This window comes from Bidens hawaiensis, unplaced genomic scaffold (genome assembly GCF_021521415.1).
Source record: "Bidens hawaiensis isolate Kalapana, Puna unplaced genomic scaffold, B.hawaiensis_p1.1 tig00042232_1, whole genome shotgun sequence".
In the NCBI taxonomy this organism is placed as follows: domain Eukaryota; kingdom Viridiplantae; phylum Streptophyta; class Magnoliopsida; order Asterales; family Asteraceae; genus Bidens; species Bidens hawaiensis.
The window spans coordinates 16,701-88,789 of NW_027497461.1; the positions used below are offsets into that span (position 1 = coordinate 16,701).

General features: G+C 35.8%; 2 protein-coding genes across 2 annotated transcripts; both read right to left on the bottom strand.

Moving 5' to 3' along the window:
- Positions 1 to 10,023: 10,023 nt before the first annotated feature.
- LOC143593441 (uncharacterized) lies at positions 10,024 to 11,636 on the bottom strand. The gene is made up of 2 exons (XM_077073072.1): positions 11,229 to 11,636; positions 10,024 to 10,098 (listed from the first exon to the last, which is right to left on the bottom strand). The coding sequence occupies exons 1-2, from the start codon at positions 11,634 to 11,636 to the stop codon at positions 10,024 to 10,026; spliced, it is 483 nt and encodes a 160-aa protein (XP_076929187.1).
- A 381-nt stretch (positions 11,637 to 12,017) lies between these two features.
- Positions 12,018 to 16,743, bottom strand: LOC143593442 (uncharacterized). The gene is made up of 5 exons (XM_077073073.1): positions 16,492 to 16,743; positions 15,235 to 15,522; positions 14,168 to 14,847; positions 13,937 to 14,100; positions 12,018 to 13,006 (listed from the first exon to the last, which is right to left on the bottom strand). The coding sequence occupies exons 1-5, from the start codon at positions 16,741 to 16,743 to the stop codon at positions 12,018 to 12,020; spliced, it is 2,373 nt and encodes a 790-aa protein (XP_076929188.1).
- Between the last annotated feature and the right edge of the window lie 55,346 nt (positions 16,744 to 72,089).

The window sequence follows — 72,089 nt, forward strand, 5'->3', positions numbered from 1 at the left end:
GCGACAAGCCGGTATTTCATATACGCTCGATAAGAATAAATTGCAAAGATAAATGCATTTCTCGGTTATGTAGTACCCTAATGAAATCTTCATCGGCCACATTTGTGTTTGGAGGGTCGGGCATGTATTCCATTGATATCATATTGTCTTCGTCCTTTATGATGATATATATTATGTAGGCTAAATTAATTTTTTTTAATTTTTGAACAGTATCATTAGCATTGAATATTGTCATTGAAGGCTCAAGATCATTGTTTTAGCCATCCACCCTGGGATGCTTTTTGCTCGGTACCGAGTACCGCGACGGCACTGCAACCCTCCCGTAGGCATTTAGTCCACCTTAATATGTGTGTATACTACTAGACTTTTATTTATTGTCATCATTATTATATATATATATATATATAATATCGGGAGGTCTTAGGCATCGTAAATTACTAAATTAGGAAGTTAAAGTTGTACCTGTTTAATGCTTATGCCCTCCACGTGCTAATTCTCTTCATCTTCTTTCTTTGACATCTGTTGACTTCCACGTATCAACCATCCTTCCACGTGTTGACACCTTTCCCTTCTATCATCAAAAGGAACCCTTAAACTCGACAAATCTTGCCTCGATGGATCGGTTGTGCGACGGTGCCCAATTGTGCCGTGGTCGGCAGTAGTAGAGACCTAATCAATACCCCACTTCAGGTAACTGTTACTATGTTTTTTTCACCAATGTTTAACCTTCTTTATTGGCAAATCTCTTTGTGTATTTTTGGATTACATAAGGATTTATGAAGATTCTAAGTTCTGGAATGTTAATTTCAAAGATATTGGTTTGCAGCTTTTAGTTAATTAATATCTTTATACAACATGTTTAATTGAATGTTCCATATAGTTAGATTTCATAAAATCTTATTCAAAGGGCTAACCGACCGGTTAACCGATTTTTTTTATTAATTTATCAAAACCGGTTGGTACCCGACCCGATTAACCGGTCTAACCGGTTATTTCCCGCAAAAAAAAAAAAAAAAAAAAAAACCGGTTAGAAAATTAGCCGGTTATAGGTTAATCGGTTAACCGATTTGTGCACCTCTAAGGCCAATCCGCATTGACTGGCCCAAATAAGACTGAGGTGCTGTTTGTTTTTTCAGAGGTAAAATGTCTGCAGTATGCGGACCACATCTGTTGTCATCTGTAGCAGAAGAGGTGAACCCAACCTCTACAATCTGCAGGTAGAAGACTGTTTGTTTTTTAACGTTTGCAGACAGCTAAAATATAACAGAAATTTTTAAATAAGCTGAAATTTAAATAAAAAAGTCATTCAACATCGAAATTTAAATAATAGTCAAACAACAGTGTAATAATATTAATAAAACCACAAGAACATGTTTTTAAATAATTTGTTCAGTACTTTGCATTAACAGCTCAGCAATTTCATCTCGTAACCCCGTCATATATTTTCGATCTGATGCAATGCCATGTGCTTCAGCCTCGTCTTGATCAGCATCAACGTACACATGACTATTTTTGAATGACACATTGGGTTAAATACACCAATTCTATGTATTTGGCTTTAAGATTATCATAGGCATTTTTCATTTGTTTTTTATTCAACTCCAACCCAAACCTTTCCTTAAAAACACGTCCTAAGTTGTTCCATTAATCCTAAGATAGAAAATAATAATATAATCTACAACAAGAGCAACTAATAAAACAAAAGTAAATATATTTACCTAAATCACCAAATAAATGAGCAGGTGACATATTTCGAGAAGGAAATAACAAACAAATCTACCTATACTAATAAAAGAAAATAATTCTGAACATATGACATTTTGAGGTTAATTCTCACTATCAAATTCCCGCCCAAATCACTTCTTTTCTATTGATGAAAAAAAGATATTGGTTCTTAATATAGTATTGATTATAAATTCAATATATCGTATTAATTGGTCAATCTCCATTGATTGAATTATTAATGCTATAAATTATATTGTAAACATACTTAATATAAAAAAATATTAGTATGTATATAATAATTACGTGTCATAAATATATTTTCTTTAAAATTAAAATGTATATAAAAGAGTTTATGTTTAAAGAGTACACTAACATTTAATTTTTGAGACATCTTCATATTAAATAAAACTATAATAGTTTGGTTTACTTTTTACAAATATTTAATGTTTAATAAGTCTTAAAAATCATAGACAAATTTTCCAATTTTTTTTTATATTTAGTATAAGACTATTATGACAGTTGAACAACAGTATGTTAATAAGAACATCATGAAAGCTGCTCAAAAAGGAAAATCTGGTGTCTTTTTTGGTTTATGGTTTAGGGTTTAGTTTTTAGGATGTGGAGTGAAAAACATTTTTGTGAAAGACTTTAACTACATCTTTCAGATCTAAAAGACTCATTGTTTTAAATGGTGCTTTCGGTAGCATTGCTTCATTATTGTATACCGATGGTAGAACACCCATTCTCGATTTAAAATTCAAATACATTTAATGATATAAAGCGACTATATTTGTAATACATTTTTTACATAATATAAAGAGACTTAATTATCTTTTATTTTATTTGTATTAAATTATTCATTATAATTTATATATTAACTTATATCGTGTAATACACGGGTTTCTAAAGCTCGTATTAATATATTGTAAAATATCACATTTTTAAAGTACTTTAGTCAAACCATCATTATCTTATATCCACACATTCTTCTCTTCTTCTTTTAAACAAAACTAGAAAATTTCTCCCGCGCATTGCGCGACGAATTTTGTTTTGTCTTGCATGTTAATGAATATCGATTTAGCTTGTAACTATTGTTATGAAACCAACACATGATATAGCAACCAAACATACATTTGATCTGGAAATATAAAAAAGAACGTTATTGTTGGTTACCAATACTTATGCTTGTATTTTTTTGTTGGTTTTTTCCTATGCATAAAGTTTATGAAGGATGTAACTAAATTATCTTGAAACAATAAAATAACCGAATTTGTAAAAAACTTAAAAAAAATAAAATCCCAAGTTTCGAAAGAAAGACTAAGCCAAGTATGTGTGGTTTTTAAGTTAACCCAACTCACCTCTTGACTTTCAACCAAATCATTTTCTTGGTTTAAGTAATAATCTTTAAGAAAATACACAAAAAATAAAACTTAAAAAGCTACAATGAGTCTGCATAAAACTTAAAATACTATGTAGTGCAAGAGTTTCAAACTTGAGTCCCACAAAAGAAGAGGAGAATAACTTTAAGTAGCTTTAGTTTGACCATTCCAACAAAGAGTATTGTTGCTCCAGGTTTCCACCTTTGAAAATATATGCCATAAACGATACTTAAAATATTCCAAAAATTCATCTATGGCACCAGTAGTCACTTTTACTATAGATAGATAATACGCAGCTCCTCATTGGCCATCGTCCGCCACCGGAAAACATTCCAATAACACCATTCTTCTTGCTTAACAACGTTCAACACAAGGTAGTATGTAGGGTGGACACTTCGGTTTAAACAAGAAGATTAGGGTATTAAATATATTAAAAATATGGGTTCGAGCCGGAATGGACGGTGGGCCTTAGCCCACCCTACGAATAGGTTAAATCCTCCCCTAGCCGGAGGTGGAGGTGAGCAGCGGCAAAGTCGCGGGGATGGAGGTGACAGGCGCTGGAGGTAGAGGAAGCTGGAGGTGGATGTCGCCGGAGGTGGTAGCGCACCAGAGGTGGAGGTCGTCGGAGGTGGCGGCGCCCAGGAGGTGGAGGGGTGGGATGGATGAAAATGAAAGTTGGTGGTCCATGTCTTCTAGGATAAGAGGGCGCACAGACTTTTTTTAATGAAATGTCCCGAAAAACAAACAGTCTGCAAACCTAAACGTCTGCACGTGGTCTGTACGGTGCAGACAAAAGAGGCCAGGAAGATCTTTTGTGAAAAAACAAACACCCCCTTACATGGGTCGAGATATTTGGGATCCAGTAGCTGCAGTATAGTTGGCAGCACCCAAACAAACACCAGATGGGCTAGAAGTAATCATGGGTGAAGCCTAAATTTGATATCTTTTCTTTTTTGTTACAATCTGACACGAGGTCGAAGACTCACTCAAAAATAAACCAATTACAACTAATAGATAGTGGTAAATGGGTATCGAACACGAGGAATTTGTGGAAAATGCGTTAATAAGTAGCTTTAACAATTAAACTATTATTATTAAAAAGTAAATGACAAAAGGTAATTCTCAAGTTGGTTTTGATTTGATTTTATAAACTAATTAAATTAAACAAAAGTTGTAAACAATTGATTAAACGAGCATTTCTCTCGGGGTTCGGATTATCACTCAGCACTTATGCTAACATTCAATGGATAAACCATACTATCTTGGTTCTGTGTAAATACAATTGTTTGTGATTAATCAAGAACTAAGTACTCGGATTCCTAGAACGCGAGGTTGTTACTTGGTAATTAATCAATATGTTTAACTCTAATTCCTTCTACTCAATCTCAATCGTCAACGACACCAAGAACTTATAGATTGCAATTAGCTTAAACAATATGGGCAATTTACAAACAATCACGTTAACATCATGATCATACTAACATAAACAATTAGTCAATCAATCCAATATCAAGAACAATTAACAATAAGTGCATCGTAATTAATCTTACACCCCAAGAGAAACACCAAGGAAATTAGCCAATCATTGTTTGAGAAAGCATCATCACATTAGTTGTAATCAACATATGAATCCAAAACGTCAAAAGTTGTTTTTCAATTGCCAATAATGATCATCCAGCCTCTCCCTTCGTTCCCCAACGTTTCTTGATGAAAAGATCATCCAAAGTCTAGCCAAAACGGCCAATTAAATCAAAAGAGAGCCGACAGTTACGATCGGACTGTGGCCCACGGTCCAGACCGTGGGCCATGGTCCAGGCCACGGTCACCATAAATAGCCACGGTACGGTGGGTTCTGACAGGTTTGCTTCAGGTGGACCGTGAGCCACGGTGTAGCTGGTTTCCGGTTTTCTTGTTTTCTTCATAATTTTCTCGTTCCAGCTCCGTTTTTTTTCACCGTTTTCGCCTATGATCTTGTTGTTTCGTCCTTTACCTCCTGGAACCTACAATCACCCGACATAGTGTAGTAATCCAAGTCCTTGAATTTAAACATAAATGCACATGATTTAACTACAATTACTACACTTGAGGGTGGATCTACAATCCACCTGTCACATCCCCACACTTAAACGTTGCTTGCCCTCAAGCAACACTTGAAACCACAATTGCTTTCAAAACACAACCACCAAACAAACCACAAGCCCGGCTCAGTCAAGATCCCCAATCATACCCTATTCCCTCATTATTAGAGGTTTGCATTAGTATCACTTAGTATTACATTTAAAACATAGCATTTTAGTCAACCTTAATATGCTTTCGGTTTTTATTCACACATAACACACTGTCATTCATTAACCTCTTATCGGTGATCATTCTATATTTTCCAATAATACTCAATTCTCCTCACATACTCTTGTGCCACCATCAAATCTCCACATATTCATGCTTTAACACAAATACAAATCAAAAGGTCTTAAAATGGGTTGTAATGAGGCCAGGTGTAAAGGTATGGAATGGGAATATTGAAAGTGAGTCACGTGATCCGATTCGGCTTGTTACGTTAAAACTTAATAAACAATAAAACAAACTAATAAACTACTATATATACACTACCAACTTGTATCCTAACTCAATACACATTACTTTGGATATTGAATCCCAATCTTTTTTTTTCAATCATATATTTTTCATAATTTTTTTTAACATCAACTTAAACTTTGTACATAAATATGAAATCCCTTACTCTCTATTAATTGATATCAAAACAAATACAATTTACAAAGAAAAACCTATCAAGCTGGATCGTCTCACAACATATATCAGGGATAATTAAATAAGAAGAATAAGTCCAAATAGGTTTACTTAAGGAACCAACCCCCCACCCCTTTCATTGCCCCCCGTCTCATATGTGTAATGTATGAGGCCCAACCCCAAAACCCACACTCGCGCTTATCCAGACGAGGCTTAAACCTAATTGCCTCTATCACACACTCGCGCTCATCCAGATGAGGCTTAAACCTAATTGCCTCTATCACTTTTGCACTTATGCCAAGCTAAGGTCTCTAAATGCATTGATAGCACAAGTTCTAACGGAGAATACCCAACCATCACCGCTTTCCATTTTCCAAACACTCAAGTGAATATGGATATGTTATGCGGGTTATTATACCGAAAGCATGCTAACCTTGACTAAAACACTTCTCAACCTCATTTCTTTGTTAAAACAACTAAGCAAACTTGACTTTGAAGGAACTATGACCATGAAAAGGGACCAAAACTTTACCCCTGCTATCTTACCACTTTCCAGTGTTTTTCTTTCAATTGTCCTCTTTATAAATATTTTTTTTAAATTTTTAACAAAACGAAAAATTTTTCATCCCCACACTTGGGATACATTGTCCCCAATGTATTGTTTTGAGAGACTAAAACAAAAACAAAAACACCACCTTTTTCTGACCCGCAACACCATTTCAAAAGATTTCATCCTCCTCCCTTCCACCCAAATACTAAACCGAAACACAAAATAAACAACTGTACAACAATATACAAAACACATGCACCTGATTTGATGAAGTCCTCATCAATAGTAAGGCGGCTGTGGCGGCCCGAAGATGGAGGTCATAAAGTCCGAAAATTCACCAAAGTTGAAAGCTCCATTTCTGCCGCTGCTGTCTTCTCCCGATGATGGTGGTGATGGTGCCATCGACTGCATCGGGTCCACCCACATGGAGTGATGCAATGGAGGCTCGGGGTATCGCACTGAGCCGTCATATGGTGGTTGAGATGTGTAATCCACACTTGGTGGATCTGGGACGACCTCTTCACCGGCATGCCACTGTTCATGCATTCTTCTATTTCTGTCATCCATATACTGCATGTTCATTTCGTGCTCCCGCCCATAGGCGTGGGCATGGTTCCACATCTCGTTACGGTCATGTCTCTCTTTCTCGGCTCGTTCATGATAAGCCCCCATGAAAGTTTGGTGGTCAAAAATCGCTCGGGACTCCTCCGACCAATTATCAAAAGTGGAAGGCCGATGCCTCTCCACCACCTCATTAATCGAGCCCAGATGGCCCAATTGTCCCCATATGAAGCATATCCTAAAGAATAATCCCAACCCCTTTGTTGGAATCTGATGTGGTCTAAAATATATATATTATTATATAAATATTTCCCTCACTTTTAAATACTTTGAGCCATACTTTTATTGAATATTATTCTTATTGGTTCATATATATTTTTTAAAGGTTTTAGAAGACTAGGAGTTAAAATGGTATGAATATTAACTAATGAAAATGAAAACCAAAGATACAATTTGGTTAAATGGAAACCTCATATAAATATATATTTATTATGTTATGGAAATAAAAAGAAAAAAAAAATAAGAAACATACATGGTAACATAAGAAACCCACTTTCGTGGGTTTATCATAAATAAAATAATATTAGTTTTTATATTACATTAACCTATTCACATAAAATAAAACATACGTATTATTTAGTAGTTTGACTTTTGATCCATCATATGTTTTATGTTCACAGGTCATGACATGCTGGTCGGCCCACAATTATTTAACAGCCCACTTGTGAATTAAGAGGAAGTTGGCTAACAGAGTTCAGGGGGAATTAATAAAGAGGCCGACATATAATTTTAAAAGGACGAACTAAAGGGAGAACCCTACTGTTGTTAGGTGGAGGCAGCCACAAGGAGCAAGAAGTAAGCCGTTGGTTCAAGCAGAGAACGTTTGGGTTCAACACTGAATCATCCAAGAGTCCTTATTAGTCGGTTTGAATTTATTATTTTCGTCATGAACTTATTGTTTGAACCTATATATTTTCTTTTGTTCTTGAGTATGGTTGTTGGCTAAACCCTTAGACTACCTAGGTTATGATGAACCTACTTTGATGTTTTGATTTGACTTGGGATTATTTATTCTTATGGTTTTTATGGTTTAGTAAAAGATTTATTTATAATTAATTGATGCATATGGATACTTAGGATTGTTTGATGAGTTTTATCCAATAGCTTTCCTTGATTACTGTTTGTCAAATGATAGGTTGCTATTAGATCAATTACTTTGTGTTCTTGATTATTTTATGATTGATGTCATGATAAGATCATAGGAATAATATTGTCAAATAAACCTAAGTGTGCTGCTAACCTAAAATCTGTAAAGTGCTAGGTTGTTGATAGATATTTATTATTTAATCTTGCTAGATTTAGTTCTTCGTAAGGAGTCCGTCTAGGGTTGATTATATATTATTGTATATTGAGTCAATTAAATATTTTAAATTGCCTTTGATTTTCGCGCTGTAAGGTAGGATTTCGTATAAAGAAACTAAATCGTAATTAATTAGGTGACCGTAAGGGAACTTGATTTTTAATACTGGTGTGCGTTAAAATTTATTAGAAACCCATAGGTGTCTTCTTGAGAAGGGTCAGGGGTTCTGTTCGGGTTTTCTTTTAAGTGTCTATTTTACGATCCCAGTCCATAACTAAATATTTTCCCGGGTTAAGTCATAACTGAAATTTAGGGGATTCTAGCCTAGGTAGTTTTCTCATCATCATCTTATTTTAAATAACAAATTCTTGCTTTTGTTTAAATTACTTGTTTTCTTAATTAGTTTTTAATTATAGTGTTAAATTAGTATTTTAAATAAAAACCCCCAAAACAAGTATAATTAATAAGTCGTGTTTTGTAGTCGAGTCTAATTAGCTAATAAACGTAATTTAGAGAGTCTCGTGGGTTCGATATCTGGACTTACTTAGCTTTACTAGAGTCGACCGGTTCACTTGCCGGTTAGTAGTTTAGTTGAGTTTTAGAGAGTCTAAAGTATTACTTAGTGTTTATTTTTAGTTAATTTAGTTAATAATTATTAAACTACTTTTAGCACATCAGGATCCACTACCACCAGCATTCTCATCACCACCAACCACCTCCATGTCTTCGGTGTCAGTTGTTTCCTCAATTATTTCCTCCAACTCTTCATTCACCTCTCGTTGAACATCCTCCCTTAATACTCTCCATTTCACATTACCGTTCTTCAACTGATGGTACCTTTCGTTCTTTGTATATGTCCAACCTGGGCCCAACGCTTCCAATTTATGTTCCGTAAAAGTCTTCTTCAACCCAACTGCGCCTGCTGGAATGGCGCCATGCAACTTCAGTATCGCCGTGATCATATGTTGCTTTCTCTACTTGTCTATATGTTAAGCATGGCTAAGTAGCGACAGGAAATTCGCGGCTGGCCATTCATCAATGCGGCCAAAACCGGCATATCACTGTTTCTAACCACATAAATGTCGCTCCGACGGGGCACCACATTGGATAAACATATTGTCATCAACAACTGAGCTTCGATCCTCAACTCCCTTCTTTTAAAATTCGAACCTGTACCTCTACCTCCTTTCAACACAGACGATAATATATTATACCATTGCGGATTCTTGCCAGGATGGTCAATCAAATCACTGACCGATGGATAGACGTACGAATTGGATGGCTTGCTGTTGAATCGAGCAATTTGATTGAATGTCTCGAAAGACATCACCACCGTCGTTCCACCCATGCACGGTACCAATTAATTTCATATCCGAACCCTTCTTAACCGGTGGGAACCTCAAGGTAGATACCCACTCCTCAATCTCCCTATCATATAGCGTAGTGCTCTCTCCATCATAACACTGAAAGGCAGCTTCCTAACCTAATGCTTCAAATTTGTTGAACATGCCAAAAGCTTCAAGACCCGAGTCGGTCACTTCCTTCTCACACATAAACCCTTCCAACCTTTCTCTCAAACTGCCCATCTTATCCTTAAACAACCCCGGTTGCCATTCTAACGCATAACTCGATAACACCCCAACTCTCCAGTCGGGTTTCGGGATTTCTACTTGCACATGCTCTTGTTCTTCTCGCAACCTTTATCTTTTGGCTTGGGCAGCCCGACCACTCGAAGATGTAGCCTTTCCTTTTCCTTTATCCAAAGTTCGTCCCATCTATACACAAAAACCACCCAAAACAACCAAATTAATTCAATATGTCCATCCCCACACTTGCTTGTTACCATGGTTGTGGATAATCAACTCATTATTCACTAACCAATATCACAAAACTTCAATAAACACTTAATTTTTCAACTTTTCAATGAAAAATCACCAATTTCAAGCATTTATCTATTATCCACAACTACAGTGTATAACCATTACGACTAACAAGCAAGTGGGTATTCTCAATTCAAGTCTACCTTAACAATTATTCTAATGTATACAACGAATTGACAAAGACATACCTTGGTTGATGTTTAAGATGAAAAAAAAGTAATCTTTCACAAGCAACAAGAAACCCTCAAAAATCTTTGAAATTTTCGAAGTCCAAACCCTCACAAATGGGATAATACTTTAGAATGAAAGGGAATAAGGTTTGTAGTGTTAAATCTTGCAGAAAATCACTCAAAATATGGTTAGGAATCTTGGAGTTTGATGGTTAATTGAGAGAGATGCAATGAGGGGTTAGGGTTTTTGAAGGTGTTTATGAAGATGGAGAGATGGTTGGTGAATTTTGTGGCTGGGAATTGTTATAACATAAAAAAAAAATTTCTCTTCTATACCTTACAAACCGTCAATTGAGAGCAGAACTGTGCGCACCGTGGGCCACGGTGTGAACCGTGGTCCACTGTTGACTGAAGTCAACGTTTTCAAAAAGCTGGACCGTGGCCACGGTGAGAACCGTGGTCCACGGTTTAATTGAACCAAAACGAACAGAAGCCACCGTACCGTGGTCATAGGCTGGACCGTGACCCACGTTGACTGGACCGTGGGCCACGGTGTGGACCGTGGTCCACGGTGAACCTAAAATTTTTTTTTATCCAAGGAGTCCAAGAAATTTACAAAACATAAAACTAAAAATTTGAAATTAAAATTACCCTACCCCCCATGAAAAACCCGAGTTGTCCTCAACATGGTAAAGAAATTCCTCAGAATTTTCCCACACTTGACTCGAACACACTCGCAACGAGAAAGGTAATTTTAAAAACAAATTTGAACAAAAATAATGTTACACTATACAACAAACCTGGACCTTACCTTTATGCGGTGTAACCATCCGGTGAGCTTAGGAGGAAACTCACCTTGTCATTGTCAAGCATGTTCACATCTTTACCCTCTAAGTATGGTTTAAGTCGGTGTCCGTTCACAGTTTGTCTTGCTTGATTGTGCAAGTTTTCAACTTCCACATCACCAAACTTACCCACTCTTGTTATCACGTACGACCCCATCCATTTGCTTTTCAATTTTCTGGGAAAAAGTTTAAGCCGTGAATTATATAACCAAACCTTTTGCCCTTCTTCAAAAACCCGCTTTCTCAATTTAGCATCATGAACTTTTTTCAACTTTTCTTTGTAAGCCGATGCGCATTGATAAGCCTCATCCCATATATCCTCTAATTCCACCAATTTCAACTTTCTCAACCCACCGGCTTCATTATAATCCATGTTCACACTTTTAATAGCCCACAATGCCCGGTGAGCCAACTCCATAGGCAAATGACATCCTTTCCCATAAACCAACCGGTAAGGAGTTGTTCCTATGGGCGTTTTATAAGCGGTTCGATACGACCATAGTGCATCATCCAACTTCACCGACCAATCCTTCCTATCTACCAGCACCGTCTTCATCAATATTTCTTTAATTTGTCGGTTGGACACTTCAACTTGTCCACTTGTTTGCGGGTGATATGGAGTAGCAATTCGATGATTCACATTATACCGCTTCAACAATTTCCCGAAATTGAAGTTGTTGAAGTGCGTTCCACCATCGCTTATAATCACTCTCGGGAATCCAAATCTTGCAAAAATATGAGATTGCACAAACTTACATACCACAGGGTGATCATTGGTCCTTGTTGCTATGGCTTCAACCTATTTTGAAATATAATCCACTGCCACCAATATGTATAAGTACCCACAAGAATTTGGAAAAGGGCCCATAAAATCAACTCCCCATAGGTCAAAAATGTCAAACACCAAAATGGGTTGCAAAGGCATCTCATCCCATTTTGAAATTCCACCCATCTTTTGACAATTCAAACAATGGCGAGCATATTCACTTGAATCTTTAAAAAATGTGGGCCAATAAAACCCACATGTAAGCACTCGGTAACCCGTCTTTTCCCCACTAAAATGACCACCACAAGCCGATGAATGAGCATGTGCCAAAATCTTTTGAACTTCCGATTTGGGAATGCAACGCCTAATGATTTGGTCGGCACCAATTTTGAACAAGTCGGTCTCATCCCAAATATATTGCTTGACTTGGGATAGAAATTGTTGCCTCATTTTCTTTGCCCAATGTTTCGGCATCTCACCCGTGGCCTGATAATTAACAAAATGAGCATACCACGGTGTAGTGGAAATGGCTAACAATTGTTCATCCGGAAATCTTTCATTGATTTCATGTGAATCATCAGCACCTTCCAAAGGAATCCTCGATAAGTGGTCCGCCACCACATTTTCACAACCCTTTTTATCGCGGATCTCCAAATCGAACTCTTGTAACAATAATACCCAACGAATCAACTGGGGTTTTACATCTTGCTTCTCCATAAGGTAACGAACCGCATTATGATCCGAATAGACCACAACTTTACTTCCCCATATGTATGACCAAAACTTATCCAAGGCATACACCACCGCAAGTAATTCTTTTTCGGTAGTGGTGTAGTTTAATTGTGCCTCGGATAACATTTTGCTTGCATAGTAAATCCCCACCGGCTTCTTATCAAATCTTTGACCCAAAACTGCTCCAATCGTGGTGTCACTAGCATCACACATAATCTCAAATGGCTTCGTCCAATCCAGCGGTTGCAAAATTGGTGCTTGCACGAATATTTCCTTCAAAACATCAAACTCTTGCAAACACTCATTAGTAAAATCAAATACAACATATTTTAGCAACAAATTGCATAAAGGTTTAGTAATCACACTAAAACCTTTAATAAACCGCCGGTAAAACCCGACATGCCCCAAAAACGTCCTTACCCCTTTTACATTTTTCAGTGGTGGTAATGAAGAAATAACATTAATTTTTGCTTTATCCACCTCCATTCCCCGACTTGAAACAACATGCCCCAACACTATACCCTCTTGTACCATGAAATGACTTTTCTCCAAACTTAAAACCAAATTAGTCTCGACACAACGTTTTAAAACTTTTTCCAATTCATCAAGACATCTTTCAAAAGTTGAACCAAAAATAGAAAAGTCATCCATAAATACCTCAAGTGAATCCCCAACCATGTCCGAGAAAATACTCATCATGCATCGTTGAAACGTAGCCGGGGCATTACACAATCCAAATGATATCTGCCTAAAGGAAAAAGTACCATATGGACATGTGAACGTGGTTTTGTGTTGGTTATCCGGGTGAATTGCAATTTGATTATATCCCAAGTAACCATCCAAAAAACAATAAAATTTTTGACCCGACAATTTTTCAATAATTTGGTCAATAAAAGGTAATGGAAAATGGTCTTTTGAAGTAGCCGCATTTAACTTCCTATAATCAATGCACACTCGCCACCCGGTGACCGGTCGGATGGCGATTTGTTCACCACTTTCATCTTTAATTACCTGGATGCCAGCTTTCTTTGGAACTACCTGTGTTGGACTTACCCATGCACTGTCTGAAATGGGATAGATAATTCCCGCATCCAACCATTTGATGACTTCCTTCTTCACCACCTCTCGCAAATTGGGATTCAACCTTCTTTGAGTTTCCCGAGTGGGTTTTGCCTCATCCGTGGTGATGATTTTGTGCATGACTATAGATGGACTAATACCCTTCAAATCGGCTATAGTCCACCCAATCGCCGCCTTGTGAGCTTTTAAAACTTCCAACAATCCTTCTTCTTGAGCCTCATCCAAATTAGAGGCAATGATAACCGGCAACGTCTCACCTTCTCCCAAGAACCATACTTGAGATGACTTGACAATTCTTTCAATTCTACCTTGGAAGGACAAATCAACGAAGGTTTAGTATCCGAATTGATCTCTGTTGGTAGACTCTCAACCTGATAAGTCCACGGTGGTCTTCCTCTTTGCAATGCCAAGACATCTTGTTTCTTTCCTCCAACTCCAATGCATAAATGTGAACCTGTTCAGAATCATCACAAACACAAACATCCAACATACCTTCCTCATACTCGTGTGGTACACACCCATCTATAATATCTGCCATAAAACATTCTTCACTAGCCAATGAATTAGAAACATTAGTAAACAAATTTAAACGCATTTTTCTATTTCCAAAGGCCATGTCAACGGTACCAAACCGGCAATCAATAATAGCATGAGCAGTATTTAATAATGGCCGACCCAATATAACGTTTTGATGTTGTGTTGGGTCAACCGATGAGTAATCCAAAACCAAAAAATCAATAGGATAATAAAATTCCTCTACTTTTACAATGACATCCTGCACAATCCCCCGAGAAAGTTTATGAGACAAATTAGCCAATACAACTGTGGTTTCGACTCGTTTAAGTGGACCAAAATCATATTGGTCATACAAAACCCCCGTTAGGATACTCACACCCTCTCCAAGATCCAATAGCGCCCGTGACATTTGAAAGTCACCTACTTGAATGTTAATCAAGGGCGCTCCCGGGTCTTGAAGCTTAGGTGGGAGGTCACCCTTAAGAATTGCACTCACTCGTTCAGTTAAATTGACTCGTTTAGGAATCTTTTGTGTCTTTTATGAGTATACAATTCTTTCAAAAACTTTGCGTAAGTGGGTACTTGTTTTATTGCCTCAAGTAAAGAAAGATTGACTTTAACTTGTTTAAATACCTCCCACATCTCCTCCTTTTGAGGACCCCATTTTAAAATCACGTTTTTCTTACCCGGATCAATCAAAGCCGAAGGAAATGGAATTGGAACCTCTCCCACTTCCTTGCTTTTATCATTTAAAAGTTCATTTTGACCCGAATCTTTGTCTGAAAACGTAGATGGTTTAGGGGGTTGAATGGGTGAATTATTCATCTTCACTTTCTACCCCCGTCACATCCTCTACCACACCTTCAACTAATTCCGGTGTAGTATTGATTTTAAACTCCTTACCACTTCCTAAAACACTTACCTGATTAATCGGCACATTGCGAGAAGTAGTATGAGTAGGGTTCACCTTGGTGTCACTCGGGAGTTGACCTTTGTTCTTCTTCAAGTTGGATACCTCGGTTGCAAGTTGGCCCATTTGAGTTGTTAATGATTGAATGGCGTTGTCACGAATTTCATCCTTTTGTACACGAGCTTCATCCAACTGATTCCTCTTTTGCATCTCTTCCTGCATCGACTTTAACATGTCCATCACTTCATTCCCACTTGATGAACCTTGACCCGAAGACCCACTTTGATTACCACCCGATTGCTGAAATTGCCCTTGATTTCCTTGGTTATACCCACTTTGAACATTTCCTTGATTGAAGTCTTGTTGACGAGGAAGAAAGTGGGTTTGAGAAGTCCCTTGGAAATTCGGATCGAGTTGGGTTGATTGATTGCCATAACGAAAGTTCGGATGATTTCTCAACCCGGGGTGGTAAGTATTTGAGTTCATGTTGTAATTTCGATTACCACCTCCTTGACCTTCAATTGCATTTACCTCTTCTACTTGGCCTTCCACACCCGGACACGCATCACTAGCATGTCCCAACCCATTACAACTTGTGCACACATCATATACTTGATTAGAAACTTCAGGTGCTTCATTGTTGACCACATGCACTTGTGGTCTTGTAATAGCCGGTCTTGCTCTTCTTGCGGTTTGAGCTTTTCTCTTTGATGTGACCGAAATTTGCTCCAAGAATGCCCAATCATCTTGTTCATAATTGGTACTGAATGTACCATTTGTGATTGACATCAAATCCCTCTCATCTTGTTCATTCAACCCCTCATGAAAAGCATTTAACAACTCTCAAAGAGCTATACCATGGTTAGGACAATTCTTAATCATCATATTAAACCTCTCAAATGCTTCATGAAACATCTCACCCGATTGTTGTTGGAAGCTTCTCAAACTTCGTCTTGCATCATTAGTCTTTAGGTCCGTGTAAAACTCTTCCAAAAACCTTTGTTGCATCTCGGCCCAAGTGTAAATTGATGCGGATGGCAATGTGTAGAACCATCTTTTCACCTTATCCTCCAACGAAAATTGAAACAACACCAACTTAACCTCATCCGGTGAAAAACCTTGGCCTTCGATCGTGTTGCAAATAGAATCATATGCCTCCAAGTGAAAATAGGGTTCTTCCGTTGCAAGACCCTTGTACTTTGGTAAACTTTGGAGTGCATTAGTTCTCGCCTCAAACGTTTTTCCATTTTGGTTTTAAGGAATAACCACCAGAGATGGGTTATTAGTGATGACCGGTCTAAAGTGAGCTTCAATTCCCCTAACCATTTCTCTTGCGTGACTTCTTGGTGCCCCCAATGGTACTCTCGGTTGGCCCATTTGACGGTAAACGGGCCTTTGTTGCAATTTGGTTGTTGAAATTGCGGTTGAGGATTTGGTTGTTGATATTAGGGTTGTTGAGGAACTTGTTGCAATGGTTGTGGTTGTTGCGGTTGTTCTTGAATAATTTGAGGTCCACCCCATTGTTGCATTTGTTGTTGTGGTTGAAGTTCGGGTCCATACCCGAATTGTCCTTGAACCCTCAATTGACTCCCATAAACTCCACTTGCATATCCTTCTTCAAAATCTTCATACCTTCATTACCATCACCATACTGTGGCCCACCAAACAAATGCGGGCCCGATCTTTGACCCGGTGAAGTATGGGTTATGGCTGGGTCTTGAGGGAACGTGTATGGTTGTTGACTGTAAAGTGGGTGTTGTTGAGAGTGAAAAGGTGATTGTTGTGATGAGTTTGATGATTGTCCTTGTGTAGGCATAAAACTTGTCAAGGGTGGAAGGTTAATTGGTGGTTGAAAGCTAAACACAGCTGAAGTAGGTTCACTTGTGGAACTGGTAGTGGTAATGGGTACAGTGGATGGTGGGTTTTGTGGATTAATGGCTGGCGGCATCGGCGGTACGGTTTGTTCTGAAGTCATGATTGTGGTGTCAGTTTTTCGACTTTGTGTGCTTGGTGACCCAACAATCTTGTTTTCCCTTTGTAGAATCCGATTCTAACGAAAAGTTCTCTCGATTTCAGGATCAATCGCTAAAGGTGATGAAGACCAAGAGCGTCGTGTATGCATATACCTGTAAGTACATGCACACTAGCAAAACCTTATGCTAACATTCAATGGATAAACCATACTATCTTGGTTTTGTGAAAATTTAATTGTTTGTGATTAATCAAGAACTAAGTACTCGGATTCCTTGAACGCGAGGTTGTTACTTGATAATCAATCAATATGTTTAACCGTAATTCCTTCTACTCAATCTCAATCGTCAACGACACCAAGAACTTATAGATTTGCAATTAGGTTTAAACAATATGGACAATTTACAAACAATCACATAAACATCATGATCATACTAACATAAACAATTAGTCAATCAATCCAATATCTAGAACAATTAACAATAAGTGCATCGTAATGAATCTTACACCCCAAGAGAAACACCAAGAAAATTAGCCAATCATTGTTTGAGAAAGCATCATCACATTAGTTATCATCAACAAACGAATCCAAAACGTCAAAAGTTGTTTTTTCAATCGCCAATAATGATCATCCAACCTCTCCCCTCGTTCCCCAATGTTTCTTGATGAAAAGATCATCCAAAGTCTAGCCAAAATGGCCAATTAAATCAAAAGAGAGTCGGCAGTTACGATCGGACCGTGGTCCACTGTCCAAACCGTTGGCCACGGTCCAGGCCACGGTCACCATAAATAGCCACGGTACGGTGGGTTCTGCCAGGTTTGCTTCAGGTGGACCGTGGGCCACGGTGTAGCTGGTTTCCGGTTTTCTTGTTTTCTTCATAATTTTCTCGTTCCAGCTCCATTTTCTTTACCATTTTCGCCTATGATCTTGTTGGTTCATCCTTTACCTCCTGGAACCTACAATCACCCGACATAGTGTAGTAATCCAAGTCCTTGAATTTAAACATAAGTGCACATGATTTAACTACAATTACTACACTTAAGGGTGGATCTACAATCCACCCGTCACAATCTCAAACCCATCCTTAATATGGGTTGTTCACGAGCTGAGCTGAACCGAGCGAAGAAAAGCCAAACCGAGCGAAGGCTTGATCGTTGCTTGGCTCGTTTACAACCGAATCGAACCAAACGATTGAAATTCGAACCGAGCAAAAAACAAAACGAGTCAAAATAGAATCGAGCATTTTTCGATTGAACATCAAGCGATTTCGAGCATTACTTATTTCTTTTTCCCTTTAAAATTTTCAATAAGAAATAAGTTTGAAGGCGGAAAATAATATATTTTGTAAACAAATTAGTAGTTTTTAGACAAACGTATAATAGGTTGCAAATTTTTAAAAGAAAAAAGTTTGAAGCGAGATATAATGAACATGCAAACAAACTTTTAGTAATCCGAAAACCTATATCAAACTAATAAAACTATAAAGTTGACGGAATAGGAAAAAGTTAAGAAGGTTTAAAAAATTATATACTTATATTTTAAGTGTGTTGTCTATATATTTATATATTTGTTTATATATAATTATATGTAAAATAAATTAAAAATAGAGTTAAGTGCTATTTTAGTACATGTGGTTTGTCCAATTACGCAACTTTAGTACCACTTTTGAATTTATTGCAAATGGCTACCTCACTTTTCTAAAACTTGCAATTTTAGTACTTTTTTCTAACATCGTCTATTTTGTTTGTTAAATTAGGGGCAAATTAGTAATTTCAATTATATTTTTTATTTTCTCTTTTGAGCAAAGTGCTAGTTTCATACCTGTGGTTTGTTCAATTGCGCAACTTTAGTACATTTTTTTGAATTTATTGCAACTGAATGCTGTCACACCCCAACATACGGCAGAATATGTCGGGGCGCGTCATAATTGTATCATAGCTCAAAAGACAATAAAGTAAATAAACGTGTCAATATCTAAATTATTTATTTCATATAATTCAAGTACGCAAGAACACAAACGTTGTCTCATGGCAATAAACATTACAATTTAATAATAAAGATAAATAAGTCTTTAATTCATCATACAACCTAAGGTCCAACTATTCCTTAGCTTGTTTCTTCATCCCAAAAAGCTACCTGCGCCATGCGTGAAAATATATAGTTTGTCAACATAAAGTTGAGCAAGTAATCACGGTTTTTGAATATATATAATATTGAAAATGACAATTCCTTGCGATAAATATGAACTACTACAACTAGCATAATAATATAAAATTGTCTTTTCACTCGAATCACATAGATAACGAGCTCCTCCGACGGCGTATGATCATATTAATGAGGATGAGGATGAGATACCAACCACGAAAACTTAAAATAAACACATAGTCACATTCACACGTATAACCAGTTGAGAAATATCATATAAAAGCAAATAATGGAATTGTGTAAAATAAAATAGTTGAGTTTGTGAACACATAACACCCTCAAAATATAAAACGGTAAAAAGGGGACGTGAATTACTTACCTTAACCGGTGGATTAATGAGGATGAGATAATAATAAAAAGTGAGGATGGACACGGTCAAAACCCTTCGAGATACGTCAAAAATGTCCTAATTGTTGACAATAGTATTAATAAACGAGGAAAAGAAGAAATAACGATTTGAGATTTGATGGAATTATTATATTTATTTATTATTTATATATTACTATTATTATTATTATTGTTATTATTATTATTAGTGTTATTATTATTATTTCAAATATTTTTATCTAATTTATATTTTTAAAGTAAATGTTAATTAATTATATATAATATTTATATGAACATTTATAATTGTTAACACATGTATATATATTAATGGGAAAAAAATTATTTGCTCCTTTAAGCTAGATCGATTTAGATAACAAAAATATTTGTTTCATATTATTTATGTATATATATATATACATATATATATAGGATTTGGATCAAATACAAATGAAATTAACGTGCTAAACGTGAGAATCAAGTTGAGTAATTATATGTACAAGTAGAGTAATTATGTAATTACTCTATGGTGTAATTACATAATTACTCTACTTGTACATATAATTACTCTACTTGATTCTCATGTTTAGCACGTTAATTTCATTTGTACGTTAACCCTCCCCTATATATATATATATGTATGTATGTATATGTATATACGTATACTTGTAGATAGAAAAAAATGTGGCGCGAAACCATGGTCAAAATAATACTTCCGGGGTTCGCTTTCACTAAACTAATGTTTATTTATTATTTTCATCATTATTGAAGCAATTAAAAACTAATAAATAAACAAAACTGGACCTGAGGGGTTCGAACCTGCGCCCCCAGGCCAGTTTGTAGTTAACGTGGAATGCACCTGCCATCATGGCAGGTGTCTAATTTGTTTAAAACTTCAAACTAAAATATATAAGTATACAGATTCAATGTTCATCATAATACCCATAAACCGTAGATCTTAAATTGGTTTATTTGATCAATGATTGATAAAATTGACTTAGGGTTTATGATTGTCGATTAAAAATGAGTATAATGCATATAAATATTACCGTTAACAGTTAAGAATTGAGGGTTATTGGGCAATAATTGATCACGACTGGAATTTGAAATCAACTCAGGTCCTGACGGCTTTGTTACTTGCAATTGTGTTAGGGCTTAGTTTCGCAATGTTATGAGGAGTGTGTGAGCGAGTTTAATTGTAAATTGGTCATGTATTTATAGTGTAACTAGGTTCATATAGCCGCGTGTTTAATTAAACCATCGGTGGGATGTGATTTTGACGGAGAATCATTTTTGTAAAGTCAATTTCGTGTTTTAGGAAGGATTAAGCGAGTTACCATATGAAGGGGGGGGGGGGTCGGCTGAGCTTAGGAGGGAAGAAGGAGAACGAAAGAAAATTTGAGTATTATTCGCAATCCGGTCCTTAATCTTTAGAGGGGTGTGCAAAGATGGTTGAAAGTTTAGTTTAGGGGTTGTTTTGTATATTTTTGATAGTTTAAGATAAATATATAAAAGAAATAGTTAAACTAATGAAATATTTTATTAATAGATTCACCTGAACACGAACCGGGTCGGGTAACGATTACAAAAACAAGAAATGAAAAACCCGAAATGTTACAAATACTTTGATTAGTTTTTGATAGATAGACAAACTAAGAGAGACATTATATATTGCAATTAAAAGATCATCTCTAACCCTAAATGAACAAATCTCACCCCCCCCCCCCCCCCCGCGTGCTCATTGCTCCTTCAAACCATAATCATTGTTCATCTGCAAGTTCAATGAATTACGATACGGTGTTTTTCCCATGTGATTCGTCAACCGTCGTTCATCTACAAGTTCAATTAATGTTATACTAAGAGGTGCGAAGTTGTGTGATTGTAATCGATGTGTTAAAGTGCAACTATTATCATACCCGAACGTTTGAAAAAAAAATCAACGCACATAAAGAAAATGCAAGAAAAATGGCTAAGACGAACTCGGATCTTGAGCTACTAGAAGTAAATTAGCAATTAAGTACAAATTGCTAAAAAATATGTTATACATTTCATGGTTGTTTTCATCTTCTATTATGTATTTTAGTTACCTTTTAATTGTAATATATAATATGTAATGTCTCTCTTGGTTTGCCTATCTATCTAAAACTAATCAAAGTATCCAGTTGCAATAAATTCAAAAAATGGTACTAAAGTTGCATAATTGAACAAACCATAGGTATGAAAATGCCAATTAGCTCAATAGAGAAAATTAATAAAATAATCGAAATTACTAATTTGCCCCGAACTTAGCGGACAAAATAGACACTTAACTCTATGAATTAAACAGTTGTTATGATATATTATTTTACCCACACTTATTGTAAATTTTACAAGAAAATCGAGTTCGCCAAATTTTGCTGTCTCTCAGAATGAGGGGCTTCTGCTTCCTCTACAACAACCCCGCATCCATCACTCTCTTCGTTAGATTTCCCAGAACCAAACAAGGACTACAAACCCAACACAAGAAAGTACCTCGCACGTCGTTAACTCACATGAAGCACCCCCCCCCCCCCCACCACCACCACGCAACCTCGTAACAACGATGAGGTGTGGGCCGAGGACTGCCTAACAGAAAAAGAACTTTTTATGCGGTTCTTTATAGTTCTTGGCTCAAACTGGTTCATAAGATCAGACAATGAGTTGATAGGTATCTTATTTTTGTTATCACTATTGTCTTGCTTCATTATTTCCATCTTCACGGTCGTTCGTACAAGCTGTGATTTTGGACACCCGTGTCGGTTTAAATGATTGGCGCATTGGTTAATCCTGTTTAGTGAAAACAAAAGTGACATTTTTTAAAAGAACAAAAGGAACCCCAAAGATCTCGGCCCGTTAAGGGGCATAAACGTCAGATTTTGTGATTTTTCAATTACCATATCTTCTGGTTAAAACTAGCCTTCGGGCCAGAAGACCTTTTTATTTGTCATGAGAATTTGAGTTCACTGGTTAGATTCCAGCTCCAGATTCGGAGTTCGGATTGTGAACAGTCCCTGCTCGCTTAAATATTTAAAACTTCATATCTTGAGTTTTATATGTCTGTTTAATATGATTTTAGCGGCATTATTCTTAGTTTTAATTCTTCTTTATTGTCTACAAGTTTTAGGTTCATTCGTGTCGGCTCAGTCAGCACGTTAAAGTTTCAAGTTCTGGTTTTCTTTATTATTATCCTAAAATTCATCTAAATAATAAGGTGAGTAATCACTCCCCGTTTTTGCTATTTTTAACAACGTTTTGGGACTTTATACAAAGTTATTAATATTTTCATATTGTATATTATCCATAACTAGCAAATCATAATTATGGTGGTGTTGATCAATTAAATGTTTACATTCTTATTTACTACTTGTCTAGTTGATTTACTTTACCGCATTCGGAAAGGTCTATCATAATCTCATTCTAGCATGATACCGTCATAGTAGAAAAAACTCGATTCACTAGGCAATGGTCAATTGACACCAATGACTTGCTTATTGTTTAATTGTTGATACTCACAATATTGGTTGGAGTTTTTCTCATATATTATATTTAGTATCAAAATCTAGTGATTACTTACTCAACCTTGTGTTGACAAATATATTCTACTTGGTACGCATATTGCAGGTTATCATATTGTTTGAAGTGAAGGTCAATATCATACACACTTTAGGATATCCAAATAAAGGGATAATTTATTTGGATAATTTTGTTATTTTTTTGGATGTATTTGTAACAAGTTGCGAAGATGTGTACTTGATTTGATTTAATAAAGTCATTTAGATATTGTTATTTAAATTGTATATATGATAATGTATTGTGAGTAGAGGTGCACAAATCGGTTTTTTTTAAAAAACCGGTTCGGTTATTAACCGGACCGGTTTTTTTTGGCCCGGAAAAAAACCGGTTCGGTTAATAACCGGACCGGTTAATAACCGGTTTTTGTATGTCAAAACCCTAACCGGTTAGGACCGGTTTAGAAACCGGTTAGAACCGGTTAATAAACCGGTTTTTTTATTAACCGGTTTTTTAATAACCGGTTTTTAGGTTAACCGGTTTTTTTTTTTTTTTTTTTTTTTTTTTTTTTTTTAAATAACCATTATTTTTTCACAGTATAAACAAACCGGTAACTACAAGGCAAACCGGTAACTACAAGGCAAAACGGACTGACCGAAGCCATTCTTTGCTTTCGTTGTTAGGGTTCTTTGCATGGAAGATTAAAAACACATAACTTTCATTTATAGTTTTTACATTAAAAATACAAACATTAAATCGTTATCGCATATTCGTAACTCAAAAATACAAACATTAAAGAATGCTTAGACACGATTACATGAACAACTTGCTGTTTCTTACTCATTATTTGCCTCCATGTTTGCTGTTTCTTTAACTAATTTTCTTCGCTACCCGATCCCGAGCTATTCCTTAGGTAATCGCCGTACGCGGCTTCTTCATCGGTCATTGGTTGAGTTTGTCCTTCATTGACCTCGTCTTCATACAAGCCCGCCTCATACTCCATTTCCCCCTCGAGTGAGCGTTGATGTTGTGCCCTATCTAAAGAGTCCAAGTAATCCTTGTAGCAAATCGACATCTCTATAGCTGGTGGAGTGAGTCGAGTCCTCCTAATCGATATAACCCTGGCAGAAACAGAAAAAGCAGACTCCGAAGCCACCGTGGAAGCTTGGACCGTTAGTAAATCTTTGGCCATGGCGGCGAGGATCGGAAACTCATCCTCCTTACCTCTCCACCAAGCCAGCAAATCAAGACTTCTAAATTCATCCGGAGTCATGTGTTTCACAAAGTTGGTACCACCATACCTTCCAAGTTCACTGCTTGGGGTGTTTACCTTTTGACGTTTACCGGCGTCTTCCCAAATCATGTAGTACATCCCCATTTCAAGGTCGGTTTGGGATTGGGATTGGGCAACAGCTCTTAACGAGTCATGAATTTGGGAAGACGACCCGTATTTTGTAAGGTAAACATCATACATGTTTGACAAGGTGGTGTTGAAAGCATTCTTTAAAGTTTGGCTATAATAGGGGTTTTGATCGTCGTTTAACTCTAGCTCATCACAAATTTTTTCTATTAAAGCTTCAACACCACCAACATTGATGTAAGGGTTTAACGCAGCAGCACATGTCAAAACAGCGGGTAGTTCTTGAAAATATTTTCTAAATTTTTCTTTCATTTTTACACCCATATCAAAATAAGGTGCACCCCTACAATGAAGTTCACTCAACTTTGTGCACATGACAGCAATTTTTGGTAAAGCAATGGGGCTTGTTGGATAGTAAACCCCGGATAAACTAGTTGTGCAAGATTTAAAAATTTGAAGGACCTCCGTAACGATCTCAATCAATAACCAGTTTCTAGGATCGTACGGTGCACATTTACCCCTACTTGACAAAATTTGATGAAACGCAATTAATGATTCTTTTTGTTGGATGGCTTTCTCAAACATATCACAAGTCGAGTTCCATCTTGTTGGACAATCCCAATTTGGCCCCAACCATTGACAATTAGCTTCTACACAAAATTTTTTGTATCTTGAAAATGTTTTATTGTTGCTAAAAACATCTCGTAACATTCTTTTAAAATTGTTTCTTTGCGTTTCGATCACGTTTAACCCATCTTGCACGGCCAAGTTGATAATATGTGCAATGCATCGGCTATGAAAAAACGCTCCATCACAAATAGGTTTATACTTTAATTTTAAATGGCCAACCGCGGCCGTATTGTTGGACGCGTTATCAAACGAAATTGAAAAGATTTTATGTTCAATCTTGTATTGTCGAATGACTTTATCCAAGAGTTTAAAAATATTTCTACCCGTGTGCGGGTAATCAAACAATTGAAACGCAACGGTTCGTTTCATCATTTGCCACGACTCGGGGTCAACCCAATGAGCCGTCACACAAATGTATGAGTCGGGCGAACCATGAGGTACCGACCACACATTCGTTGTTAAGTTTACACCAGTTTGTAAGTTTGAAAAGTATGAAATTAGTTCGGATTTAGCGTTTTTCCATGCTTTAAGACAATCTCTTCTAAGGGTCGAACGACTTACGTGTTGGTAGCGTGGTTGAACATACTTTTGCATCATCTCCGTGAATTGAGGGTTGTCGAAGTGGTTGAAAGGAAGTGTTTGTTGAATCACAAAGTTTGAAAACTTTTGACGTACCGCTTCAAGGTCGTACGTAAACACCGCTCCTTGATTCGTCATCTCCGGCTGCGAACTACTTCCCGATTCGTCCTTCAAGGCCTTGCAAAAGGGCCTTTGTACATGCGCTTTTAAAGTGGAGTTTGCATCTTTGCCATAAAACTTCAAACAATGTTTGCATCGGGCTTTTTGGCTACCGTTAGACATTTCGCATAGGTCGAAATGTTGCCAAACATCATGGTTTCGTTTCGTAGGGATGACCCGAACGACCGTTTCTCCCGTGTTCGAGGCACCCATGTTGACGGATGAAGCAGCACTTTGGGAGGCCATGATAATCGACTACGAAATAAGAGCGTATGGAGTGGTAATGTGGTATAATTGAGCGTGAGATAACAAAATAATCGCGTATGAAATAAACGTTTAGAGCGTTTGGAGTTGTATAATCGAGTGTGATCTAACCAATACCCAACCTAAACTATATATAGATGTTTGTGGGGGTAAAATGGTAAAAAAAAAAAAAACGGTCAAAAAAAAAAACGGCCATATAGCCGTTATACAACGGTCAAAAACCGGTTTTTAACCGGTTAACCGGTTATGGAGAAACCGGTTAACCGGTTTTTAAACAACGGTCAAAAACCGGTTTTTTTAAAAACCGGTTAACCGGTTTTTCCATAACCGGTTATTAAAAAAAACCGGTTTTTTCATTAACCGGTTTGTTAACCGGTTTTGGATCAAAAACTTGTAACCGAAATACGAACCGGCGGTTTGTAAACCGGTCAAACCGGTTTTTAAAAAACCGGTTTTCGTAAAAACCGGTTTCCGGTTTAAACCGGCAAACCGGTTCCCCAACCGGTTTTTTTGACCATCTCTAATTGTGAGCAGTGAACCAATAGTTTGCGCCCCAGCATTTCCGACTTAAGTTGGGGTGTGACTAGAAAACATAGATAAGCACCAAAGAATTTAGAACATCACATATATATACACACTTAAAAAGCTAACCGGAAATTTGACATGGCTAATAAGTTTCAAACCCACAACCTTTTGCTAGATAGGTTGTGATTTACCAATCCACCAACCTACACATTTGTTAATTTTTTAGTCAGATACCAGTAGATATACTAACAAAATAAATTGTCAGGAGTACTAGGAGTACTTTGTTTCAAACCCGCATCGTTTCATTGTGATGCCTTGACTTATCAACACACTAGCCTACAGTTTAGAACTTATAAATATAAAACTATATTAGAATATTTTTTTTTTATATCATTAGCTACGACATGGTAACCACTAATAGGAACAAAATTTATATAGACATATATATGATATAGTGTAGTATAATAATAGTGCGCACACTTAGATGCATATAGTTATTACTATAAGTGTAGGTGCCTAGGTAGTGTGCAGTCTTACAAGTACAATCACAATTGTTCATTCAAGTACACTCCAAAAACTTGATGTGTTGAAAGCGGTCTATAAAACTAAACCTAACCTAGACACTCTAGTTTTAAATTTATAAACCTAGACTATCCTAATCCTAGACCACTAGACAGGCAAGTGTACCTATCGACTGTAGTAAAGCCTATTGAAGTCTGGATATCGAACCCAAAAGACACTAGCGACGCCTAAACTAGACCCTGACTATTTAACTTAATTAAATAGATTTAAATGATTTTTGTGTTTTTGTTTATTAACTATGAACTAAAGAATGCTTAAACTAAAACTGACACTGGCAATGACAAACTTCAACTCTATAACCTAAACAAACTCAAAGATGGGAGAAGCACTACCTAGGTTTAGAATCCTACTTGTGAATCTTGGATCTCTCTTGGCTATGAAAACTATGATGGAACCAGGATCTTAAAATACGACATCATTAGACAACCTATGGATCCCTGATCATTCTCCGGGTGTGACCTGAAAGAAAACCTTAAGGGGCGTGTAAACTTACCGGTTGGTCGGATTACCTGTCAGTCTCTCCAACAACACTAAAATACCCTAAAAGACAGATCACCCGTCGGTCTCACTGTCTCAATACACCCTAAAATGCAAGGGGTAACCTAAGAATAATCGATAAGACACGGAGTTACAATGAAACTAGGGAAATCTTGGAAACCTCCTGTCAGGGCATTCTAGCCTAAACACATAATCCCAAGGACAACCCAACTATCTATTACCTCCCAGTCTCTAGATAGATAGAATATAAAGTCCTAACAAATCACCAATCAATGTTCCTATGGATTACTACGTCTAGTAAAAACCATAAAATAATCACAAACACACAGTAAGTGACCTAAACATGCGTCTATAACTGAAAGACATTCAACAAGAGGCACTCGGAACAAAGATTAATAATAAATCAAAACTAAATACGCAAACACATCAGATCAATTGTAAAAAGATTCTCTACTCTAGCATTAACCCAACAATAAAATCCAAAAACCAAGAAAAATCCGTGAATCACAAAGTAGTCATCAAAAACCTAGGTAGCTAGGTGGTTTAGCCAACAACCATACTCAAGAAAATAAAATATATAGGTTCACCACCCAAGTTCATAATAAAAATAATAAATTCAAACTAAAGAATATGATGTTTGGATGAGTATAGATGTGAACCCTCTTGCTCCTTCTCTATTTTATTATTCCTGTGAACAGGAGCTTTCCAGCAAAATAATAATGTTGTTTGATTTATGTTGTCAACTCTCAATACCACGTGACCTCTCAACCCCACGGCTGCCTTCAAAAACAAAAGAAATAATATGTGCAGCTCCAATATAATAATGTATGGCGGCTCCTCAAAGTCTTCTCCCCTTGTGTTCTGACTCCCCTTAAAATTCCTTTTGTTCCCTTTTATATTCTGTAAAACTAAAACTCACGTGACCTACTAGGCTTTTCTTTTGGTTTTCTTTTAAAACCGGCCCATCTCACAAACTCAAATTTTATAGCCCATTCCATTTAGTCGTTTAAATGTTGAGCTACTCACAATTAGTGGATTTCTTCAAGGAGATTTATTTTAAAAGTAACTTGAAAATGATGTATGCCCCTCTTCAGCTTTCTGTTTTGTTCTCTGCCACCACAAACAAATAAACTTGTAGTTATAATTCATACATTGAAAGTTCAAATAATTCTTTTGTTGACCATTAGTATACGACACATTAAACATTACATTTATTAAATAAATGGTGGATAGTAATAATAATAATAATAATAATAATAATAATAATAATAATAATAATAATAATAATAATAATAATAATAATAATAATAATAATAATGTCTTAAATTTATTCTACTATTCACTCGTTGGTCTTAAGTTTTAAAAAGATACTTCAAGTTAGCTTGTTGTCTCTAGAAACTATTAAAATCACATATGAACCAATTAATAATGAAATTCAATAAAATATTGGCTCAAAAGTACTCAAAAAATATAGGAAATATTTATATATAATATGTATATTTTAGACCATATCAACTATGACGGGCGGTCTTATGTGTGCGATAACAATTATTCATTCAAGTACACCGATACCATTTATAGGGTTGTGTGGCATGAATTGCAAATAGTGGGGTGGGATGTTGATGTGGCACCCAAAAACGCGATGAACACCGGCCCGCACACCACCATTCTGCGTGTAGCGTGGTGGGCGAGGTTATCACTACTAGAAAACTAGGCATTTGCGACGGCCCTTATGGTCGTCAAACAGTCGCAATTGCCATGTTGCGACCGTTCTGCAACTAAAAGTTTGGTAAAAAAATGCACTTCGCAAATGCTCTGTTGCGACTGCTGTTGCATTTGCAACCTATGTTGCCGTCGCAAACCTTATTACCCCTGCTCCAGTCGCAAAATTTGCTACCATTGTTGCCGTTACAAACCTTGCTACTACCGGCAGTGGCAAACTTTTAAACTAATGCTGCCGTCACAAATCATACGACCGCTATCGCGGTCGCAAATTTTGCGACTACTACAGAAGTTTTGTTGCGACCGCTGGCTACATTGCGACCACTATAAGCAGTCAAAATTTTTTTACAAAAAAATACACAACCATACACACAAATACAACTAAAATTTCTATTATAGACATTCAACATTAAACATAATGTTATTCGAGATTTATAAACAAATTAAAAAAGATGTTATTCTAGCATTCTTCTGAATATAGCCGATTGCATTCTTCTATATCCATTTACATATGAGCAACTTTTGGCCCTACCCAGTCATCCAGATTTGGGTCTGTTCAGATGGAAAGCAATACCTGCCAAACACATACTACACACTAAAATTCTTGTATGTCCATCACTTAGACCTCCCTGGAAATTTATGAAGACGAAATCTTTTTATGTTTTTTGTTATTATAGCCTATGAGTAAATACTTGAAACACACCTTAAGAACAAAAAAAGCTCCGAAAGATTGCAAATAATATAATAGGTTCGCTTTTTTCATAAACTCGCAACTGAAAATAATGAGATCAAATCATGATTCCAAATACATGGTGAAGTTAATAGCAAACATTAAAATAATACTAAATAACTAAATTAATGATTAAAGTAACATAAGAAGCCAAAAATTTGAGTGACTTAACCATCTTGTTTGCATGTGAGACAGCTGAATTCCGTACTTCCGGAAAGTCAATGTAAAAATGACCTAATGCTCTTAAATCCAGATCTATATAAATAAAATTAGATAATATGAGTGATACCTCAACACTTTGTTCTGTTAAATCTTGATCTTCCCCTGAATAATTATACCTAAAGATAAAACATTCTCGACTATATAAAAAGATTAGTACTAGCATTTGGGATAAAAAATAATAATCAGAAATTAAAGTCATTAATTATGAAACAAATAAATATTAGAATAATTCATAAAATAACAAATGCATACCAGATCAAGTTTACAAGATGAGGTGTCAACTCTGATGAAACAGGTAAGAAGGCTTTTTCGTGCTCATTGCAAAGATTAATGTTTCAACCTGCTTTATGGCACTATTTAGCTTGACATGAAACTACAATTCTCGAGCATACTAAAATTCAGAGTATGCGGAGTAGATACCTCTTCAAGGGGACCCACCACCATAATTACCATTTACTGTTTGTCCATGATCACCCATAACAAAAGGCAAAGTATTTTCATGCAGACCGGGTTTACCCAACTGGCTCTGCAGCACTTCATCAACATTCGATCTAAAGTAAAATGTTGGCATCAAATATCAATTTTATCACCACATAATTTAACGCAACCTGATTTGCAGAAGGATATACCTCTAATTGTTTATTATACTGTTTCAGTTTATCAATCATTTGAGCTGAATCAGCACCAAATATATGACCAGCATCAGATGCGGATCTAGGAATTTTCTCTACGAGAGCACAAAATAAATCGGGTAAAAAAGTGGGTCGGTCAAAGAGTACAGGGTCAGCCCAACCATTCAGGTGGCCCAAAATGGAATGAACTTTCGTAGCCTTTTTTCGAATTTTATGGTTATAAATATACAGTAAAAAAACAAGTTGGCCCAATTTAAAAATGGTCAATTTAGCTATCAAAACTCAAAATTATTTATGGTCTTGATTATATAAACCTTTCTTTTATAAAACTAAACTTCGTGAGACTAAATTTTATAAAACTATAGATTTTATAGAAAGATTATGAGTCCTGTAGGTACATACCAAAATACAATTTTCAAAAATGGTTTATTTAGGAAGACTAACTAAAAAAATACAATAGAAATAGTATTAACCTTTCGCATTCTTCAATCAGTGCCCCCAAGATCAATACCAACACACCTTGCCATCCAAATGCCTGTAGTGGTTAAGACCCAATAAAAGGACAAAATAGTAAATTAGTATCTTAACTTCGAAGATAGACTAATTAACTGTAAGAATCAAGACATAAAGAAAATATATGCATGCTTACCCCCTGTAATCATCCATTTCCTTTAAGTTTGTGAGAAAAAGATTATTCAAAAGTGTGATTTCCTTTGCCACAAACAAATTTCAATTGTAATATTTACTAGTTTCAATTTATGAAATTCGACGATCTGAAAGTGAAAACAAATGAAATTGGGGAAAGAAAAAAGAGATTAAGAAAATAAAGAAACATATAATTAAACCATGTATATAAAGGATACCGTATCGAGATCTTCAACATTAACAAAGGGGTAGGGATATGACTAACTAAAGTGACGAGGAAACAACTGTGTCCATGTAGCATCTCCCATCATCACTACTCGCTTTCCATTTCAAACAAGCTGTAAACAAAATATATATTAACCCGTATAAAAATAAAAAACAAGATATCTAGAGAGAATAATACATCTTCGATATGGCGGGGGATGCTCTGTATTTTGCTTTATGTACATTGAGCTGCAAAAACACAAAAAATAATTAAACGAAAAACATCAGTTAGGTGTGTGCAAGAATAAAAACTGGCATGTGGCTAAACTCATGCTCACAATCATTAAAATAACTACAAAATCGCGAATCATGAACATACTCTACACATTTTGAAACCAAACCTCCAAATACAACCCTATTTTTTATAAAACTTAATTGATGCATACATATTGCCATATGCAGATATTAAACGTTTTCACTAAAACCTAACCTTTGATTTAAATCTATTGATACAATTTCACAGCATACAAAACTGCAATAGTGCAAAGTAGATCTATATTTGTGATCTAAATGCTAATATTAAAAATCATTCAAAATCCAGTTTGGTAACTCCATCTATCTTTATCTGTAATCACTAAAAAAGAATGAACTAGCTAAAATGAAAACTAAATTATTCAAAACCTGCATATAGTTTTGAAAATCAGATGCTAAAGCTCCAACAGGATCATTCACAATTCCAATCACACAAACCCTAATCATATAATTCAGTGTAAAAATTTTAGAGATATCTCCATTTGTTCGACCTAGGATTTTGTTATTGATCAAAGACATGATCATGAAGAAACCTAATCACATAAACTAGAGCAGGAACTGATAATCATGACTAGATCATTATGCGATTAATTCTTGCTCATATGTTTAGACGAAACAGATATGCAGATTAGATAATCAAAACAGACGGATAACAAGAAAGGAATTACGAACCGATTTCATATGGTGATCTTCGGCATATCAGAATCCACAACCGGAAGAACATCCACTGCACCTAATTTCATGAAATTGAAAAAAAATTAAACAAAACTAAACCTAATTTCATGAAATTGAAACAAAAATAAGCAATACTAGACCTAATTTCATGGAATTGAAGCAAAACTAGACCTAATTTCATGAAATTGAAAGAAAAATTAGCAAAAGTAGACCTAATTTGATAAAACTGAAACAAAATTAAGCAAACTAGAACTAATTTCATGAAATTAAAACAAAAAAATGCAAATTCAACGCTACATACAGTTACAAGATGATAAGGTGAGGATTCCGATCAATCGAATTACCTGACCGGCAAGGCTTATAGCTGAAATTGGAGAAGGCTTGGAGTAAATGACGGTTAGTTTGAAGTTGAACGAAGATCTGTGGAGTTGTGGACGCAGTTTAGGGTTACCACTCTTGGAACAAAAACTGAGCGCTGGAGTTGTACCCTAATATGTGTACTGTGTTTAAAAATAGTGTTTCTATTCGCGACCGCTATTACGGTCACAATACAAACATGGCACATTTCCTGCCGTTAAGATGGTAGCAACTCGAAAATATCATATTTTTTATCCATGAATTTGTGACCGAAGCAAAAACTCCGACCGCTTAAACGGTAGCAGATAAAAAATACAACATTCTTTTCCATGAATTTGCGACCGAAAATAGACGGTAGAAAAAACGCCGACCTCTTAGATGGTAGAAACTAAAAAATACCATATTTTTCCATTCATTTGCGACCAAAAATAAACGACAGCAAAAACTCCGACCGCTTAGCTTTCGGTAGGAAATCGGTTACTAAATTTACTATTGTTTTTATTCGGTAGCAAATTTTGGTCGCAATTGCCCTTTTTTCTAGTAGTGCAAGCCGACGCAGGCTATACCCTTCTTTTTGTGACTGTTGGAGCCTAATAAAAAGCTCTTTCCAACTTTTTGTTTAAATAAATAAATAAAGTATTATATATACATAATACTATCTAAAAAATTATCGCCACAAAAAAATTAATCATGAATCCGTTATCTTCATCCGAGTGACACGTATTCTTTTTTATTGAAGTGATGATGTGTATTATTCGATAGAGCATACATCATGTCGAAAAACTAGAAAATCATAGTTATGGTCATGATAGGTTATATGATTCTTGGATGCCATTTTCCCTTCACTTCCCCCTTCTCTTGGCCGTGATCAAGAACACCCCCCCCCCCAACACACACACACAACATTTTCTCTCAAGCATCATACATACATACATACATAATTTGCATGAACTTTGGTGTTGTTGGATCAAGATATTAGAAGATTGTTGTGACTTGTTTGTGATCCTTCAAGTAAGTAAATATGTTTTATGCTATTGTTCTTGAAAATTTTATAAATGGGGTATGGAGAGATTAGTATCCAAATGATGATTAATCAATGGAATCATAACTAAAAGAATTGATAAATTGAAAGATGGAAGATTGGATCATGTTGATCATTGTTGTTTTGATTTGTGGGATGACATAAAAATCCTAAATGATCAAAAAGTATTCTGTAATGAATGATGATTTTGATGATGAATGATGATTAGGGGATTAATTCGAACCATAAGCATGTTAGAAACATGATTTACATGTGTTGTAGATGAAAGTAGTTTGTTGATAGATTCTTTCATGATCATTGTTGATGCTAGAAACCAATGTTAATTAGGTATTTCTGAGTGATTCTTGATTCTATTATATGATATTGTAATTTGAATCTTGTTTCCAGAAAATCAATAATCATAATTTTTGGACTTAGATTTAGTACTTTTTATGATTTTACAAATTCATGTGTCCAGACTGCCTAGATAATTAGTATTCTGGTCTACGTTGTAAATGATATATCTTGAGTTTTACTAAGTGAATTTGGTTAATTCTACTTCCAGAGTGTCATGGGCTGATTTAAGAATCAAACCCAATTATTCTTGCATGAGTTGAACTAATATGGAATTTTTTCCGGATTATTACATTTTGTTGTGTATGAAAATAGCTGAACACACGTTACTGCCTTGTATAAATTTTTGTGATGTCTTTGGTATATTGGAAAATTACAAGAAAAATATGGGATGTACCTAAGACAAGTAACTTTATGTGGAAAAATTTTAATAATTTAACTCAATGTTTTGATAAGGTAGGAAAGTGGGTTTATGTAGCCTAGAATCTAACTTGAAAATTCAGCTTTGTATTACGTGAAAGTTGTTGTGTCTAATGACCAATTGTGCATTAATTGTTATGGTAGGTGATTGAAACTTGATTGTTATGGTAGGTGATTGTTACTTGATTTGTCAATTAGAAACTACTTTGACTAAATGGTTAGTCTTAATTATTGAACTTGGTTATGGTAAACGCTTGGCTAGACCGTAATGGTTACATGAAAAACGAATATGTGTTCATGCCATGCTTGATTGCTAAACATGTAATCAGAAATGTTGCATAGAAATTATAAGGTAACATAATTGGTTATAAGTCACCAATGGGTCGTCGGGTCAACTCTGTCAAATTTGGTCAAACGGTCAATTCGGTCAAACATTTTGGTTAACGGTTAACAAAGTCGGACCTTGGGGTCAAAGGTCAACAAAGTCGGACTGACGGGTGGAATGTAGAACCACCCTTAAGTGTAGTAATTCTCATTAAAACGTGTACGTTTATGTTTAATTTCACGGATTTGGATTACTACACTATGTCGTGTGTTTGTAGGTACAAGTGCTAACAACGGCGATTCAACTGAACTATGATGGAGAGGAGCAAAGGACTTGAGAGTTGGTGATAGCAGTCAACAAGTCAAAGAAGAACAAAGGTTTTGGAGCTGAGGCTACCATTGCCTACGGTAGCCACCGTAAGCTACGGTGGTGTTCCAACGTAGCAGGCTGCCGTAAACAGATAGAGTCTGGCGTAGTGGTTTTCAAGCCACCGTAAGCTACGGTGGCCACCGTAGCTTACGGTGGACCCTGACGCAAAATGTGTAACCGCCATTTAAGTCCGTTTTGGGACGACTTTTGGGTATCTTTTTCATAGTTTTCGATTGGAGACACTTTGGGAGGCAATTTTAAGGAACTATAACTCAATTTTGGTTGTTTAAGCATTAGAGACTTGTTTTTGATTCATATGCACATTATAATCGAAGGGATGATGAACCGAATCATGCTTGGCTAATCTCCTTTGTGTTTTCCCTCGGATTGTAAGGTTTCATATTGTTTGTTGATTGAATGTTTATGCAATTGCTGAGATAGTAATTTAATATTATTGATTTCATAATTATGATGTCTATGTATTGATTGATAAGTTGTTAGTTTGTTTAATTCATCTTCTAAACCGTCAGTTCTCGGTGCTATAGGCAATCAGGATTAATTGGGTGGAATTCGGGGTTGGATAATCTAATTGGTTTTTGAGTGATTGCCTTACGTTTGTTAATCCAAGTACTTAGTCCTCAATTACCACAATCGTTTGCATATGCATGAATTATGTTTTTATAATTCGTCTCAGAGTAAACGTTTACCTTAACATTCATTGAAACCTGAAACCGAGGGAGAGCATATCCTCTCATCTTTGATTGAAAAACCGTGTTAAGTGTTTTAGTGAATTTTCGTTAATCAAACAAAACAACCAAAACTTTGAGATTTTATTTTCTTCATTTAGTTTAAATTTAGTTAATCTATAAAACTACTTGGTAACACATATTCCACAAACTCTTCATATTCGACACCCATTTACCACTATCTAATTAGTTGTATTTGGTTTATTTTTGCGCAAGCCTTCGACCTCGTGTCAAATTTTGGCGCCGTTGGCGAGGAGCAGTGCGCAACATGTGTTATTATGGTAGTTTTTGTTTAATTGTTATTGTCAGTTTTACGCGGGTTGTGCTAGTGTGCAGGTACTTACAGGTATATGCATACAAGACGCTCTCGATCTTCTTCACCGTTAGCGTTTAATCCTGAAATCAAGAGAACCTTTCGTCAAAATCGGATTCTTCAAAGGGAGAACAAGGTTATTGGGTCGCCAAGCACAATAAGTCGAACAACTGACACCAAAATCATGCTTCGGAACAAACTGTACCGCCAATGCCACCACCCATAAATTCTGAAAACCCATCATCCACTGAACCCATTACTACCACAATCTCTACAAATGTACCAACTTCAACCGTGTTTAGTTTTCAACCACCACCTAACCTTCCACCCTTGACCACTTTCATGCCTATGCAAGGACAATCATCAAACTCACCACAACAATCCTCTTTCCAATCTCAACAAAATCCACCTTATCAACAACCATACACATTTACCCAAGACCCACCCATAACTCATATTCCATCGGGTCCGAGATCGAGCCCGCAATTTTTTGGTGGGCCACAGTATGGTGATGGCAATGACGGGTATGAAGAGTTCGAAGAAGGATATTCAAGCGGGGTTGATGGGAATCAGTTGAGGATTCAAGGGCAGTTTGGGTATGGATCCGACTTTCAACCACAACAACAAGTGCAACAATGGGATGGACCACATGTCAATCAAATACAACAACCACAACCATTGCAACAAGTTCCACAACAACCTCAATTTCAACAACCAAATCCCCAACCGCAAGTTCAACAAAGGCTCGTTTACAAACAAATTGGTCAACCAAGAGTACCATTGGGGGTACCAAGAAGACATGCAAGGGAAATGGTTAGGGGAATTGAAGCTCATTTTCGACCGATCATTACCAATAACCCATCTCCGGTGGTTATTCCTTATAACCACCAAGGAAGAACATTTGAAGTGAGAACCAATGCGCTCCAAAGTTTACCGAAGTATAAGGGTTTAGCAACGGAAGAACCCTATTTTCATTTGGAGGCATATGACTCTATTTGTAACACGATCTGAGGTCAAGGTTTCTCACCGGATGAGGTGAAATTGGTTTTATTTCAATTTTCATTGGAGGATAAGGAAAAGAGATGGTTTTACACATTGCCATCCGCATCGATTTACACTTGGGCCGAAATGCAGCAAAGGTTTTTGGAAAAATTTTACACGGCCCAAAAGACTAATGATGCGAGACGAAGTTTGAGGTCTTTCCAACAACAATCGGATGAAATATTTCATGAAGCATTTGAGAGGTTTAATATGATGATCACGAATTGTCCATATCATGGTATAGCTCTTTGGGAGTTGTTGAATGCTTTTCATGAAGGGTTGAATGCGGAAGATGAAAGGGATTTGATGTCAATCACAAATGGTACGTTCGGTACCAATTATGAACAAGACGATTGGGCATTCTTGGAACAAATATCGGTCACATCAAAGAGAAAGGCTCAAACTGCAAGAAGAGCAAGACCGGAAATTGGAAGACCGCAAGTTCATGCCGTGGAAGATGTGGGGGTACAAACTACTAATCAAAGAATTGATGTTTGTACAAATTGTAACGAGTTGGATCATGGGGCTGATGTGTGTACGGTAGGGCAAGCACAAGTAAATGCACTTCAAGGTCAAGGGGGTGGTAATCGGAATTTCAACATGAACTCAAACACTTGCCACCCCGGGTTGAGAAATCGTCCAAATTTCCGTTATGGAAATCAAGCAACTCAACTCAATCCGAATTTCCAAGGGACTTCTCAAACCACCTTTATCCCTCGTCAACAATACTTCAACCAAGGAAATCAAAGTCAATTTCAAGGAACGAGTGGTAATCAAGGTGGGTCTTCGGGCCAAGGTTCATCAAGTGGGAATGAAGTGATGGACATGCTAAAGATGATGCAGCAAGAGATGCAAAAGAGGAATCAGTTGGATGATGCTCGTGTACAAAAGGATGAAATTCGTGACATGGCATTCAATCATTGACAACTCAAATGGGCCAACTTGCAACTGAGGTATCTAACTTGAAGAAGAACAAAGGTCAACTCCCGAGTGATACCAAGGTGAACCCTACTCACACTACTTCTCGCAATGTGCCAATTAATCAGGTAAGTGTTTTAAGAAGTGGTAAGTAATTTAAAATCAATACCACACCGGAATTAGTTGAAGGTGTGGTAGAGGATGTGACGGGGGTAGAAAGTGAAGATGAACAAGCTTCACCCATTCAACCCCTAAACCATCCACGTTTTCAAACAAAGATTCGGGTCAAAATGAAATTTTAAACGTAAAAGCAAGGAAGTGGGAGAGGTTCCAATTCCATTTCCTTCGGCTTTGATCGATCCAGGTAAGAAAAACATGATTTTAAAACGGGGTCCTCAAAAGGAGGAGATGTGGGAGGTATTCAAACAGGTTAAAGTCAATCTTCCTTTACTTGAGGCAATAAAACAGGTACCCGCATATGCAAAGTTTTTAAAAGAATTGTGCACTCAGGAAAGACAAAAAAAAGTTCCTAAACGAGTTGATTTAACTGAATGAGTGAGTGCAATTCTAAAGGGTGATCTTCCACCTAAGCTTCAAGACCAGGGAGCACCCTTGATTAACATTCAAGTGGGTGACTTTCAAATGTCACGGGTGCTATTGGATCTTGGAGCAGGTGTGAGTATCTTACTGGGGGTTTGTATGACCAATACGATTTTGGTCCACTTAAACGGATTGAGACCACAGTTGTATTGGCTGATTTGTCTCATAAACTTCCTCGGGGGATTGCGCGGGACGTCATAGTAAAAGTAGAGGAATTTTATTATCCCGTTGACTTTTTGGTTTTGGATTACTCGTCGATTGACCCAACAATACAACAAAATGTTGTATTGGGTCGGGCATTTTTAAATACTGCTCATGCTATTATTGACTGCCGGTTTGGTACAGTTGACATGGCCTTTGGAAATAGAAAAATGTGTTTAAATGTGTTTACTAATGTTGCTAATTCATTGGCTAGTGAAGAATGTTTTATGGCAGATATCATAGATGGGTGTATACCACACGAGTATGAGGAAGGTATGTTGGATGTTTGTGTTTGTGATGATTCTGAACAGGTTCACATTTGTGCATTGGAGTTAAAGGAAAGGAAACAAGAGGTATTGGCATTGCAAGACGGAAGACCACTGTGGACTCATTAGGTTGAGAGTCTACCAACATAAATCAATTCGGATACTAAACCCTCGTTGATTTGTCCTCCCAAGGTAGAATTGAAAGAATTGCCAAGTCATCTCAAGTATGCGTTCTTGGGAGAAGGTGAGACGTTGCCGGTTATCATTGCCTCTAACTTGGATGAGGCTCAAGAAGAAGTATTGTTGGAAGTTTTGAAATCTCATAAGGCGGCGATTAGGTGGACTATAGCTGATTTGAAGGGTATTAGTCCATCTATAGTCATGCACAAAATCATCACCACGGATGATGCAAAGCCTACTTGGGAAACTCAAAGGAGATTGAATCCTAATTTGAGAGAGGTGGTGAAAAAGGAAGTCATCAAATGGTTGGATGCAGGAATTATCTATCCTATTTGAGGCAGTGCATGGGTAAGTCCAACACAGGTAGTTCCAAAGAAAGCCGGCATCCAGGTAATTAAAGATGAAAGTGGTGAACAAATCGCCACCCGACCGGTCACCGGGTGGCGAGTGTGCATTGACTATAGAAAGTTAAATGTGGCTACTTCAAAAGACCATTTTCCATTACCTTTTATTGACTAAATATTGAAAAATTATCGGGTCAAAAATTTTATTGTTTTTTGGATGGGTACTCGGGATATAATCAAATTGCTATCAATCCCGACGACCAACACAAAACCACATTCACATGTCCATATGGCACTTTTGCCTTTAGGCGAATGCCATTTGGATTGTGTAATGCCCCGGTCACGTTTCAACGATGTATAATGAGTATTTTTTCGCATATGGTTGGAGATTCACTTGAGGTATTTATGGATGACTTTCTATTTTTGGGTCAACTTTTGAAAGATGTCTTGATGAATTGGAAAAAGTTTTAAAACGTTGTGTCGAGACTAATTTGGTTTTAAGTTGGGAGAAAAGTCATTTCATGGTACAAGAGGGTATTGTGTTGGGTCATGTAGTTTCAAGTCGGGGAATGGAGGTGGATAATGCAAAAATTAAGGTTATTTCTTCACTACCACCACCGAAAAATGTAAAAGGGGTAAGGTCGTTTTTGGGGCATGCCGGGTTTTACAGGCGGTTTATTAAAGGTTTTAGTGTGATTACTAAACCTCTATGGAATTTGTTGCTAAAAGATGTTGCATTTGATTTTACTAACGATTGTTTGTAAGCATTTGATGTTTTGAAGGAAAAGTTAGTGCAAGCACCGATTTTGCAACCGCCGGATTGGACGAAGCCGTTTGAGATTATGTGTGATGCAAGTGACACCACGATTGGAGCAGTTTTGGGTCAAAGAATTGATTAGAAGCCGGTGATGATTTACTATGCAAGCAAAACGTTATCTGAGGCACAAGCACAATTGAACTACACCACTACTGAAAAAGAATTACTTGTCGTGGTGTACGACTTGGATAAGTTTCGGTCATACATATGGAGAAGTAAGGTTGTGGTCTATTCGGATCATAGTGTGGTTCGTTACCTCATGGAGAAGAAAGATGCAAAACCCCGTTTGATTCGTTGGGTCTTATTGTTACAAGAGTTCGATTTGGAGATCCGAGATAAGAAGGGGTGTGAAAATGTGGTGGCGGACCATTTATCGAGGATTCCTTTGGAAGGTGTGGATGATTCACATAAAATCAATGAGAGATTTCCGGATGAACAATTGTTAGCCATTTCCACTACACCATGGTATGCTCATTTTGTCAATTATCAGGCCACGGGTGAGATGCCGAAACATTGGGCCAAGAAAAGGAGGCAACAATTTCTATCCCAAGTCAAGCAATATATTTGGGATGAGCCCGATTTGTTCAAAATTTGTGTCGATCAAATCATTAGGCGTTGTATTCCCGAGTCGGAAGTTCAAGAGATTTTGGCCCATGCTCATTCATCGGCCTGTGGTGGTCATTTTAGTGGGCAAAAGACGGGTTATCGAGTTCTTACATGTGGGTTTTATTGGCCCACAATCTTTAAGGATACAAGTGAATATGCCGGCCATTGTTTGAATTGTCAAAAGATGGGTGGAATTTCAAAACGGAATGAGATGCCTTTGCAACCCATTTTGGTGGTAGACATTTTTGACGTACGGGGAATTGACTTTGTGGGCCGGTTTCCAAATTCTTGTGGGTATTCATACATATTGATGGCGGTGGATTATGTTTCAAAGTGGGTTGAGGCCATAGCAACAAGGACCAATGATCACACCGTGGTATGTAAGTTTGTTCAATCCAATATTTTTGCAAGATTTGGAATTCCGAGAGTGATTATAAGCGATGGGGGAACACACTTCAAGAACTTCAATTTCGGGAAATTGTTGAAGCGGTATAATGTGAATCATCGAATTTCTACTCCATATCACCCGCAAACAAGTGGACAAGTTGAAGTGTCCAACCGACAAATTAAAGAAATATTGTTTAAAACGGTGCGGGCTGATAGGAATGATTGGTCGGTGAAGTTGGATGATACACTATGGGCGTATCGAACCGCTTATAAAACGCTCATAGGAACAACTCCTTACCGGTTGGTTTATGGGAAAGGATGTCATTTGCCTATGGAGTTGGCTCACCGGGCGTTGTGGGCTATTAAGAGTGTGAACATGGATTATAATGAAGCCGGTGGGTTAAGGAAGTTGAAGTTGGCGGAATTGGAAGAGATAAGGGATGAAGCATATGAATGTGCATCGGCAAACAAAGATAAGTTGAAAAAGGTTCATGATGCTAAATTGAGAAAGCGGGTTTTTGAAGAAGGGCAAAAGGTGTGGTTATATAATTCACGGCTTAAGCTTTTTCCTGGAAAGTTGAAAAGCAAATGGATGGGCCCGTATGTTATAACAAGAGTGGGTAAGTTTGGTGATGTGGAGATTGAAGACTTGCACAATCAAGTAAGACTAACTGTGAACGAACACCGACTTAAACCATACTTGGAGGGTAAGGATATCAACATGTGTGAAGTGGACAAGGTAGGCTACCTGTTGCGGTCGCCTGAGGAATCAACCAATTAAACGGTCCAGGTTTGTTGTATAATTTAGTTTAGATTTTGTTCAAATTTGGTTTTAAAAATTACCTTTCTCGTTTAGGAGGTTGTCCAAATCAAGTGTGGGGAATTCGCAGGAATCTCTTCACCGTGTTAAGGACAACTCGGGTTTTTCATGGGGGGTAGGGTATTTTTAGTTTTCGAAATTTAGTTTTTGGTGTTTATATATATAAAAAAAAATTTACTCATCAGGTGCCACCATAGCCTACGGTGTCCACCGTAAGCTACGGTGGACCTGAAATCTTACGCCAGCCAACTTCTGTTTACGCTGGGTTTCTTACGCCAAGGACCTACCATAAGCTACGGTGGCTGTGTAAGGGGCGATGGGTTAATACAGTGTATAATAAAAAAAATTATTTTAATAATCCGAAAATCCTATCCATATCTTTTCCTTATCTTCTACTTCCTTCCATTCATCTCACCATCTTCATCTTACATCCTTCTCTACCAAACGCTAATCCCCAAATTCATAACTTCTTTAAATCTTAACCAAAATTGGCGATTTTCGGGTCTAACTTGACTAGATTTTCGCAAGGAATCACATTCTTTGCTTGGTTTTCATCAATCTTAACTTTTTGGGGTTCGGTTTTGGACGTTTTTGGTCCGAAAATTTTGAACAACAAGTGGGTTTTGCAAGTGACTAGTGATTAGTGTGATTAAAGTGTTTAATTCGGCTTAAAGGTATGTTTCTCTTCACTTGATTGCTACAAAATTCATTGGTTAAGATTATATGTTTGTACATTGCTTACACTTGCTTGTTGAATATGAGAAAGTTTGATGTTAGTTTGAAATTGTGCTATGGTTGTGAATATAGTATAGAAAAGTATAGTTTGACAAAAGTTAAAAATGGAATATGTTCTATGTTTAAACGAAATGCTGTCAAAATTTTGTGAAAAATGGTTTATGGCTTTCATATATTCACAACCGTAGAAACAAGCAAGTGTGGGAATGTATATAGAGATGAATACTAACTTGGTTAATGTTTGTCATTGTTTAGATGGGGCGATCTGCCAAGGATAAAGGAAAAGGGATTGCGGGTTCATCTAGCACCTCTGCCGCCGAACAAGCAAAAAAGCGGAGTTTAGAACAACAAGAAGAACGGGGAGAAGATGTGCAGTATGTTAAACCGGATTGGATTCATGGACCACTAATAGATCATGATTTGAGATGGCAACTAGAGTTGTTTCACGAGAAAATGAATACATTAACAAAGAAGTACGACGCATTTCTTTGTGAGAAAGTGGTCCCGGAACGTGAGTTTGGTCCATTTGATGTTTTTGATCGATTCGAGGCATTGGGTTGGGAAGCAGCCCTCAAGTGTTATGATCGAAATGAGAAGTATGTTTTCATCGATTAAATTGAAGAATGGATGGAAACTTTGAGATGTCCTTCATTTAATAAACCTTCGGGGATGGAGCTTATTGGAACTGTTAACAACATTGAGGTCACTATGTCATTTGAAACATTGAGGCAAATTGCACGATTTGATAGTAAGCCTCAAAGCAACTACGTGTATCCAGATTTAAATGACTTTTATTATCAACCAGACAGGCATCCAACTTGGAGAATGATGTTGGAAGCATTGTTTTTACCCGACACTTATGATGGGAAGTTATTGAGGAAGAATTTAAAGATTGAGCCAAAAATGTTGCTCATCATTTGTTTACACAATGTCATGCCAAGAAGAGGGGATATGCAAGAAGTTCGGTATCCCGATGTCCCGATCCTATACTTTTTGATGCATGGAGGACCATTTGTTTCGTTCCGGTATCAAGTACTTAACAATATTTGGATAAGCTGGAATAATGTGAGTAGAAAGATTATCCCACATTGTCAGTTGATTACCGCGTTGTTGATGCGGTTTGGTGTTATTGGAGATAATGATATTGGAGTTGGGAAGAAACACAAGTCGTTCGATGTGACAAAGCTAGGGGTTGGTTGGGAATACCGAGCAAGTGACAGGTACCATATGTTGAAAAGTGAGGGACAGAGATGGAGGGCATTGAAGGTTGATGCTAGACCTTTGCAACCGGGATAAGAAGATGAAGTTGAGAGTGATGAGGATGAGGAAGAGAGTGGAGAAGATGATTATGATGATGAGCCGGGTGAGCGAGTCGCGATGGAAAGTAAAAGGGTAGGTGGTAGTTCAAGTGCGCAAGGACAGGGAAGTTACCTACCATTTGACTATTCGAGGCAAACATTTGACTCGAATTGGGCGCACCATGGCAGCATGCAGGATGTAATAATCAACACCAGGCCAGCACACTTCTACAATTGGGCCGAGACAACCCAGACATTGTTTGATCACTAAACATTCATGGGCGCAAGCATGGAACGGGCCCAAAAGCAAATGTATGATCGTCAAGAAGTGTGGAACCGAACCCACTCTTATGCTGAACAAAGAGAAATCAACCATCGGTATGAGGATGACCGTCAGAGACAAATGCACGCCGTATGGCATTCGGGACCTGTGGTGACTGACCCACCAATCGTTGACTACACCACATTGCCACCATACGACGGTACAGTGAATTATCCCATGCCACCATTGCATCATTCAGAATGGTTGGATCCGCGACAAACTCAAGGTTCAGGAAAAGCTCAAGGAGAAGGTCAAGCTGGTGGAGAGGATCAGGGGGCGTTTGGTTTTGGCGAATTCACGGACGTGATGACGTCCATCTTTGGACCACCGCAACCAAGTTACTATTGAGTTGCGTTGGCAGCAAAAATCAGGTGTTTCCTTGTACATTTTTGTATCTTATTTTTATGTTTATGTTTGGGTTTTGGGAGGTTGGGTGGAGTAATGACAAGTTGGAACTTAAGGGTTGTGTTTGTCGGTGGCGTGTTAAATAAAAGAACCTACATTGAGGACAATGTACCTCAAGTGTGGGAATGATGAGGGATAAAATTTGAAAAAAAAAATATATATATTCAAAATAAAAATAAAGAAATTAAAAAAAAAATTGTGATAGGTTGAGATTGAGGTCCTTTATCATGGTCAGGTTCTTTTGTATGATTATGGCTTAGTTGTTGGGGCGAGTTCAGTTAAATTTCTAGCTAAAGGTGACATATGTTGAGTTAGTTATCTAATGAAAGTGGAGTAATTCGAGACTCAGGGTGCATATAGTAATGAGATGGACAATGTGACTTTCCTTGATAGAACTTGTGCAATGATTGCTTTCCGATACCTTAGCTTGGTATGCGTGCAAAAAGGATAGAGGCAATTAGGATAAGCCTCGTCTGGGATGAGTGAGAGTATGGGTCTTGGGGGTTGGGCCTCATACATTACAAATATGAGCGTGGGTAATGAGAGGGGCGGGGGTTTGGTCTTTAGATACCCAAATTTTGAACCTAGTGCTTATTGTTTATCAATTACCTTTGACATATTTATTTGTGAAAAGATCCGGCCTAGTTAATAGGTATGTTATGTAATTGTTGCATTAGTGAAGAAGTATGAAGAAAGAGTAAGCTGTTATTTTATTCAAGTTATATAGTGAAAAAAAAATCAGTGAAAAAAAAACAGAGAGAGAGAGAAAAATTCCGTATTATAGTTAGAAGTTATAGCATTTTGATTAGTTGTATGTAATAACTTGGTCAGATCTGATCGCATGCGCTACTTTCAAAATTCCCATTCCGCACCTAAACACTTGGCCCCATTACAACCTGAGATAAGACCTTTTGATTTGCACAATTACTAAAGCAATTGTAGGTGAAGGGTTGACAGTTGCATGAGCTTATTATAGTAGGATTGCACATGTGTTCGAGTATTGATAATTGTGATGAAGGCACCAGATTGAGATGAATTTGTGTATGAGATGTGGCATGAGATAACTTAAAGAAACATGTTAGGTTTGGCTAGAGGTTTAATTGCTTGATTGTTTTGACATTGTGAAGGATGACTATAGTTTGTATGAAATACAAGGACTGGGGTATGATCTGGGACCTTGACCGAAAACCTTGTGAAGGAAAGTGTTATTAAGCTTAAAAGATTATGTATGAAAGGAATGGATTGAGTTGCTTGAGGGCAAGCAACGTTGAAGTGTGGGAATGTGACGGGTGGATTGTAGAACCACCCTTAAGTGTAGTAATTCTCGTTAAAACGTGTGCGTTTATGTTTAATTTCATGGATTTGGATTACTACACTATGTCGTGTGTATGTAGGTACAAGTGCTAAAAATGGCGATTCAAGTGAACTGTGATGGAGAGGAGCAAAGGACTTGAGAGTTTGTGATAGCAGTCAACAAATCAAAGAAGAACAAATGTTTTGGAGCTGAGGCTACCGTAGCCTACGATAGCCACCGTAAGCTACGGTAGGGTTCCAGCGTAGCAGGCTGCCGTAAACAGATAGAGTCTGGCGTAGTGGTTTTCAAGCCACCATAAGCTACGGTGGCCACCGTAGCTTACGGTGGACCCTGACGCAAAATGTGTAACCGCCATTTAAGTCCGTTTTGGGACTACTTTTGGGTATCTTTTTCATAGTTTTTGATTGGAGACACTTTGGGAGGCGATTTTAAGGAACTATAACTCAATTTTGGGTTGTTTGAGAATTAGAGACTTGTTTTTGATTCATATGCACATTATAATCAAAGGGATGATGAACTGAATCATGCTTGGCTAATCTCCTTTGTGTTTTCCCTCGGATTGTAAGGTTTCATATTGTTTATTGATTGAATGTTTATGCAATTGCTGAGATAGTAATTTAATATTATTGATTTCATAATTATGATGTCTATGTATTGATTGATAAGTTGTTTGTTTGTTTAATTCGTGTTCTAAACCATTAGTTCTCGGTGCTATAGGCAATCGGGATTAATCCGGTGGAATTCGAGGTTGGATAATCTAATTGTTTTTTGAGTGATTACCTTGCATTTGTTAATCCAAGTACTTAGTCCTCAATTACCATAATCGTTTGCATATGCATGAGTTATGTTTTTATAGTTCGTCTTAGAGTAAACGTTTACATTAACATTAATTGAAACCTGAAACCGAGGGAGAGCATATCCTCTCATCTTTGATTGAAAAACCGTGTTAAGTGTTTTAGTGAATTTTCGTTAATCAAACAAAACAACCAAAACTTTGAGATTTTATTTTCTTCATTTAGTTTAAATTTAGTTAATCTATAAAACTACTTGGTAACACATATTCCACAAACTATTCGTGTTCGACACCCATTTACCACTATCTAATTAGTTGTATTTGGTTTATTTTTGCGCGAGCCTTCGATCTCATGTCACGGACCTTTTGGTCAAGGCCAACAAAAAGTCAAACATTGGTCAAGGTCAACAAAAATCAATCTTTGGTCAAAGTCAACAAAAGTCAAACTTTGGTCAAACAACATTAAACAATGAGATTGTTTGGATAACAAGGGTTCTAGGAACCACTACAGATTACTTATGTACTTGTACACTTTAGGACACACGTACGGGATTTTTGCCTATCAGTTGGCTTTCTTTTAAACGCTTTTCAAGGTGAGTTTCACGACCCCTTTCTTTTACTTACTCCTTTTGCAGGAGAAAGCATTCTAAAACCTTTTTGGATCTTGTAGAATGTTACTTATCACATGTATACATAGTGATCTTATAAACTGAAAGTCATCACACACATTGGATAAGTAGTTCTACTGGGTTTGAAAACCCCACCCATGCTAAAACTCGGCTTGATGTCGAACGAGTGTAGCGTTGACCTAAACATTGCCAAATCAGGATAAAGGCAAGGTGGGAGGCACAAACCAACATGTCAGCTTCGGTCGCAATGGACACTGCACTCTTGTATCATGAATACTAGCGTAATTAATTAGTTATAAGGCAATGCTTACACTATCTAATTATTTAACGAACTTGTTTTATGATTAAAACCTGTGAACTCACCAGCCATTGTGTTGACACTTTTTAGCATGTCTTTCTCAGGTCACTAAGGTGTATATCAGGAGTTAGGATTGCATTGTACTTGCATGGCTTTTATCAAATAAGCAAGCTTGTTTGGTTACATGAATTGTAGTGTTTGGAAAATTTAACTGGGAACATGTAGTTGTTTTACACTCCCGCAAATGTAACTTACTCCGAAATTGTATTTACTCATAAATGAGTTTTATTAAATGAGGTTTTTACTCTATTAAATGGGTGTTCAGTATGACACGTAACTAGATGTGAGAGAATTAGTAAGAGGTTACACCCAAATGTACGCCTTACAGATTTTGAGAAAACGGGTTCAAGCTATTCATTATGTTAGGATGTGATAGGGGAAGGAGAGGCTTTACTCCTTTACAAAGGTGCACAGCAGAAATTTGACATTTGTCATATTGGAAGGCATATAATTCTTTGAATGAGTATTTTTCAATGTCAAAGATACGCGAAAGTGTTTATAAATTCTGCAAAAATATCATAAAACTATATAGCAAGAGATACTTACATAGCCCAACTTGGACAGACATTCAAAATATATATGAAAGGCATGATGGATTTGCTTGAATGCATGGTAGCATTGATTGCATGTATTGGGAGTGGGCAAATTCTCCCAATGCTCAGCGCGGTTGGTACATGCAAAGTAACCACCCATGCTCGATCCTAGCATGCCTAATTTGGTGATGCCGGTTCTAATAATAATTTAAGTGTGTTGCGTTAGTTGAGGTTTTTCAATAATGTCCTAGATGGTATTCATTTTATATCACTTAGTGAAATCAATGAAATCTTTCTCAAATTACAAACCTATGTTTGGGGAGGGGGGGCACCATGGTGCCATACCACTTACCACTAGACGAGAACATCATGGATTTTAATTTACTTTATAGATACCTAACCTCTGTATCAACATTTATTGAAAATTGGCTTTCTTTTAGTTTTTAGAAATTTGATAATATAGGTTTACTGAAAATTGGCTTTCTTTTAGTTTTTAGAAATTTGATAGATATAGGTTCGGAGAAAATGAAACAGACGAATTAAATAGGAAATTATCTAATACTTATATGTTACCCATTAATATGTTTTCTGGGAACGTTCAACATATGTTTTAACTTTGTAACAACACTCAAACCCGATAAAACTACATATCACTATTATAGAAGTTAAGGAAACCATTCCATAAAATTTAAATATTCAATATTGAGAACTGCATTCTTCATTTTGTTCTTTACTAGTGGTTACACATGCACTCCCAATGGGGTACGATAGCATTTTAACATACTAAAAATGGAAATGTATACGTAATGTAAAAAATAACGTTAACACCCAAGAAAATACAGAAAAATAAAAATAAAAAGGAAGTTAAAAGTAGCAAATAGAAGATTTTGAAAACGTATTTAAAAAACCTGCCTATAGTAGTGGGGCACGCATAATGGTGGCCCGGTTAGAAAATATAACATCTCGGGTTTTTCGTATTTATATTCGTTTATATTTAACCCGAATCAAGAATTTTTTTGGACCTTTCGGATTATTTAAATCTTGCATTTATTAGTATTTAACCTTGTCTAACTTAATTTATTTTCTCTTAACTTCTAAAATCGTCAAATAAATCTTAGAAACCCTTAAAATCAATTATTTTGTCAAAAATAACATTTTTAGAAGTTCAGGGACTAAAAGTGATAAAGTGGGAACATCAGGATATCCACCACCCCGCGTCACGTGTAGGACTAAGCCTAGTCCTACGCATAGCTCTTTGCAGATGTTTGATCAGATTTGGTTCATTTTGACTCGTTTATTCGTTTCCAATGCTAGATCATGCATATTTTAACCCAAATCTTAAGAATTAAGTTCCAAGTTAAGCATTTTAATGTTATATCATGTCCCAAGTCATTTTCTTATTGTTAAAACCGAAATGCTTTAGTTTTTGGACTTGATTTTTGTCATTAATTATTTATTCGGTTTTCTTAAACAAGTTATTACCTAATAAACAAATTTATGGTATTGTATTTAATAAGAAACATGCCCTAAACCTTAGAGACTACAGAAACATCAGCCACCATCTCTGTATCATGATTTCTCTCTCCTCCCTTGGCAATTTCTTCAAATTTCTTCAAAGTCTTTAAGCTTTAGTTTGACTTTGATGTTCAAGACTCCTTTAACCTCAATTATCTCCAAGTTCTAATCATCGTTCGGGTAAATTTTCTTCAATGTTTTTTTGTGTGTTTTCATTCACTTAACAAAATCCTCAAATTTATTTTAGCGATTGAGTGGATTTTGTTAGTCAATACGATCTCGACCCGTTTAGGGGCATAAACGTCAGATTTTGTGATTTTTCAATTACTATATCTTCTGGTTAAAACTAGCCTTCGGGCCAGAAGACTTTTTTATTTGTCATGAGAATTTGAGTGCACTGGTTAGATTTTGGCTCCAGATTTGGAGTTCGGATGCTGAACAGTACCATCTCGCTTAAATATTTAAAACTTCATATCTTGAGTTTTATATATCCGTTTAATATGATACTAGCGGCATTATTCTTAGTTTTAATTCTTCTTTATTGTCTACAAGTTTTAGATTCATTCGTGCCGGCTCCGTCACGTTAAAGTTTCAAGTTATGGTTTTATTTATTATTATCCTTCAAACTCATCTAAATAATAAGGTTATTAATCACTCACCGTTTTTGCTGTTTTTAAAAAACGTTTTGGGACTTTATACGCACTTATTAATATTTTCATATTATATATTATCCATAACTAGCAAATCATGATTATGGTGTTGTTGATCAATTAAATATTTGCATTCTTATTTACTACTTATCTAGTTGATTTACTTTACCGCATTCGGAGAGGTCCATCATAATCTCATTCTAGCATGATACCGTCATAGTAGACAAAACTCGATTCACTAGGCAATGGTCAATTGACACCAATGACTTGCTTATTGTTTAATTGTTGATACTTACAATATCGGTTGGAGTTTTTCTCATATATTATATTTAGTATCAAAATCTGGTGATTACTTACTCAACCTTGTGTTGACAAATATATTCTACTTGGTACGCATATTGCAGGTTATCATATTGTTTGAAGTGAAGGTGAAGATCATACGAACTTTAGGATATCCAAATAAAGGGATAATTTGTTTGGATAATTTCGTTATTTTTTTGGATGTATTTGTAACAAGTTGCGAAGATGTGTACTTGATTTGATTTAATGAAGTAATTTGGATATTGTTATTTAAATTGTATGATAATGTATTGTGAGCAGTGAACCAATAGTTTGCGCCCCAGCATTTCCGCCTTAAGTTGAGATGTGACTAGAAAACATAGATAAGCACCTAGAAATTTAGAATATCATATGTATATAAGTTTCAAACCCGCAACCTTTTGCTAGATAGGTTGTGATTTACCAATCCACCAACCTACACAATTTGTTAATTTTTTTTAGTCAGATACCAATAGATATACGAACTAGTTAAATAAAGTTAAAAAAACAAAACAAATTGTTAGGAGTACTGTGTTTCAAACCCGCATCCTTTCATTGGTGATGTCTTATCAACACACCAGCCAACAGTTTAGAACTTATAAATATAAAACTATATTAGAATTTTTTTTTAAATCATTAGCTGCGACATGGTAACCACTAATAGGACCAAAATTTATGTAGACATATATATGATATAGTGTGGTATAATAATAGTGCGCACACTTACATGGATATAGTTCTTACTATAAGTGTAGGTGCCTAGGTGGTGTGCAGTCTTACAAGTACAATCACAATTGTTCATTCAAGTACACTATGACGAGCGGTCTTATGTGTGCAATAACAATTGTTCATTCAAGTAGACCGAGACCATTTAAAGGGTTGTGTGGTATGAATTGCAAATAGTGGGGTGGGATGTTGATGTGGCGCCCAAAAACGCCATGAACACCGGCCCGCACACCACCATTCTGCATGTAGCGTGGTGGGCGAGGTCATGCCCACGCAGGCTATTCCCTTCTTTTTGTGACCGTTGAGCCTAATAAAAAGCTCTTTCCAACTTTTTGTTTAAATAAATAAAGTATTATAGATACATAATACTATCTAAAAAATTATCGCCACAAAAAAATTAATCATGAATCTGTTATCTTCATCCGAATGACACATGTTTTTTTTATTGAAGTGATGATGTGTATTATTCGATAGAGCATACATCATGTCGAAAAACTAGAAAATCTCAGTTAAATTGGGATCATGAGGGTTCACACAACCATTTGATCCTCGACTACATTACCAAAATCCCAACTTTCATGAATTAACAGTATAAGTGGCGGTTCCGAATTAGTAAATGGATATTCCAAAAATAGTGGAAGATATGGAAAGAACAGATTCACTTTATTCGTTAAGTTGGATGCAAGAGGAGGAGAGATTTTACTCCTCTATAGTAGTGCACTTCAACGATTTGACATATGTCATACGGGACGACATATGAACCTTTGGGTGAGTATCTTCTAATGTTAAAAATACACAAGGCCCGAGCTCGAGCTCTATAACTAAATGATTTTTATTTAAGGCTCAGCTCGAACTCGAAAAATCTCGACTTGTTTTGAGCTTTTTAGCTGTCTTAGCTCAATCAGCTCAGCTCGTTTGCACCCCTGGTGTCTAATTCTGTCAGAAGGTGCTTATGTGGCATGCACGTATGTTAAAGTAGCTAGTGTTAACTATTAAATCATACATGTTCTTATGACCTTTCTTGTTATTCAACAAGCATGTCGTCTGTTTTTAATGATATTAACAATTTTAGCAAGTTAAATGCATTTGTAGACTTGCAATTATCTAACTCTTGATTTACATATTTGCTTACAATAATTTCAAGAAGTTTGTACAAAAAGCCATGGAACAACAGACGCACACGCAGATGTTAAACTAAACAAATACATTTGGAGTCGAGGCATCAGAAGTATCCTGAGAAGAATTTAGGTCCGTATTGCGCACAAGAGAAACGATGATGAGGATGCAATTATGCAAAGGAGTAACTTTATTCACTTGATACTATGGCTGAAATTCCATATGAAGGATTGAAGGGTCTTGGTACCAAAATCATTGATGATGAAAATTGATTTATAAAATTGTCTTCTTATTATTCATCTTTATTACATCAAATTTACATTTGACACTCATTTTTCTATACATTTGGGGTCATGATACAACTCAATTTGTAATGTCCTAATGTTAAATTATATCAGCATGATGTCTTTAAACGAGTTGAGCCAAGTTTGAGCTTAACTCGTTTAAGTTGAGGAACCAGGAAGTGATGTTGAGTACAAACTCGGTTCTTTATTATTATCTTTTATTTAAGTATATGTATAACTTATTTTATACTTTATTATTATCTTTTATTTAAGTACTAGTAATTTTTACCCCCCGTGTTGGGGGGGGGGGGGGTAACACCTTGAAAAAATACCTATGTTAACCAAAAAACCCGGCAAAACATTCACTTTGAGCTACTTCCGCTATAAAAACACCTATGTTAACCAAAAATGTTGGCAAAAACATTCACTTTGAGCTACTTCCACCACGGAAGTATAGCTCAAACTTTGAGCAAATTGCCTGACAAATCTGACCCATTCACAACTTAAAACTCACCCAAAATGACCCGTTAACAGAAATTTTAACTCGAAACTACAATCTTGACAAAAAAAAAAACAAATACAAACTCGTGAAGTGCACCACATGTTTAACACTTTCACTTCTGAAAGCAGATAATTATCATAGAAAACATAATAAAAGGATTTAAAAAATGTGTATTTAAGTATTTAACTCTTACTTCTCAGAGAAATTTAAAATAGAAAACATAGCAAATAATTTTTTTGAAAAATGTTAACTAAATAACCTATATCTCCTTTTAATATGCATTCACGGATGATATTTTTCTCTTAACACCACCTCTGTTGAAGTTGAGATCAAAGATGCTATGGCAACCAAACCAATCGAGGTCAGCATGTTCGACAGCTGCAACGTAAGTTGCCATGCCAAAAATAGAGGCTTCATCAAAGCCATAAAACGTAAGAGAACAATGTGATATTCACCAACCGGCAGTTGAAGCAAAGCTTACATGTTTTGAAATCAAACCCTTCTTAACCGAGGCTCAGTCCACTTAGCGGCTGCAACGTAATGATGCATCAACAAACAATAAACTTGAACAGGAAATTTTGCTCAATCCAACCCAACAGCAAAGGCTAACCAAACGTGTAAAAAGTAAAAACATTAAACCACGAACGTGTTGCAGATCAACGCGAATTCATTCGGTGCCGGGTTACAAAATGAGAACTAAACCCGTAAATGATAAAATACAATAAATTATCATATGTAGAACCAAAAAAACCGGAACGTTAAACCAGCATGTACAGAAGTGTTTGGATAATAAAACCATTGAGCCATCATATCTTTAAACACCTATTCGTCATTACCTGTAAAACAGTTATAAAAATACGTCAGCAACACATGCTGGTTAACACGCTGACACGAAATATTTTATTTCTTAGTTATCCCCTCGGGTATCTTATGACCCGGCCCATCATGGCTTAGGAAACAACCAATTTAAATTTACTATTATAAACATCCAGTTCTACTTGAAACCTCTCAGTGATACCGCAGCATCGAGGTCTTAGCAACTATCAATATACACGAGATAATCCCCTCTCGGACATTACTTAGGTCCGGCCCAACATGGCGGAGACATTAGCAAGTGTGGTGTGGTGTGCCCACCGTCTACCCATATATGTAAGGATCCAAACAAACGTATAGCTGAGGGCCAGCGAATACTTTTGTTTATAAAGTTTTAGGGATACATATATGATCTCATGCAAACATTCAAGACTTGTTTTTAAAAAGTTGGACGTATTCACCTTTCTTCTTGTTTCTCACCAACTTGTCTTGTTACCTCGGATCTATAGTACGAGAATAACATTTTATAAGTACCAGATCAACGATCTAGCTTCAGACCTTTAGTCTGTTTGCATAACCTTTACCTTGGCATTTATCTCTTTATAAAAAAATATAAGGATCTCTAGTCCTTTCTTTTGTTAATCATTTATAAACCACATTTCTTCTTCATGAAGAAACATATATTTTAAATTTCTTTTATCATAAGAAATATTTATAAAATCTTTATAATAAAGAAATAATATTTTATTTATAATCTTGAGTTATATAAATCTATTTTCTCAATTTATTATATTATCAAGGTATGGAATATATTCCCGACTAGGGTCTAAGCCATTTATAATATAATAATTGGGTAGAAGCCCTACCTTGAATGGCTTATTGTACGAAATGCCTATGCTCTACTTGAAGGAAAATCGAGGGAGCAACTAGGTAGATTTATGGCATGCACTTTGAGATAAAACTTGTCGGGATATCGACATATTGGCGTTATGGCAAGCTTATCGAGGTTGTGTGTGTGTTTTGGAGTGTGAGGAATGAATGAAAAACTCCCCATGGCTGCCTTATTTATAGCTGAAAAGCTGCATCTGCGCGAATCGCGAAGCTGCTAGCAACATTGCGCCCTTCACCCGAGCCCGTGTGCGTTGGGTGCTTCGCACCCTCCGCTAGGACTAGGGAGAGTGGTTAGTTACTTAAGAACATTATCATGGAAAGTTCCATCCTTTAAAGAGCTTTATTTTCTTTATCACTTTTCTTGTGGGATAGAGTTTCATTACTTCATTCCTTATCATAAGCTACTTCCATTTCTTTGTCTTATTTTACCCTTTATTTATACCATGAATATTTTTAATCCTTCAACTTTATTATTTGTCAAAATTGGACCAAATTTTTTTCGTGATGTTACAAATCTACTGCTTTAATTGGCTTTGATGCTTTTTATACTCTCTCTCTCTCGGCAGCAGTTACAGTTGGCTCCCCAAGGTTTGTAAAATCCCACAATTTCATAATTTCTAATATGATGTAAAATGGTACATTTTGTTTTCTAAGTGTTCACCCCCTTTTGTGTTGCCTATCAAGTGTGTTTGACAAAATATATGACTATGATGTTTTAGGGTATTTTAATAACAGTTAAATTGTCCTAATTTCCAAACGGGCACAATAAATGGCTCGTTGTACATGAAATTGAATAGAAATTAGTGAGGAGATTCAAATCTCATTTCTAATACATATATATAATAGTTTAGATTTTGGAATTTTGGATTTTGAAACTGTTCATTTTGAATTTGGAATTTAATATATTATGTTTTGAATTGGGAACATCGTTCCGAACACTATGGTACAACGTACCGGTTCGTACTTAAATGAACCTATCCCCTACGTACCGAATACGCCCCCACTAGAGAATCGCGTTCCCATTCCTTGTTCTCGTACCGGATCGAACCGCGATCCATGTGACAATGGTTCATACACATGTTAGGAACCAAGTTTATATGAAAAAAGATTGAAAGCAGATTTTGACAAATTCGTTTGTGTTTATTGTTGGTATTGTAAACTGATGTTAGAATGAATTTTTTGATTTATTGTTGATGCTATGATTGACTAATTTGAGTCTTGTTTCTTAAAAACTAAGAATCATAACTTTTGGACACGGGATTAGTGGTTTTTATGATTTTACAAATTTATATGTCAGTGCTATCTTAAAAGATTGTATTCTGGTCTTGAATGTTAGTTGGATATCTTGAGTTTGACAATGGAATTGGGTTGATTCCACTTCTTTAATATCATGGATTGAGTTAGGAATCTAAACCAGTCGGTCTTGCATGATTTGGGATAATTTTATTTGAATTCATACTTTTTGTTGCACACTAAAATAGCTGTATGTACGTTGCTGTCTTATGTGAATTTTTGTGATTTTTGTGAACGTTGGGAAAATATAAAAAAAATATATTGGAAAACCTAAGAATTATAATATAATGTGGTAAAGGTTTCATAATTTAACTTGGTGATTTGATGTGGTAAAAGAATAAGTTTTGTTGAGTTAAAATCTGTCTTGTGATTAATGTCGAAAGGTCAATAAAAAACATTTATAAATTATCTTTACTAGCTAGGGCAAGTAAGGTGTCGAATCCACAGGAAATCAGTGGAAAGTGCTAATCAAGTTTAAGGCTTTTTAATTAATTATACTAGGGTGGACAAACGATGTCAAGCAGTTAGAATATTAATTTGTTTGTAAAACAGTTAGAGAAAACAGTGACACACTTCAGGTTCAGGTAATGCAATGAACTGATTGACGATAATTTATAAAAATTGGGAAATCACATAGACATGATTAGTTTATTAGGATAGATAAATGATTAAACAATAGTTTGGTTATGATGATTCACAAAACTTAATCTGAAGAATTCACACAACTGAACAAGATCTATCTAATTACCAGTTCATTAATTCAAAACTAAGCATCTATCAATGATTAATGGTAAACTAAGCACCTATGCTTCAATGACGATAAGAACATAATCCTAAATGTTGATGAACACTAACCAAATAATTGAAGATAAACGAAAGTCCCATAAAACAACTGTTAATCGGTTCCAATAAACAAATAGATTCAATCAACCAAAAGATTAATCAAAACTAAATCCCAATACATGTAATGTTCATAAAAATAATCAGTTCATATGCAAACCCTACACCTGAAGCGGTCACAAGTGGTTTAGCCTTACCTCTTCATCATGATTAGCTTGATTATTGATTGGAAGGATGAAACCATGGATGATTATGGTGATTGGTAGGTGCTAGAATGGTCCCAAAATCGCCCAAATATGTTAGGGTATGAAGCATAGGCGGCATAGGGTTGAACCGGGTTTAAATATGGAAGATAAAACCTTAAAATCGTGTTTTTCCGCCCAGAAGACCGTAGCCTACGGTCTCCCCACCGTAAGCTACGGTCAGCTTACGGTGGGGAGACCGTAGCCTACGGTCCAAGCTCACTGCCTTACGGTGACTGCCCCTCGCACTGTTTTGCCCATAACTTCTTCGTTATAGCTCCGTTTTACGCACCGTTTCCGGCCACGTCTTCGTCTTCAACTTCTCTATCATTACATGCAATAAAATATCCATTTACACTTCATCTCATATGCTCCAATTTAGCTCCCTTAAGCTCCTCTCACCTGTGAACATAAAACCACTCAAAGTAATCGTACTCTCAGTATATAAACACACAAAACACGCGATATAACTCACTTAACCCACAATATTTTGCCCACACATCACATTCCCACACTTATCCTTTTTCGTCCCGAAAAATATGTACAGTGAAATCAGAACCGGAAACTGTTTTTAGTAAATACTCAATTTATTTTGATTATTGACAGATAACACAAAAACCGCGATTGTCGATATTGCTATCCACTTAAACCATGCCCTAATACTTACTGGGAAAATAAGGTGTGACAAATTCATTAGTTTATATGATTAAATGTAACCCATACATCAAAGCGCTGAAGCCACCTTACCATGCTTCATTATGGTTTTACCGAGCCAGACCACCCCAACTTGACTTAAACCTTAAAATTATATGATCAAAACTTTGCACAACAAAGTGTAAAATTTCAAGCCCATATGTAATAGCTAAAACAATCAAGGATATTATCTTCCAACCCAAACTTAAGCATCAAAGTCTACCATAATGGCAATTAGATACAATTAAGTTACAATTAGGTATCTATCTAGAAAATAGTCTCCATTACATGGCGTACCCCCGTTATCAAGCAACACCCCAAAGTCCATTTCCATAGGTGAGTATGCACAAATTCATCTGTAGGGCTTACATATAACGTGCCCCGTGTGGTCCGTTTCTTAATGGTAATGGGACGCGAGCACGGGGACCTCATATGACTAACAGCGTGGATAATCAAGTCAATAGTGAAACTGTACTTTAGAAGCACGTAATGATCATGTTTAATGACTTATATTTGGCAGATAAACTGCGGGTTTGCTCTTTGAGCTCTTTTAATATTAATAAATCCACTTAGGAGATATGAATACCCAGATGATATATATACCGCATAAAGACCCATGGTCTCCGAACCCTAGAGCATCCCATCAATACAGGATTTAAGGTTATAAAACTATACACCTATGAAGCGTTAACCACTTAAACAAGAAGCATATTTCTTTATGTTTATATCACAATCCATCTAGCATACTCTAACGTTAAGCCTATCCAAGCATCGTTCAATAGCCTATTCATATTTTAAAATTTTCTTTTGGTGATCAAATCTTACAAAAGGCTTGAGTATGGCCCGACCTTCCCATTCCTTACACAGGCTTAGCAAAACAACAAAATCCTAAGGTGTTTCCCACTAAAATCAAGCAATTAAAGGTTCAATTATGCCAAAAACCAACCTGTCCTTTCGTTCTTAAAGGCTGAGTCTACCGACACATCCCAAATTAAGTGTGTTATTGTTATTTTATTATTATTATTATTATTATTATCATTTATTTGCTTATTTTTATTTTTTATTTTTTTTAATTTAATTTTATTATTATTTTATTATATTTTTGACAAACAGTTCCAGTTTTTCTATCGTTTTCCATTGTGTGCAAAAATTTTAAATTCGGGACATTTTTAGCATTTTAAACCTTTTCAACTCCAATCCTCATCCCCACACTTAAACGTTACATTGTCCCCCAATGTAATTTTTCATTTAAAATTCGAGTGTGACACATGGGAACTTAAACATTTTAACAACCAAAGTAAAGGAAAGAGACACATGCACCTGATTCGAATCTCTCTTGTCAAACGGGTCCTGCTGATATATGCTGTTGCAAACTTGACCTGAACTCCTTGAACTTTTATGTTACACTATATGCTCCATCGAATCATGACTAGACCACCATGAACTTCCCCACACTTAGGGCTTACTATGACTACAAAACACAAACAAAGAGTAACACGCAAAAAAGAAAAACAAAATAAAGAAAAATAAAACAAAAGGACGGGTTGCCTCCCGGTCAGCGCTAAGTTTTTGTTAAAGTCTTCAGCCAGACCGTTACCTCATTTTGCTTTTACGGTGGTCTAAGTGGACACTTTCCTGCCGAGTTTCCTCTAAAAGCTAGGTAGTTGATATGCCTCGACTCTTCTTCTTCCTTCATGTTAAGTATGTCTGATGAACCCATACAGGCGGGTGTGAATGCACTTTTACCCTTAAAATTGTTCACATACGCCCAGTGGTTAACAAGTCGAGCACACCCACTTTTGCTTTTGTTTGAACCACCCAACTTTGATCGAAAGCGAGCTGAACATTTCCCCACTGAGTTCCCGGAGTATGCTCGGCAGTTGAGGTGCTGTGTGCCCCCCTTCTTCCTTGTGGTTGACATATCAATATAAACAATATAGGCCCATTTCACCATGTTTTGTTCAGTGTCTTCCAAACTCACTTTCCTTTTCCTTGAACTTGAATCATTTCCCCAAACTTCGTTTATTGGTGTGATTGCTATAAGAGAACAATTGGGATTCACCTGGGCTACTCTAATCATAGGCTCTTCAAAGGTTGATATGTCTTCAACCAGGTCTAAATTTTCAACTTCATACCCCAAAAAATCTGAACCCCAACCCTCATTATCAAACCTAATTGCTGCACTCAATGGCACTTCAGTAATTGATAGAGTCGTGCTGTATTAGTCTCCATAACCTCTTCTTCAACCTTCTCTGAAAAATCAAAAGCCTCTTCTATCACTCCCTCATCAACCACAGCACCACTAGCCAGCATCTCGTTATCGTTTAATTTGGGCCACCTCTTCTAGTAGTTGACTAATTAGTTCATCTTGGGCAACACTTGACATTTCCTGAAGCTCTAACCTTTAATTTAAAGCCTTAATATGAGCTTCTTGATTTCTCTTCATCTCCTTTAAAAAGTCTATAACGTCTTCTATAGACTCTTCTTCATTACCCAAGGGATCTTCTTGATATTGCTGATAATTCCTTTTATATGTACCACCTTGATATATGTACCACCTTGATTATTATAGTGAGGGACTTCTTCGTATATTGTTAGGGAGTACTCATCATAATAATATTCTTTCTCATCTCGGGAACTTACAAAAGTTGGTGTCTCAGGCCCATCACTATCATACTCATCTGACTCATAATAACATTGAAAATCAGGTAGAGGCAGTGAATAATTTTGATGCTACCTGTTGCAACCATGCTGGTTGATGTTGATTTGATTATCGAACTCGTAGTTGCCTTGAAGATTCGGTGAAAGTTGTTCATGATATGGAGATGAAATGTATGGTTCAGTGTCTTCCACGAGCTCATATCCCTCATATGGGTTATAAACCCATCTCTTTGTCATCGGGAGTTACGTGCACACATCCGACACAAGAATACCGAGCGTGAAACTGACAAAAACAAAAATAAAATAAAATAAAAACAAGAATAAAAAAAATAAACAAAAGACTAAACTAGCACTTTGCGCGTTGATTCCCCGGCAACGGCACCATTTTGATCGATGTCGAAAGGTCAATCAAAAACATTTATAAATTACCTTTACTAGCTAGGGCAAGTAAGGTGTCGAATCCACAGGGAATCAGTGGAAAGTGCTAATCAAGTTTAAGGCTTTTTAATTAATTATACTAGGATGACAAATGATGTCAAGTAGTTTGAATATTAATTTACAGTTAGAGAAAACAGTGACACACTTTAGGTTCAGGTAATGCAATGAACTGATTGACGATAATTTATAGAAATTGGGAAATCACATAGACATGATTCGTTTATTAGGATAGATAAATGATTACACAATAGTTTGGTTATGATGATTCACAGAACTTAATCCGAAGAATTGACACAAATGAACACGGTCTATCTAATTACTAGTTCATTAATACAAAACTAAGCATCTATCAATGATTAATGGTAAACGGTTCAATGGCGATAAGAACATAATCCTAAATGTTGATGAACACCAACCAAATAATTGATGATAAACGAAAGTCCCATAAAACAACTGTTAATCAGTTCCAGAAACAAATAGATTCAATCAACCAAAAGATTAATCAAAACTGAATCCCAATACATGTAATGTTCATAAAAATAATCAGTTCATATGCAAACCCTACACCTGAAGTGGTCACAAGTGGTTTAGCCTTGCCTCTTCATCATGATTAGCTCGATTATGGATTGTAAGGATGAAACCATGGGTGATTATGGTGATTGGTAGGTGTTAGAATGGTCCCAAAATCGCCCAAATATGTTAGGGTATGAAGCATAGGCGGCATAGGGTTGAACCGGGCTTAAATATGGAAGATAAAACCTTAAAATCGTGTTTTACCGCCCAGAAGACCGTAGCCTACGGTCTCCCCACTGTAAGCTACGGTGGTGACCGTAGCCTACGGGCCAAGCTCACTGCCTTACGGTGACTGCCCCTCGCACTGTTTTGCCCATAACTTCTTTGTTATAGCTCCGTTTTACGCACAATTTTCGGCCACGTCTTCGTCTTCAAATTCTCTATCATTCCATGCAATAAAATATCCATTTCCACTTCATCTCATATGATCCAATTTAGCTCCCTTAAGCTCCTTTAAGCTCCGCTCACCTGTGAACATAAAACCACTCAATCGTGCTCTCGGTATATAAATACACAAAACACGCGATATAACTCTTTTAACCCAAAATATTTTGCCCACACATCACCTTGCAAATTCAATATGGCTAAGTATGATTTTAAAAGTTTTAATCGTGCTCTATTTGGCATGTTAGACGTTTTGTATGTGGTTTGACACTTACAAACTAATTAGTCTACATGATTGGTTTGATTCGAAACACTTAGTAGAGCTGATCGAACATTCGTTTGCTTTATGACTAGTACAAGTAAGATGACTTAGTATGCGTGTCATGCATAAATGTTTAACTCATGAGTTAAATGACACTTACATATTATAAAGTAATACATTTGGTAATAAGTCACCAACGGGTCGTAGGGTCAACTCAGTCGAACTTGGTCAAAGTCAACAAAATTCAAACCTTGGTCTAACATTACTAAACAATGGTATTGTTTGGATACTAGGGGTTCTAGGAACCACTACATTACACACGTATTTGTTATACTTTATGATACTTGTACGGGATTTTCACTTTAGCGGTTGACTTTCTTTTAGAATGATTTCAAGGTGAGTTTCACGGCCCCCCTCTTTTACTTACTCCTTTTGGGAAGAAAGCATGCACAAAACTTTTTGGATCTTGTAGATTGTTATTTTCGTATGTATACATAGTGAATTTATAAACTGAAAGTCGTCACACATATTGGACCGTTTACTAAGGTTAGCTGGTGGGAAATATTAGTAATGCTATTGGGTTTGACAAACCCCACCCACGCTAAAACTCGACTGAATGTCAGAAGGGTGTAACATTGACCTAAACATTGCCAAGTTTGGGTAAAGACTTGGTGGGAGGCACAAACCAACATGTCAGCTTCGGTCACAATGGACACTACACTATTGTGTCATGAATACTAGAGTAATTAACTAGTGATAAGAAAATACATACATTATCTACATACTTAACGAACTTGTTTTTAGACATAAACCTATGAGCTCACCAACCATTGTGTTGACACTTTTTAGCATGTCTTTCTCAGGTCACTAAGGTGCACATCAGGAGTTAGGATTGCATTATGGTTGCATGGACTTTATCAAACAACACCAAGCTTGTTTTGGTCACATGAATTGTAGTGTGTATGAATTTAACTATGGGCTAGGTTTTATAACTTGTAGTTGTTTTACGCTTCCGCAAACGTAATATACAACGGAATTGTTGTTACTTACATTAAAGAGTTTTATTAAATGATATTTTACTATATTAAATGGTTGTTCAGTATGGCACGTGGCTAGATCCTAGTATGTCGCACGCCTCGCGACAAACGTCGTTAGTCGAAAATTAAGGGTGTGACAACCCTGTTGGGGCTGTATTCCCAAACTACTCGACTCGCAGACAACGCCTCATGGTGCGATAGGGTCCGATACAAATAATGATTTTTAAGTGTTCTTAGTTAGTTGGGTTTTCTCAGTGACATCCTAGATGGTATGACTCAATAGTTTAGTTTTCAAGTTTAAGGAGGGGAATACAAGCACAAAGATTATCTTGCTAACTTAATATATCCTAATCAGTCTATGATTGTGAATTCGTTCACATGTCCATAAAATGATAAATAAAAGAACTTTAGGGAAGCTCAAGAGTTTGCAAGAAAGGGCATCGAAAGCATATTTGGTGACCTAAAGTCGAAGTGAAAAGTAGTAAGCAACCCGACAAAAGCATGGTCACCAAATATTGAGCTTATCTTTTTTTTTTAACGACAATGATTAAGCTTATGCTATTTGCAACATTTTCTTATTCAGCAAAGTACCAAATATATTAGTTTTGTGTCCAGGATTTATCTTTTTGTTAAAACAATCCAAGATTTATCATTACAAAACATAAATTAAGACCAATGATCTCAATATTGATTTGGCTTCTTTATTAGGTGAACTAACCCACTCTTAAATACTCGTATAAACCGCTTAGACATGCACCTTACAGAATCTGAAACCCCACCTCTAGAATAGATGGGAGAGACCTAACCACCTCACCATGTCCATTAAGGACTCCAATATTGTTTAGTTAGATCGTTATAATTAAATAAAAATTCTAAACTCTTATTAAAAATATAATTTAAATTTTTACCATTAGTATGTGTTTTATAGGAATCTATTCTATACGATAATTTGTTAGCCCAGGCAGATCAAACAATCAGGTCAAACACACAAACAAACAAACGAACACGAGATATTGGGGTGACAACCCGCGACTCTTTTCATATAATCAAACGAGCTTTACGAACATAACAAACTTACATGGAGAAGAGACTCCTCTTGACTCACACACATAAAACTAATAATCTAGACTCTATTTATAGACCTACTAAACTTGCTCTCCAAGCCAAACCTAACTTGGTAAACAAGGCAAACTTATTCTAGAATAATCCATAATATTCTTACCATACTAAACAAATATTAATATCAAACATAAGAAAACAAACCCCGAATTTTAATCACTTAACAAATCAAGATTAATTCATTCACCCCCTTAATCTTGAATTGTTCATCTTCTCACTTTTATTCTTTCTTTTCAGCTAACCATAACAGACTTGCTTCACTGATTCTTCAAACTTAGAATTCGTTCCTTCCATACTTAACTTTGACGCCATATTGATATTTTCTTTCTCAACTCGATTCTTCTCATCAACTCGTTCTTGACCAATACTTTCACGAACTCCAAACAAATTATTTGGAATAGTTCCAAACCGAATATAATTCACTTTAATAATCGGTTTCGCATCATAACATTCACTCTTTTCATCTTCAAAGTTGTTAGGATTACAACATACCTGAAGCTTGATTTTTATGTCCTATTCAGATTTCTTTGAATCTTCATCAACAATCGCTCTTTCTGATCATATAGCCTCAATATCCCATTGGCTATTTCAATCTTACTTCCTTCTTCATCCAATTGACCAAAGCTAAGAAGATTGGTCTTCAACTTAGGCATATAGTTTAAGAATAAACATATGGATATATATATTTATGTATGGCCATCATTATCATTTATATAATAATAGATCAAAATAATTAAATTATACCTTATTAATATATTAGCTAGGTAATTGTTGATGGACCATATTACCATTACTTGCTAGTCAAGGGTTTCCCCTTGGGTGTATATAAATACATGGAAGAGATTAATTAAGATCATAAGAAAAACCTAACTCTCACATTAAGAAATTCGTGACCCCTATATCTCTCCATATTCGGTTCCTCAAGAACCTTAATCCCCATCACTAATATACATCCTAAAGGGGAACTCGACCAAGCTGATTATCATGTCGTTAAGAGGATTCTCATTAGCCATGGCTACTCTCTCTGCTGTAACATGTATGTTTTAGTTATCATAACATTCATGTTTTTCATTACTAACATGAAGAACTGATCAACATGTGGTATCAGAGCGATGTTGATTAATCAATTCTTTATGTTTTCCCCAAAATCTAGATCTAAACAGGAAGACATGAACTAAAATTTGATAAACCAAAATTCTGTTTTTATTATCATTAATTGAACTTATTGAAATCTGGTTGTATATAAATTGTTTAAAATCTTATCACCGATTTCACATTAAAAACCTGTTAAAAACTTTATGGTTTTCGGTGGTGTTCTTCGTGTTCATCGTGGGTTTTTTGAAAATATTACATATTTTGGTTAAAATTCGGATTATGATTGTGTTTTTCCTAAAATAAAGGAGTAAACAAATCTTCAAAGATTTTAATTTGAATAATTATTGAGAATATAAATTTCAAAATTAAACAAATCTTGGAAATAAAATTAATCACTAAGAATTTGAACCAAAATATTATTACACTAAATAATTTAGATTTGAGTATCCACCGATATCTTGGTCAAACCAAGATCTCATAAAACCAAAATCTCATTAAAATCAAGATCTCATTAAAACCAAAAACCCAATAAAAACCAAAAACTCAAGTGTTAACCGAGAACTCATAATTTTCGAGATCTCATAAAACCGAAAACCCAATAAAAGCCGAAAACTCAAGTGTTAACCGAGAACTCATAATTTTAGAGATCTCATAAGTTCGATCCGCGGTAACAGTTGGTTTGCTATTAATTAATTAAATGTTTTGTAAAACACTTAAAATATAAATATATATTGATTAGTTTTTACAAAACATAAAAAGGCTTAAACTTGAATAAATTGTTGATGTAAACTTCTGCCCAAAGGTGATGCATTACATCTAGCATATCATTTAATTGTTAATACAAGCTATTAATTAATTAATGTTTCATAAAACACTTCAAATATAAATATATATTGTTTAATTTTACAAAACATAGAAAGGCTTGAACTTGAATGAATTGTTGATGTAAACTTCTGCCCAAAGGTGATGCATTACATCTAACATATCATTCAAGTTTTAATACAAGCCGTGTTAGTTTAGCCTAACATGATTTAAATGTATCGTTTCTGCCCAAAGGTGATGAGTTACATTTAAATCAAGCAAAACTAACTGGTACATATTTAAAATGATTGTTTCACTTCTGCCCAAAGGTGATGTGTTACAATTATTTTGTACATATACTTAAATAAATTTTAATTCTGCTCAAAAGTGATTTATTTTTTATTTAAGTAGAACTTTTAATTTAAGTTGTCTATTAGTTTGATGTTAATAATAGACATATCACCTCTTCAATAAAATATAATGATCCCCACATTAATGATTTTTCATTAATCTAATCTGTCTTACTTTAAATATCCATTACATTACTCACTATAATTTTCTTCCTAAAAATTATTATCTCATTCAAATTATCCACTTTATCTAAAACTCAATATGTTTTGTCTCATAAAGAGTTACAATAATATTTAGCTCTTCTCAGTTTTAATTATCTCTCAAGACATGATATGACTAACCTACTGCTCTTTCTAATAAAAATTATTCTATTGAAAACTAGAGCATAACATATGGAATGAGTCAAGCATAATGTCTCTTATGATAATCAAGAACTTATTTAAATAAATGCTATCACAAAAGTTATTCCAGATTTAGTTTTTCCTAAGACTAATTTTTTTATAGTGTAATAATCAAAAACTCCTAAGATGCATGCACTTCTTGAAATTCTAATTATAAGGTTAAATGGCATTACTGAATGCATCATAATTTACAATATTATGGCATGACCCATAAAATTAAGAGCTCACACATGAAAATAAGTACAATTTTTCAGTACATTAAATACTAAATTTTCAATAGTATAATTTGATGTCTTAAGAATCAACTATAACACTCAAAAGTACCAAAGGAAAATGAGTGTGTTGATCAGCAACACATGTACAAAAAAAAAAGAAATATATAGTACTGGAAAGTAAGATGTTATTCAACTCACTACCACTAAAACTTGAAAGAGGATAATTCTAAGGTCCAAAGACAAAATACAAGTATGACTTCTAGTTTTAAGTTCTCTAAAAAGAAGTCTCACTACAAATATATGCCATTATACTAGGCATACGCAATGAGATTTCCATATTTAAAATGAACTATTGGCTGAAATAAGTAGTCACATATTCATGATTATTAAGTCTGCTAATTATATATTCCAATTAACACATGATAGGTTGATTCTAGTTCTGTATATGTTTCCTTACCAAAAATCAACGAATAACTAACATGAGTGTTGGTAACAAAATTAAATGTTTAGGTTATCATAAACCATAATAAATTGTTCTAGTTATGCTTTAGGATACCTTATAAATTCTGGTAGTTAATCAGAATTTAGTATCAATACTTAAGCTACGTTATGACAGTTGTGAGGTTTGCATAGCCAACATAAAGTTACTCTTACATTAAATTCTCATCTTATTTGTTATCAATATCCAGGTAGAAACATTTATAAGATATAACTAGATGATACTATATACTTTCACAACTCTTGTTATCAATTTATTTAACAAAAGACAGATGAGACCTATAAATGTCATCCACTGAAACCAAAATTTCATGAGAAATCATGATATGGTTGATGAGGATGATCTTTCATCTAATTTCATTCTAAGTGATTTTAAAATCATGTGCTAGATGCCTTAAACATTACTAGGCTTAAGGAATAAGTATGGGTCCATCGAAGTTATATTTCACTGACATGCGTGGAACTTATTCTAAATGGAATATTCAGACATAATTTATCATTTAACGACTATTTTCTTGTATCTAATCTATCTTCTATGGTCCACGGTCTTATAGAGATCCATTCATATATACTTAATTTAATATGATTTCTTCTAAATATGTCCCAAAGTTTCTTATGACATATGGATGTTAAGGAAATCAAATTAAGTCTAACATATGAATGAAAGGTTCCTGTGTCACGTACATCATTGAAACTTCTCATGTAGCTTTCCCAAGAGATTTGAAGATCAGTGGGAGCATTAAGTGTCTTAATCATAACTTGCAATATTTGCAAGAGGTGGAGGTGAAAACCTTATATCATCTCAATTTACACCTCTTGTATAAGGCACTGCTCCATCATAACACTGTTCCATCAAAATTTATCTCCTTAGAATTTAATACTACTCTTACAAAAGTTTCATTATTGCTTAAATGTGGGCATATAGATTTCTTTCAAAACTAATCCTCACCAAGAGAAACTACAACAACTTACATTATTAACTTGTTTCTCTATTAGAATCTGCTGGTCTTTAAACATTGACCTTAATCATGCCAATTTCCTAAAGGTTTCTAAGGTTAGTGGGAACAGTAAAAGTCCTTACAATGACTTGTTAGAGGTACAAGTGGCGGGGGAAAGAGAGTCACTAAATTTTACTCCGAATTTAACTCCTATTACACCTCTTGTACACCATACTGCACCAACTCTTACACACTTAGAATCCTGAGAATGATAGCAACCTAAACAAGAGCTAATCATAAAACTAAAACTTCTAATAACCCAATAATTAACTCAAGAAGTCATCTAAGTTTTTAAAAACCTACTAATTTTGATGATTATATAACCTCCTTAACTAAAGTTGAAATGAATGCTGAAAAGTTTACTGATCCTACCTCTTTTAATTAAACCATTAATATCAATCAATCTTTTGAATAGAATAAAGCTATTATTAGCAATCTAAATTAAATTCTATAAGTCATAATAACGTTTGGGATTTGGTTGAATCACCTAAGAGTGTTCATAACTAAATAAATCCTAATACAAACGTTAAGACACTAAGAAGCACGATTGATTATTAGAGATTATATTCAAGAGAGAATAAATCATCAAAGAATCTTCTTACCCTTATTACAAATGATTTCTTTGAGGATCATCATTGTTCAAGAAGCTTATAATATTTAAGAGCTACATTACATGAACATTTAAACAACTTTTCCTAGCAACTAACTTGCATATTTACATGTTTATAAAGCAACTTGAAGTTTTAAACTGAAGGTCAAAGAACATTTAGTCTGTAAGTCAATATAATCCATGTATGGATTAATACAAACATCAAAATGTGATGAAACCTTTATACAATAATTTTCATCAACAACTAAGTGGATTAATTTACCTACCTCAAGATAAGTGCGAGCAACTAAAAACAAACTTGTCCTTATATCGATGACATTCTTTTGACAAGCATGTGTTACATAAGTCTAAGTATTGTTTATACATATTTTGATATAATAGATCTCAAGAGATATCCCTTACGTAATAGATATCAAAACATTATGAGATAAACCCAAAGGGACGCCAGTCTTGTTCCATAAATTTTACTCTAAATGGGTCCTTACACATGTAACAAACTATATTGCTCTCCTTTAGAGGATAATAGGGTCACTGAGATTATTTCCTTATGTTTCATTAAGTAGAAGCCTTATGTAGGTACAAGTCTATACTAGTTCAGATATTACTCGAATTGCAACACACTAGATATGTCTAGATTAATGCGAAGCATCTAAAAGAGCATTGAAATATCTTTAAAGGAAACGAGGGACTATAATTTAAAAGAATAAGTGAGAATTCAAACCGGCTGATTATTCTAAACTTCGTCATATTCAAAATAAGAAAATGTAATTTTCGGAATATATTCTTATGTCAGAACATAATCTATCTCATGGAGGAGTCATAATAAACTGATAACAACAATCTAAATTTTGATGATATAATATGTTGATTAAATCTCAATGCAATTATCAATAAATATTGTTGAAAATTTACCATTGAACTCGTAAGCTTATTAACTCCATATAAATTATATATTGAAGACTTATTGTGATAAAGTCAGCTACCATGTTTTCTCAAACAGTAACAGTTGAAGAGGTGCTGCATTAAATTTCGATATGAAATAAATTATTCGTTTAGGAACGAATTGAGGAAAATAATTTCTCATATCGAATACATTCATGATATGCTTAAGGATCCTATAACTAAAGGTCTATTACCCATAAGTCTTATGAAAGCGCTTATAATAAAGACGGGATTATTTATGGCCATATATAATAGTATATCGTTATATGAATGACTAATTTTAATTGACTAATTATTAATTTTCCTCACTAGTTTTGATTTTGTATGTCTCTTAAAATGTTCTGCATGCGTAATGACA

Coding starts and splice junctions, on each gene's coding strand:
- LOC143593441 (XM_077073072.1), bottom strand. CDS start 11,636: ATGGAGTTGGCTCACCGGGCATTGTGGGCTATTAAAAGTGTGAACATG. Junction 10,099..11,228: donor ACATGCTTGACAATGACAAG/GTGAGTTTCCTC, acceptor TTTTGTGTATAG/ATGGGACGAACTTTGGATAA.
- LOC143593442 (XM_077073073.1), bottom strand. CDS start 16,743: ATGGGGTGGACCTCAAATTATTCAAGAACAACCGCAACAACCACAACC. Junction 14,848..15,234: donor GCAATGTGCCGATTAATCAG/GTAAGTGTTTTA, acceptor TACTCATAAAAG/ACACAAAAGATTCCTAAACG. Junction 13,007..13,936: donor GACTATAGCCGATTTGAAGG/GTATTAGTCCAT, acceptor AGTGTTTGCAAG/AGTTTGATGTTTTGAAGGAA.